This window comes from Rattus rattus, chromosome 2 (assembly GCF_011064425.1).
Source record: "Rattus rattus isolate New Zealand chromosome 2, Rrattus_CSIRO_v1, whole genome shotgun sequence".
In the NCBI taxonomy this organism is placed as follows: Eukaryota; Metazoa; Chordata; class Mammalia; order Rodentia; family Muridae; genus Rattus; species Rattus rattus.
This window is the reverse complement of record NC_046155.1, coordinates 152,488,397-152,558,390: the sequence shown is the minus strand read 5'-3', so window position 1 is coordinate 152,558,390 and position 69,994 is coordinate 152,488,397. Positions and strand designations below refer to the sequence as shown.

The window sequence follows — 69,994 nt, the reverse complement described above, 5'->3', positions numbered from 1 at the left end:
TTAACGGAGATGGCAGAGCTGTTGCCCTCGCTGTAGAACATCATGAAACCCAGTGTAGACTTAAGCAGCTAACTTTCGGTTGACACAATTCTGATCAGTGTTTATTAGCTTTTTCCTCCTTTGTACATACACATGTGTGTGTGTGTGTGTGTGTGTGTGTGTGTGTGTGTGAGAGAGAGAGAGAGAGAGAGAGAGAGAGAAATATTGATTGATTCTATATTTTCTGTGGAAAATATTTAACAAAGACAGTAAAGGTTTGTTTTTTCCAAAGGAAGTTAATTAGCCCTCCCATTAACTGGTATTTTGTAGATGAAAACATCTCTCTAAAAAGTCATTTGAGGAAGTGTAGATAGAAGTAGCTGCTTGCCGAACTTCATTTTTTTCTAAGTTTCTTTTCCCCATTTGTAGGAAGGATACACTTAGACACCTGACAGGCAGTACATATGTAAAGTTTAGAGGTTTACACTCTTCCATTTCTACACATTTAAGGAAAGGAGGGTGTGATATGCAAAGATTTAGATGAGATAGTATAGCTTAGTGGAAATAGCTTACTAAAGAGTCACAGGTGCTGGGTTCAGTTCCCCGCACCAAACAATAAGTTACAAAACAGTGTGACATACAGATGTGCCCCATCTTACAATTACTTATGTTTATGATAGCGTTATCGGACTTAAAACGCATTTCAATGTACAGTAGCATTTCAATGTACAGTATTTTCAGCTTGTAATAGCAGGATATGTATGACCAATTTAAAATAGAGGATGTCTACATTGCTTCAAAAAGAGCTCACAACATCAGATACGGTAGTGTATACCCATAATCCTAGCCTTCAGCAGACAGAAAGATCAAAGGTCTTTGTCTCATAGTCTACATAGACTTTAAAATACATATCACTCATACTTTCCAAATAAAAATTCCAGCAAGTACATGGTGGCTCACAACCATCTGTAAAAGAGATCTGATGCCCCTCTTTCTGGTTTATTATAGTGCTTTAAAATTCAGGAGGCAGAGGCAGGTGGATCTCTGAGTTCAAAAGCAGCCTGGTCTACAGAGTAATCCAGGACAGTCAGGGCTACACAGAGAAACTTTGTCTCAAAAAAAAAAAAATTAAAAAAAAAAGTTTTTATATATAATCACCGGTATAACCACAGTGTAGGAACCAGTATTCGTGTTGGATATTGGTGAGAACGCTGGCTTAGCAACAGTAGATGGGTTTTATTTTTCATGCTCTGAAATTTCAGTTTCTAACAAAAATACCTTGCATGTCATTAATTGCAGGCAAAGTTACAGGAATCCATTGAATATGAAGACTTGGGAAACAACAATTCTGTGAAAACGATTGCACTGAATCTCAAGAAGTCAGACAGGTAAGTTTGGCTGACTGAAGCGAATTCTTACGCAGCAGTCAGTGCAGAGTGTGTGTACTCTGCAAGGCTACAGTCAGTTTGTTGCCGTAAACGTGCAATACACAAATTTCCTTAAAAGTTTGCTTTACGAACTTGGTATAATTGTGTGCAACTGTGACTTTAGGAAGAGCAGTAGTTCAAGGATATCCTCAGTTGTACAGCAAATTAAAGGGTAGCCTGAGCTAATAAGACTCATTCAGAACTCCAATTCCAGGGAATCCAACTCCCTCCTGACACGAGGCATGTAAGTGATACAGATATATATATATATATACAGGCAAAACATTCATAAAATCTTTTTTTTTTTAAACTTTTATACATGCCTGGAATGTATCCTACATGACTAAAGACAAGAAAACATTTTTTTTTTTTTTAAGATTATTTTATGTATGTGAGTACACTGTCTTCAGACACACCAGAAGGGGGCATCAGATCCCATTACAGATGGTTGTGAGCCACCGTGTAGTTGCTGGGAATTGAACTCAGGATCTCTGGAAGAGCAGTCAGTGCTCTTAACCACTGAGCCATCTCTCTAGCCCAAGAGAACTAATTTTTATTATGTGGTGTATATGCATGTGTCACAGCAAGTATGGAAGTCAGGGTCAGCTTGGGATCAGTTCCCTCCGTCCACTTGGAACCCAGCTTAGGTCATCTGGTGTAGCAGCAGGTCCTTTACCACTGAGCCATCTGACAGACTCAGAGTTTGGATTTTCATGCTTTTTTTTTATTCATTTTTATTTATATGAATATACTGTAGCTGTGGTGTGTCTGAAGACAGCTACAGTGTACTTATATAAAATAAATTAAGAAAAGGAAATTAAATTACAAGAGCTGGAGAGATGGCTCAGTGGCAAAGAACTCCTGTTGATCTTGCAGAGGACCCTACTTTGATTTCAAACACCCAAAAGTGGCTTACAGCCATCTAGGAAGCCACCTCCAGGGATCCAATATTTAGGCTCTACAGGCATCTGCCCCCACATGCCCATACCTGCCCACTACCACATAACAACTAATAATAATGAAAATAGAACTGGGACTGGAGAGATGGCTCAGTGCTTAAGAGCACTGACTGCTCTGACAGAAGACCTGGGTTCAATTCCTAGCACCTCACAACCACCTGTACTGGGATCCGATGCCCTGTTCTGGTGTGTCTGAGGACAGTGACAGTGTACTCACATAAACAGGAAACTAAATAGCTTTAAATTCCCTTAAGTGTAGTATCACTTTTGCTGTGAGGGAATGTTTTGTTGTTGCTAAATATTTGAAAGACAGATATTGAGCCCTTTATAATTTCTTACTTTTGTGCTAATCTCCAGGTATTATCATGGTCCTACTCCAATTCAGTCACTACAGTATGCAACAAGTCAGGACATTATTAATTCTTTTCAAAGTATTAGACAAGAAATGGAAGCTTATACACCCAAGTTAACTCAGGTAGGTGATCCACTGTTTTAAGGCCAGAATTCTTATAGCTACTACTTCAGGTTGTAAGCATAGCCAGTTGAACTGTACAACTGAACATTTTGTTGCTTTTTATATTGGGTTTTGTGAGCCATTTTCAGGAAAATGTATAGTGGAGTAGGAGCCATAGGTAAGTAATTGTGTGAAACTCAGACCCAAAGATTAGGAAACTGATAGCCAAAGCATTGTAGAACTCGAAGCATACAGGACAACTTGGTTTTGTCTAGTATATGGGTTCCAGGGGTTGACTTTAGGTTGTCAAGCTTGGCAAACTGAAGTATCTTAGTATAGTTAACTAAAGCCTCAGAAATCAAAGTTATAGGAGGCAGAGAGGTTAAGTGGTTCAGAAACTAATAATGTGTGCTGTTCTTGTTTCAAAAGATTCACATTTGGCTCCTAGAACCCACAGAGGTATCTCACAGCCACTTTTAACTCAGCTCCAAAGAGTCCGATCTCTGTCATGGAGTCTACTATATTCCTAGCAGAGGAGTTTTCTTTCTTTCTTTCTTTCTTTTTTTTTCAAGACTTATTTTATTCATATACTCATATGTAGCTGTCTTCAGACACACCAGAAGAGGGCATCAGATCCTATTACAGATGGTTGTGAGCCACCATGTGGTTGCTGGGAATTGAACTCAGGACCTCAGGAAGAGCAGTCAGTGCTCCAGCCCGCAGAGGAGTTTTCTACATGGACTATTTCTAGCCTCAAGAAAAGTTGTTGATTCTGGTTGCTGTGTATAGTGTATTTACATAGGAGTAAAACAGGTATTAAGGCAGATGCAAAGGGGGACTAAGTCAGTTCCTGACTCGTTTCTTTCAGGTTCTCTCAAGCAGCGCTGCTAGTAGCACCATCACAGCCCTGTCACCTGGAGGAGCACTTATGCAGGGAGGGACACAGCAAGCAGTAAACCGTACGTGGTGGGCCACCTCCCTTTTCCTCTTTGCTTCAGTTAGTGCTAAGGCTGTGCTGGCTTGTCTTCTAATTACTAAATTTCTTTATGGGGGGTGAGGAAATTGTCAGTGCCCTGGCACATGTGGAGGTCATAGCACATGAGGTCAGAAAGCAACTTACAGAGGTCAGTTCTCTCCTCTGTGATCCCTGAGCTCAGGTTGCCGGGCTTAGCATGAGAGACAGCTCAGCAGCGCTGTGTTCGTTCTTCTTTAGTGGGTTGGGATGTTCTGCTGAAAGTTTGTGGGTGTGTGAGGATGGGTTTAGGGGCAGGGGAGGTAACCTGGACCTCCTTCAAGCTGTGCGTGCACTGCACTCTGAGCTTTGCATTCAGCACCTAGAGTGGGCATTTTTGGACCGTGGGAATAGCTGTTGCCTTAGGGCTCTCTTCTTCTGTTTGCAGAGATGGTGCCAAACGATATTCAGTCTGAATTGAAACACTTGTATGTGGCTGTTGGGGAGCTTCTGCGGCATTTCTGGTCTTGTTTTCCTGTTAATACACCATTCCTAGAAGAAAAGGTGAGAACTGATTCTAAATACAACCAGCTACTGTGGTGATGACTGAGAGGCAAGCATGCATCACCGCGTGCCAGCTTAGTGTGACTGTTAGGCATTCATACACCATTTAAACCTCCCTGTTCTTTATGGAGAAGTATTGATCATAGGACCCATTTCGTAGATTAGGAAACTGAGCCATGGCAGTTGCATAACTCTAAGCATACAGTTTAGAACACTACCTCTAGACCGAAAACAGACTCAGCTTGCTGTTTATTTGATACATTTGTTATTGATCAAACTCACAAATAACAATAAAATATAAAAACTGACATCAAATAGCAGTGGATTTTTTTTTCTCTTTTTGTAGTCCTAGGGTTAGCCCCAGAGATACAGACAAGTGCTTACCACTAAATTACACCCCGAGCTCTAGCATCAAATGCTTAAAATTTAAAACTCCTGTTGCCTATTAAGACGCAATGAACAAAGTATTTGTAGCATCACTAGTAATACTAGCTTCCCTATATAAATTGCTCTCTGAGCAAACATTAAGGGAAAGACAGGACAGACGGAGAAGCTTGGGGCAGAGCATCTGTTTAGTATGCTTGAAGTCCAAGACTCACTCAGCAGCAAAAAAGAAAGGAGAAAGGGTTAAACTATGGGCCCAGGGGTCAGGTGGGGCACTGAACACCTTTAATCTCAGCACTTGGGAGACTGAGGCAGGCAGTAAGCCCCAGGCCAACCAGAGCTTCACAGTGAGATCCTGTATAAAAATTATGTAATAAAAACAGTGGTCAGAGGACCTTACAGGCAGCACTCTAGAGAATCCTGGAAACAACCAGGCGGGATGCACGGCTGGCAATGGTGACACAGCCTTTTTAATTCCAGAACAGATTCCAGAATTTGAAGATAGCCTGGTCTAAAAAGGAAGTTCAAGGTGTTCAGAGTTATGAAGTGAGACCCTATCTTTTTTAAAAAATAAAAATGAAAAAATGAAAAATGGGCTGGAGAGATGACTCGGCTGTTAAAAGCACTGACTGCTCTTCCAGAGGCCCTGAGTTCAATTCCAGCAACCACGTGGTGGCTCACAATCATTTGCAATGGGATCTGGTGCCCTCTTCTGGTGTAAAGAGAGCAATAGTGTACTCAGATATATAAAATAAATAAATTTTTTTATTAAAAAGAAAAAGAAAAAGCTCCTGAAAAAAAAACTGAACTACACATATTGGAGACTAAATAAAAACAAAAAAGGCTGACCATACCTACAGTAGTAGTAGGTATGAAGACCCAATTTGATTCCCTGCACCACCAAAGTGGGTGGGGAAGGAAGAGGAACTTTGTTAGCTCAATTGCTAGGCAAGCCGTGTGCAAGATACTGGGCTTGATCCCTTAGGAAGGAGGCAGAGTGGACCCAGGTAGGTCAGAATCACTCAGATTGCAGTTAAAGAACATTTAACACTGAATTGCTAAAGAGAGTCTGTTTTCCACAATTATAAATGTTCTTTAGTTAGAATTCATTTAAAATTTTGCCTTAAAATGCCAGGTTAATGGTGCCAAATACCTGTAATCCCTCTACTTGGGTGGCAGAGGTGCGTGGATCTCTGAATTCCAGGCCAACCTGGTGTACAGGGCAAGTTCCAGGACAGCCAGAGCTACACAGAGAAAATTTGTCTTGAAAAAACAAGGAAATTGCCTTAAAGCTGGTCCTGGAGAGATGGCTCAGCAGCTGAGAGCGGTTGTTCTCGCAGAGCCTGAGTTTGGTTCCCAGCGCCCATGTGGCTTGCAGTCATTGTATCTCCAGCTCCAGTAGACAGACGCCTTCCACCAAGGGCCACAGCACACACAGGCAGAACACTGCATGCATAACATCAACCACCAAAGCCATTCGAGAGCTAGAGAATAAACATTTACGTAAGGAAATCAGGATGTGTGTAAACGTTTAGCTAGAGAAATTGTTCCCACGCCACCACGTAAGACTGAAGAAGTAGAAAAGGCTCAATGCCTACAGAGGAGAGCTGGCTGAGAAAGCATGGCTTGTTCACACAGTCAGACATTGTGTGGCCGTTTACAACTGTAACTAAGGCACGTACTTAACTGAATAAAAGATGTTCACACTAAATGAAAAGAAATTTTTAAAAAGTATGAAATGGCCTCTTTGCATGTTTGTGTTCACGTCAACAGTGATTGAGACATTTACTGAATAAAAGATGCTTGCATTAAAATACTAAGAACTAATTCTTTGTAAGTGTTTATGTTCACATGACTAAATATGTGGGATATAAATTATAAATCTAAAGGTAAGTGATGAGTACGGAAATATACACATTGTAACCGAAGCCTAAAAGATAGACTTTTGGCTCCTGCAGGCTCTTTGCAATTTCTCTACAATTTGTTTTTTCTCATCTTTTTTAGGTAGTGAAAATGAAGAGTAATTTGGAACGTTTCCAAGTTACAAAGCTCTGCCCATTCCAAGAAAAGATCCGGAGGCAGTATTTAAGCACAAACGTAAGCTCCAGGTGTCTGCCTCTCTCTGTTGAATGATGAAATTGACTTTGTTCTCATACATATGAGTACATTGTTCTTTTCTCTGCTCTCCATATACTATTTTTAATTTTAAAACATGCCCTGCATTCAAAACAGTATATACCGTACATGTTCTTACGCTGGCCTGCAGCTGGCCTTTCTACTTTGTGGGTTCTTCTTTTTCCCACGCTTTTATCTCCCCCGCAACCCTGTTTTACCCCCGATTACTGGAGGAGAGAGAGAGATGGAGGTCTGTGAAGCTAATTTCTTTCTTGTTTCTTGAGCACAGCTAATCACAATCCACAACCCACACCCACCCCACCTCTCTGGGCTGTGGCAGTTATGAACCCTCTGAAAAGTTCCCAGAATTCCACCACCAATCACAGAAGCTGTGTCTGCGGCTGGCAAACATAGCTCTGCTAGAGCTTGAGGCAAAGCAGCCCTGCACCTTCACACCTGGAATTAAAATGAAAACGTATTCTTATAACATCTCTGGGTTTTTTAAAAGGAACCAAAATTCCAGAGTTCTCATGGCACTAGCCCCAGTTACATGAGATCCATCTCAAAAATAAGTACATGCCAGTTAGTGAAAATATCCTGAGTGCCCTATCCGACTACACACCAGTGCCCCCTACCAGCATTTAAAAAAAATCATCCTACTGTTTTTCTTTCTGTTTTATTTTATGTAGTGTGTTGAGGCAGCATGGAGGTGTGTATATGCCACACTCAGAAGAAACTTGTAGAGTCAGTTCTCTCCAAACCAAGTAGGATGTGGGGTCAAGCTCAGATTGTTAGACCTTCTGGCCTCCTAATCCATTACTAATTTGTAACAACCTGGCAGTGGCTAACAGGTGACGTTCCTGGCTGGTGCTTTACAGCAGGTGGGGCCAGTGGAGGAGCAGGGGTGCTTTACATGGGTCTTTAGTGCTGCTCCCAGCAGACCTAGGTGCAATGTTGAAGAGGCTTCTTCAAGAGAAACTGACTTGGTGAGGAGTAGTGTGTGCAGACATGACATGCAGATGTGTCTGGGATGATCAGAAATGGGCTTTAGCAAAATCTTCATCTCTTAGGGTTTTCCCAGTGAGCCTTGCGTGTCTCTTAGAGCAGGCCAAGAACACTAAGCAGGGTCTCTGCCCTCTGCCATCTCAGTTGATTTTTTTTGTGCACTGTGTTGAGGATTCACAGGCTGTGTGTAGCCATGTTGTAGGATATGAAATGCATCTCACTGGTACTGTAAAGCCACTGCTACCAGTCGAACAGAAGAGGAATTGCTACATTTTCCAGACAGTGCATACCCTCCTCCCCTGAAGAAGGGGACTAGAAGTGGGGGTTGCTGAATATTGAGTCTGCACTTGACATACTCTAGGCAAGTGCTCTGCTGCTGTCTTGCCTATACAGCTGGGGTGGGGCCATACTTAAATCTCTCTCTTAGATCAAAATCACTGGCCTGCTAAAGGATTGAGAGCAAGTCTATCCCGCTCCTTCCAGAATGATAAACATAGGAATACATTACTGTAACCATGTAAACACATTCCAAGACTTTCCGACCTCAAGACTTAGTGTGCTCCTTTGACTTTTTGTTAGAACCACGAAGGCAGAACTCATAAGTAGTAAAATCTTAGCGTTGTCGGGTATGACAGTGAGTGCCTATGATCCTGGCACTCAGGCAGAGGCAGGGAGATGCTAAAAGTTGAAAGCCAGACTGAGCATCTCACAGAGAAAAGGTGTTCCTACTGCTCTCCTGCTCCCCTTCAGCTGACTAGTGTCTGAATTGAGAATCAACTTGGTTTGGCTCTCATTGCACAAAGGTAGGCCTAGAGTGCGGTGGTAACTGTCACATTCTGGTGCTGGTTAATGAGCAGGCACAGTGTCACAGCCCAGGTGGCCGCCTAGACCCTACACTGCACCAGCACTTACGCGTGCAGTGACCTTTGCCTGAGGGTCTGTACTCGCCTGCCTTGGTGACTGGGGTGCACTGGCAAGTGCATAGCAGACTTGTGTGGAGCATTAGCTTCCCTGACTACTCACTGCAGTCGGTGTCTCCCTGTCTCTCTCAGCTGGTGAGTCACATAGAGGAGATGCTACAGACGGCCTACAACAAGCTGCACTCGTGGCAGTCCCGGCGCCTGATGAAGAAGACGTGAAGTGTTTGTGGTGCTTACAGGTTTTGTGGGTTAAAAAAAACTGACCTGCAGTGACTCTGGAAACCTGGCTGAGGACAAGCAGATGCTCGCTCACACCAGGGAAACATCTGCAGCTCGCCGACTCCCGGAGCTGACGCTGTTGTACTTGCACATGATAACTGAGAGGAGGAAGGGACGGGATTCACCCAACTCTGGGGAGGTAAACTAAGGCAGAACCAAATGAGCTAAGTTGCAGATATATATATATGTATGTGTACATGTATATGTATTTAAAGACTGTTTACTGCAGTTACTCAGGAACTGCTTTTCATTCACGTTAAGCTGCTTTCAAAATTTAAAAAAAAAATTAAAAGAAAAAATACTTAAAACGGTGCATTGATAAAATCTAAGAGTTTTTTCAGTTTTGTTTTCTAGGTAAATTTTTGCGTAAGTTTGTGGCACAGGGTAGCCCTAAGTATCCCTCCTCGGTCCCGCACTGGGATCCTCAAATGTTCCTGAATTCTAGTTGTTCCTTTCATCGGCACGGGGGAGAGTGCTTTAAGGCAGATGGAGGCTATTGGCTCAGCCATCAGGAAACAGTTGTCAGAAGACGCCACTGGGCCTGTGTTTCCTACGGAAATAAGTGTTGCACTGAAGCCTGTGTTCTGAGTCCCCAAGTAGAACGCACATCTGCAGGAGTCGGTGGGTTAGTGCAGGACATTGTCAGACGGCAGTGATGCTGCATGTATTTCTTGGGTGCAAATGTATATTGCTGAGAATTTTTTAAAGATGGCATGTGCTTTGAAAAGAAAATTGCATTTTTAAGAATTTAAAAATCTTACAAGTGAGAAATATAAGAATTGCTTATTTTCACCTGTTTAGAAGAATAAAGGAAGTTTCTCATACCTGCTTCTCTCGGAGTCTTTACTGCTACTGTCTTGGTCACTGCAGAGTCACTGAAGAGCCTGTATGACACGAACATTGGTGACACACACCCGCGCTCTTTCCGGAGTCATGCCCCATTTGTTCTTGTGTCAGCTCCTGCCTCTGCAAACAACTGTAGATGCTTGGATTAAACACTGCAAAAGCAAAACCTTCTCCAGACACCGTGCACCTTTAAAGTATATTTGTAAGCTGTATGTTATATTTTTCAATGGTTTCACTATGGTAGTCCTAGCTGTTGTGGAATTCACTATATAGAGCAGTCTGTCCCTGTAACTCAGATTTGCCTGCTTCTGCCCACAGAGCACTGAGATTAAATACTTAAGCCACCACTACCATGAAGCTCCACACTGATTATTTTCTGTTGTTTTTTCAAGACAGGGTTTCTCTGTGTAGCCTTGGCTGCCGTTAATGTAGATTAGGCTGACCTCAAACTTAGGAATCCACCTGCTTCTGCCTCCAGAGTGCTGAGACTAAAGTCCTGTGTCACCACACCCAGCTTATCACACTCATTATTATAACAGCATGCATGCAGCAGACCATGTCCTCCATAAACTCAGCTGGTAAAAGGAAGAGAGGCCTTATCACATTACAGCTTCACGGGTGCTTTTCTTTTTTTTTTTTTTTCTGGGGCTGGGGATCAAACCCAGGACCTTGCGCTTCCTAGGCAAGCGCTCTACCACTGAGCCAAATCCCCAACCCCACGGGTGCTTTTCAAATGTTACTAACACAGTTTTCTTGGAGTAATTGCAGTAAAGAGGAAAAGGTTTGAAATGTCTTTGGGATTGGCAAGCATAAGCAGAGCTGGAGTGTTGCGGTAGAGAAAAGGATGCAGCAGTAGGTGTCCTGGCACGCAATCACGGCTGCAGAGGCACATAGAGCTCCTGAGTTGACCCGCCTGGTCTACAGTGAGAGCTCCAGAGACTGTCTCAAAGAAACAAAGATGAAATAATGCTCATAAAGGAGCCCGAGGAGAAAGTTTCGGGACTGGGGTAGACACCATTAATGTTTTTTTGCTGCACAGGATAGACCGTTTCTGTAATCCCAGGACTCAAGATGGAAACAGGAGGATCCAGAGCCCCAGGTCTGTCTGAGCTGCACAGTAAAACTGCCTTGGAGGTTGAAGGTTTATAGTGGAAGTCATTCGTTTTAGGGACGAGCCCTTTCCAAGATTCCCAACTGCTAGGCGAACAAGGAAAAGTGTTAGAATTGGAGACTGGAAAGGGGTATGTGGGTGGGGGCAGATGGTTCAATGTGAAATGGTCTTACTGTGTAGCTTAGAATAATTTGGAACTCAGTGTGTAGACCAGGAGGCCTCGAACTTGTAGTGTCCTCTCTGCCTCTTGAGTGCTGGAGTTACAAACCTGAGCCACCGTAGCTGGCTTGGAAAAGCGGCTTTAATTCTGATTGTAAATGGCTTTGTACACCCAAGTAAGAAATCCGAACCCCACGTGTTAGGCATTGGTAGAGGTGGAAGAAAAGTTTAGAGTGTGAAGTTGTTCGAGATGTACATGGGTTGTGTGTCTGTGTGTATGTATATGGTATCGATTTAAGGGAAGGGCTGGCAGGCGGGGAAGCCAGAATCTACCAGGCTTTGGAGTAATTGACTAGAAAGGTAAGGGGAGTGGAGCCCTGAGAGCAGAGTGGAAAGGGTCACTTCAGGGGCTGGGGACATAGATTGTATAGCACCCTCCTGTCATGCCAGAGACCCTAGTTTCAATCCCAGGTACCCCTGGCATAGAAAAAGATGGCCCAGGCTGTGTGGTGCCCTATAATGCACGCACTGGAGGGTGGAGGCAGGAGGATTGGAGGTTCAAGGTCTTCCTTAGCTACACAGCAAGTTCAGGGACTGAACTGCATCAGTCTTCAAGAAACACTCTTACGTGAGCGTGCCGCAGGGGTGTGAAGGAATCAGGGGATGTAGGGTTTCCACTTAATTCTGTCTTAGACATTAAATAGTTCAGCTTTGGGATCCTGTTAAAATGAACTTTAGGGCTGGGGGTATGGCCCAGCAGCTAGAGTGCATAATGTTCTTCCAGAGGACCTGAGTTCAATTCCAAGTGCAAAATCAAAGGACTCCCAACACCGGTCAGTTCAGCTCCAGGGGAACCCTATACTTCTGACCTTTGTAGGCACCTACATCTGTGCGCACACATAATTAAAAATAATTATTTAGCCAGCACATGCCTGGTCTACAGTTCTCTGTGTAGCCATGGCTGTCCCAGAACTCACTGTAGACCACCAGACTGGCCTCAAACTCAAAAGATCTGCCTGCCTCTGCCTCCCAAGTGCTTCTGGGATTAAAGCATGTGCCACCATCACCTGGCATAGTTTGTTTCTTTGTATGTTTGTAGTATGTTTAATATGAACTTGAGCTGGAGAGATGGCTCAGCAGTTAAGAGCACTTGTTCAGAGGACCCAAGTTCAGTGTCCAGCACTCACATGGCAGTTCATTTGTAACTCCAGTACCAGAGAATCTAAATCCTTCTCCTGATCTGTGAGCACTGCATGTGGTACACATACATAAATCAGGCAACACAGTGATAAAATTCTTTTAAAAATGTAGTTTTTAAAAAAAAATGAAGCTTTACCACTTAAAAGCCCAATATCACCCCAAGTTTCTGGATGGTAATAGCAGCAGTTAACAGGGCTGTCATAAACCAGCCGTGTCCAGAACTCATAACTGCCGTATCTCACTTCCTATTCAAAGCAGCCAGCGAGGCAGAGGATCCCGAAGACTGTTCTACAGACAGAAGTGAACTGGAGTTAAGAGCACTGCTGCCCTGGCTGAGGACCCAAGTTTGATCCCCAGAAGCCACATGGCAGCTCAGAACTGTTCATTTACTCCAGTCCCAGGGGTCTCTTGGCACCAGCATGTCCATGGCGCACGTACATGCAAGCAAAACACTCAGCACAATAATAGTCTGAGCTGTTAACCAAGTGACGGTTGGAATTTACCAATGGTTTGAGAAGCAGGCGGATACAGCTCGCAGGTTCATAAGCTTCGTCTGAAATCATACTGCATGACTGATAGTTCCTTCTGGAAAGGTAATGGGTTACTGGTTACCCAGGATGTACCTTCCTGCACTGCACACAGTAGAGCCAGGTTGAAAAGCTGCCGATTTTAAACTTAGATCCGCTGTCTCCGGTGTCAGGTCTTGCCTGGGATTCCTCAGAGTTACCTCTGCCCTTTCCCAGTTTAGCTTGTTCAAGACTCAGCTGTTCGAGTTCTGGAGGCCAGGGCGGTCTTAGTTATTTTCAGCCCTTAAACTGTCCAGAGCTGGGGCATTACCTTAACCTGATTAAGGCGTGGCTGTAATCCGCCTCCCTGTTTGGATGTGGATTAAAGTCACCAAAGAGACTGGGAACCTTGCCATCTAGTGGTCTCAAACTTGTTAGCCACAAAGCTGTTTTAGTACAGTCTTTCGCCCACTTGTGACCAACTAAGTTAAGATCCTGCCCCTTGCCAGGCAGGGTGGCGCACTAGGGAACACCGCAAGTTTCCAGCCACTCTAATCTTTTTCTTGAGTGCTGAGCCACCCGGGACCATATGGCAACACGCTGTCTTTAAAAATAGGAGCTCCTCCCACCCTCCCAAAGCAACACAGCACGAGTTGCCTCTCCAGCCACCTGGCCACCACTCCTTTGGAGTGGGTGAAATTTTGTAGAGATTTTTACTTAACCTGTTAGCACAGGAACGGATTGCAAACCTACGTCCTAGAGCACCGGTTACAGTAAGCATGGGCAAAGCAAACAAGGCTCCCCCACACGCTGGTGATAGTCAAGCAAGAAAGGGACTTGCCTCCTCGTCAGGTCTCAGTTCAGCTTCCCTAGACGTCAGTAGATGCCAGAGGCCTTCAGTACCTAAAATGTCTTCCTACCTAGGAGCTAAGTAAAGAACAGAGCTGCGAAGTACCTATTACTGCCCAATAATGTTCACCTGGAAAAAGACAAAAGAAAAAAAACCTTTAAAAGCACTGGGTGTGGACGTATATGCTTGTAATCCCAGCACCAGAGAGATGAGCAGAAGGGTCAGGAGTTCAAGACCATCCTCTGTCTGTGCTGGCTATAGTTTTTGCATCAGCTTGACACAAGCTAGGTTCACTTTGAAAGAGGAACCCTCAATTGAGAAAATGCTCTCACTATATTGGCCTCTGGGCAACCTTTGATGAATTTTCTTTGTGGGTGATAGAGGACCCAGCTCACTGTGGGTGGTGCCACCCCTGGGTGGCCCCGTTGTTATAAAACATCTGGCTGAGCAAGCAGTAAGTAGCACTCCTCCATGGCCTCTGCTTCAGTTCCTGACCCCAGGTTCCTTCTCTGCTTAAGTTCCTGCTTGACTTCCCTCATTGATAGACTGTTCTCCAGACATATAAGACAAAACGAACCTTTTCCTCCCCAAGTTGCTTTTGGTCATGAGAAACCCAAACACTAGAAAACTACACTCTGTTACATAAGTTTGGGGACAACCTAGGTTACATGAGACTCTGTCTTTAAAAAAAAAAAAAAAAAGCATAATTATTTGTTTATTTTTATTTTTATTTTATTTTTTGGTTTTTTTTTGAAACGGGGTTTCTCTATGGCTGTCCTGGAACTCACTCTGTAGACCAGACTGGCAAACTCCTGGAGATCCACCTGCTGCTGCCTCCTGAGTACCTCCCGGAGCTCAAGGCATGCGCACCACGCTCAGCCGCATAACTCATTTTTAAGGTGTGCGCCATAGTGAAGTATGTGACGTAGAAAAGATCTCTTTGCTTACCCTGACCTAGGTCTCATGCTGGCTCTAACATCCCACATTAACTTATAGACAGTCCTCAGTACTTGGATTCTTTTTTCTCACCAGAAACCTGAGGTTTCCAGACACAGAGACCTATGCCCATGGCCCTTCAGATAATGCTTGGCAAAGGGCTCTGCTCCAGAGAGGAACCCAGTAGCAGCCCTGCCTTTCCAAGCCAGACTCCTGTGAAGTTTGGACCTATCCATTGACTTGCCGTTTCCGGCACCTGCTCTAATTGGCTCGCAGGCTCAAACAAATCCTTGGACTTTTGCTTGTTCCAACAGAACCTTACTGTTCTACATTTAAACCCAGAGAGAAGGGAGCAGAGAGAAGTGTGTTCGGCGGCGGCGGCGGCGGCGGCGGCGGGCTTCTGGGAGTAACTGAAGTTAGCCTTGGCAGCAGACACGGCATCACAGAGCTGTCCAGCAGGGCACAGACTCTGGACTCGCTTATTTGGATTCAAAAGCCCAACTACTGTAGCTCACTGGCTTTTGTGACCTTGGGCAGCTTACCCAGCCCGACCAGGCCTGTGTTTGTTCTACAGAAACTGTCTGATGGTCTCTAAGGGACAGGGCCTTAGCACTGTGAACTCACTGTCCCGTCCTCCCCACATCCTCCCTGGGAGGAACCTCATGGGAGAAAAGCCCATCCTGATGTCTAGCACTGGGGATGTGCCTTGGGTAGAACGTCGGCCGCATGACCGGAGGGAGTTCACTCCCCAGCAATGATGAGGGATGTGATGTTGCCAGGAAAGCCACCCAGACATAACTGGATCTACAGGGTTTGTTTTCCAGACCATCACCATAGGCTCATATCTCCTGAGAATTAAATACCAGGGGTTCCTATGGAAACGGTAACATGGGCAAGAAGGAATGACTTGCAGAACAGTTTTCCGTTCCCCACGAATAGTTAGATACAAATCTACCAGAAAAAAAGAACAGTTTAACATTCAGAGCTCAAACCATAGCAGGTCCCAGTGCAGTGACTTGATCTGACGGTGTTTTCCTATCCTTGCTTGTAAAATGGGCACGATAGCATTACTCACAGATCTATCCGGAAGATTGAATAAGCAGCTAAACATGAGGCCCTTGAATTAGTGTCAAGCCCCCAACGAGAGGTCCCTAGTGTCCTGTTGCTCATTAGATATGACCATCTCCAGACTGCGGGTCAACGCTTATTAGCTCCACCTGGTGTGACGGTGGTGACTTTGGTGGACAGCCAACTTTTTTTTGCAAAATTATACGGGTGCACAATTTAAGAGGTCAAAGGGGACAAGAGGTACATGTGAGAACATCGTGTCTGCTGACCTCCTGCCCTGCCCCTTATCACTTCTCAGTCAGCCACTGCAGTCTGCTACACTTTACTCAGTTTCCTTATTGCGGCCCTGAACTGATTCTCTCTAAACCTCACTTCCTTCCCCCTCTTCCCTCTCAGGAGTCACTTCACAGACTTTTTCGATAATTAATAGCACGTACACTTTTCTTAAGCAAAATAATAAAAGGGTCCTGACACCTTTTTTAAAAAAAGATTTATTTATTTATTATAAGTACACTGTAGCTGTCTTCAGTCACACCAGAAGAGGGCATCAGATCCCATTACAGACGGTTGTGAGCCACCATGTGGTTGGTAGGGATTAAACTCAGGACCTCTGGAAGAGCAGTCAGTGCTCTCAACCGCTGAGCCATCTCTCCAGCCCAGGTCTGGACACCTTTAAACTGTCTAATTTGAGGGGTTTACTGAAGGTTGCATGGAGGTGTGTGTAGCAACAGACCTACATAACCCAAGCCTAGGCCTGCACAGTTGGTAAAGGTGTTACCAAGAGAGAAGATGCCTAGAATAATTAAGGACACTGTCTGCCATGCTCCCTCAGGCAGGATACCCTCCCATTCCCCATACTCACATGGGATGAGTTTCTGTGTGCTCTGTTCACTCAGTCCCCACACTCCAGAGTGGTATGAAAAGACCAGCATCGCTGGCCAGGGTGCCTTAACCCTCAGCTGCCCCTGTCCGTCTGACTGAGATAGTTTTTTGGTTTTTGGTTCTGTTTTTTTTTTTTTTTTCTAGAATTAAAATTTTTTTTTTTTTTTTTGCCCAAATTAAAGGCCCTGGTTTGGTTCCCAAAAAAAAAAGAACTGAAGATTTGGAGGGCTCAAGATCCTTTAAAGATGACAGGAAACTCTGACCAGGACCAAATATGGTGGCTCACACCTTCAATCTCAGCACTCAGGAGGCAGAGGCATGAGAATCAGGAGTTCAAGGCCAGCCCCAGCTATATATCAACCTTGAGGGCCAGCCTTTGTCATGCGCTCTCTGTCTCTCTGTCTCTCTGTCTCTCTCTCTTTCTCTCTCTCTCTCTCTCTCCCACACACACGCATACACATGCACACACACACACACACATGCATACACATGCACACACTCCACAGAAGGGTAGAGCTTAATGAGTAAACGCTGTTCTCCCACTCAGGCCAGACACTCCACTTCCAGTATTATGGGGCTAGCCTCAGCTTTTCATCTGGGGAATAGAAACCTGGATGCTAGCTTTCTAAGAGGATTGTAGATCTACAATCCCTGTAAGCTAATTGCCCTACATTGATAATATCAATGCTCTTAGGAGCCCAGGTGGTAGAGAGCTTGCCTAACATGCAGGAAGCCCTGGGATCAGTTTGGAGCACTAGGCATGGTGGTACACAGCAGTCATCATGGCAAATTGGAGGTGGAAAGACGGAGGGTCAGGAGTTCAAAGACATCCTCAACTACAAAGCAAGTTTGAGGTCACCCTGGGGTATGGGGAGCCATTTAAAAAAAGTAAAAATAACAACAAACCCTCTCACTGACTAGCTTATGCTTCTAAACTCCTTACCAACCCAGTGTTTTCTAAAGAATGTAGGCACAATTCAGAATTAAGAACTGTGGGGCTGGGGATTTAGCTCAGTGGTAGAGGGCTTACCTAGGAAGCACAAGGCCCTGGGTTCGGTCCCCAGCTCCGAAAAAAAAGAAAAAAAAAAAAAAAAAAAAAGAACTGTTAAGTGGGGGCTGGAGAGATGGCTCAGTGGTTAAGAGCGCTGACTGCTCTTCCAGAGGTCCTGAGTTCAATTCCCAGCAACCACATGGTGGCTCACAACCATCTGTAATGGGATCTGATGCCCCCTTCTGGTGTGTCTGAAGACAGCTACGGTGTACTCATATATAATAAATAAATAAACCTTTAAAAAGAACTGTTAAGTGCGCTTTCTGATCCGCCATCGTGGGTGGGGTCGCCAGATTTCTATGAAGACCTTTACAGGGAAGACCATCATGCTCGAGGTTGAACCCTGGGACACTATAGAACATGTAAAAACCAAGATCCAGGATGAGGAAGGAATTCCTCCTGATCCGCAGAGGTTGGTCTTTGCTGGTAAGAGGCTGGAAGATGGCTGTACTTTGACATTCAAAAGGAGTGCACTCTCCATCTCGTGCTGAGACTTCGTGGTGGAGCTGAGGAAAGGAAGAAGAAGTCTTACACCACCTCCAAGAAGAGTAAGCACGAGAGGAAGAAGGTTAAGTTGGCGGTGCTGAAATACTATAAGGCGGATGAAAATGGCAAAACCAGCCACTTCGTCAAGTGTCCTTCTGATGAACGTGGTGCTGGAGTGTCATGGGTAGCCACTTGGACAGGCGTTACTGTGGCAAGAGCTGTCTGACTTACTGCTTCAGCAAACCAGAGGACAGGGAGTTGTGTACGAGTTCATAAAAAGAAGGAACTGAAAGAAAATAAAGAAAGAACAGTAAGTGCAAACAGACATACACTTATTTATTTTGGAGAGCACACGCACATACAACGTGGCACACATGTGGAAGCCAGAGGACAACGTGGAAGAGTCAACCTGCCTTCCCACCACGTGGGATTGGGGATCAGACTTAATCAGGGCTTCAGGCTTGGTGACAAACTCCTTTACCCTCTGAACCATCTTGCCAGTCCCAAATGTTTTGTTTTGTTTTGTTTTGTTTTAAAGGAAAAGGTATATTTGGGGGCTGGAGAGATGGCTCAGTGGTTAAGAGCACTGGCTGCTCTTCCAGAGGTCCTGAGTTCAAATCCCAGCAACCACATGGTGGCTCACAACCATCTGTAATGAGATCTGATGTCCTCTTCTGGTGTGTCTGAAGACAGCGACAGTTCATACATAAAATAAATAAAACCCTTTAAAAGAACAAATAGAAGAAAGGTGAGGAGCGTATGAGATGTGTATTTGCAGAGGGGAGCTTCAAGAGAAAGGGAAACTTCGACACTTCAAAGAAGAATGCTGGACCAGTGTGGGCGCTTTCAGGAATGGCAAACAAGATCGAAGCAGACTTTAGGAACACATTTCCAGCTCAGCACTGGGGCTCTCCTTCTCCTGGTCCCCTGACTGGAATAAAATCTGAAAGGCCTGCAGGGCCGCCTCCCAGCAACCACTGAACTCTGCACCCTGTGCAAAGGCTCTGATAAGCAGGCTGAGGATGTGGGAGGAGCTGGAAATTGACACCTAGAAGCTTCCTCCTCAGCCCTAGAGACAGCAGCTGACACTGAGTCAAGCTGTCCTGATTAGGTGACACCAGTTTGCTAGGCGGTGGTGTCAAAGGTCCCCTGGCTCCCGAGAGCCAACTAAGAGGTGTGTTCAGGTCAACCCGCAACCAAAAGGGATTTCAAAGGGGAGTCTCTCGGTTTCATTGGACACCTACTAGGTGCCTAGATCTTTACATTTAAGCTTCACAACAAGTTATAAAATGTCATTCTCATTCAATGCTGACCCTACGAAATCAAGGAACTTGCCAAATCCTCCCAGGGGATGGCAGAACCGGGAGTCCAACCCAGGACTTCATCTAGGCAGCGTGTGAGTGAGTGTGTGGTCAGAGACCTGTGTCTTGCTCTCCTTGCTCTGGGGACAAGTATACGGCTGCATATATCTAATGGGGTGATCTCGAGCATGAGGGAAACCACTGCCTTTTCTGTGGAAACGCCTTTCTAAATGAACTTCCTGAGGGGTGGAGACCAGCCAGTGTGTGGCAATAGCCATAAACAGTCATGCATTTACATTGTAGATTAGGGACTCCATAAAAAATAAAAAAAACAAAAAACAAAAAAAACAAAACCCAGAACAGGAAGCCCCTCCCTCAACAGCCCAAACCCTTACTCTCTCTAGGACTACGTTATAGTCTGTTTCTCTTTAAGAGTCAAAACACACACACACACACACACACACACACACACGGCACAAAATTACGGGGGTGGTGGTGGGGAGGACAGGCTCTGGGGTAGCCCTCACCAGAATAAGCAGTTGGAACAGATCTTGGCGCAGGACCAACTCAACTCCGAGCTTGAAGAAGTGACAGATCGACATGAGCTGGGGTCTAACCTGAGCTACAGAGTAGTAAATTCTAAGCCAACCTGGTCTAGAGAGTAAGATCCTGCCTCTAAAGTAAGTAAATAAATACAAATAAAACTCTGAGCGTCATTGGTAGTAAAAAACAGATAAACTCTAGAGAGGTGGCCACAAGTTCCTCTCCAACCCATTTCCTACAGGAACCTGTGGCCTCATGAGCAATCCCCCTGCACCAGCGCTGTGTTTTCCCTAAATGTAGCCAGTCCAGACTTGCTGGTGCACACCTTTAGTTCCAGCACTTGAGATCTTTGTGAGTGTAAGGTTAGCCTGGTTTACATATCGAGTTCCAGGCGGGTCAGAGCTACACAGTGAGACCTTATCTCACAAGCAGGACAAACGAAAATCAGATAATAGTAATGTAACCGTGAGGTAGGGCTGCTGCTTTTCTTATTTCACAGAAATAAAGTATTCACGGTGATAAATGGCATGCCTAGAAGTCCAGGACAGTGGATGAAAGTCCAGTCTCTCCTTCCAAGGTCGCCTCTGTGATAAATAGGACCAGACCTCCCTGCCCCCGGGAAACTGATGAGCTTCATTCCGGGAGAGAAAGAGGTCCCTGTCCATATTCTCAGAAATCTAGACATGAGAGAAGGCGGGGGCGGCTCACAGGGTTGTCCTCCTGTGCTCTGTATTAAGCATGAACCCAGTGTCCCCCCAGGTCCTGCATCCCCCTCTAAGCCCTGAGTCCTCCCTTCCTGGGCCCTGAATACTGCCCTAGGTCCTATATCCCCCACTCCCTAGGCCCTGAGTTCCCCACTGAGCTCTGCATCCTCTCCCCCTCCTCTGCATTCCCTCCTCCTGGGCTCTGCATCCTCCCCCCCACTCTCCCCCATCCCGGGCCCTGCATCCCCACTCCTGGGCCCTGGATCCTCTCTCCCCAGGATCTTCATCCCCCTGCGCTCTCTCTGATCCTGCCCCTTGCCCCGTGAGCTTGATGAAGCATCATGGCTGACAGGAACTGTTCTTGATGCTCGCTTGGGCCAGCACATTCCTGCTGCCCAGCTCCGTGAATGAGCGAGTAGCCCCTGTGCAGCTGTGCCGTCTGTCAGCCTCATTGCTTCTTCTGCATCGTTAGATTTCTGAGAGGCTCTTCAGCGAGGCCTGGCAGCTCACTTGGGAGCCGTTGAAAGGCACTGTCTCTGCTCTGAGTTTTGTTTGTTTTGGCTTTTTTTTCTTCTTTCTTTCTTGTTTTGTTTCGTTCTATTGAGTCAGTCTCATAGCCCAGGCTGACCTCAAACTCTGTAAAGCTATGACCTGTTCTATCTCCTCCTGCTCCTACCTCCCCAGGCTGGAATTGCAGGTGTAGAGCCCCCATTATGTGGTGCTGAGGGATTGAGCCTTGGGGTCCGCTGAACTGGGTACTCTGTCCTCAGAGCTACATCCCACTGACCTGTCCCTGCCCTTCTTAGAGGCCTGGTCTCCACAAAGGACACATGCCAAGATACCACACGGATTTCATGTCACTGAAGCCTGGTTCCAGCACATCTGACTTTGTCACCTTACCTAAAATTCCAATCCTGTAAAACAGGTGACCTTCCCTACTCAACAGAAAGATCGTAATAAGCAAATCAGATTTGAAAGGGTTATTGCCTATGAAATGTTCAGTAAGCCTAAGGGATTACCACTGAAACTCTTTTCTTGATTTTTATTTAATCTACTGTGTGTGTCCACGCTTGTGGGTGTGCAGCACGGGCACAAGTGTGTAGAGGTCAGAGAACGTTTGTTCGTTTGTGGATGTTTTTCAATGTGTATGGGTGTTTCGCCTGCAGGTGTATCTGTGTACCATGTGTGCAGTGTCCACAGGGATCAGGAAAATAAAAACGGGGAGCATTTGATCTCTCGGAACCGGAGTTACAGACTGTTGTGGGCCACTATGTGGGTGTTGGGAATCAAACCTGGGTCCTCAGAAAGAACAGCCCGTGCTCTTGCAAGCTGGCTCTCCAGCCGCTTTGTGGGATTCAATGTGGGGATTGAACTCAGGCCATAGATTCTGGGAGCGAGTGCCTCAGCCACTCAGCTGTCTTGCTGGCCTACACGTGCTGGCCTGGGCCTGTAAGGTTTGCTCTCCTGCTGCGTGAATCCGGGAGGAGGCGGAGACTGCAGAGACTGACAGACTACAGCGCTGTGGAGATGGTGGCATGCCGCTGGTCCGGAAGTTAGTTGTCTTCTCTTGGGCTACTTCTGGAACAGCCATTTCAGGCCCACCTCTGTGCCAGAGGAAAACCTAACGACTATTGGATAGCGTCTACCAATCAAGCAGCTCAGACAGCGTTTCAGGCCTAGACAGTCCACCTCACCCTCATCGTGCCGTACCTGTCTCTCTGGTGTACCCACCAAAGAATTCCCAACTTGTTTTGATTTCTGATTTTATTTGTTCTGCTTCCGGGTTGGAACATGAATCTGGGGTAGCTATGTTCCCAGGTTAGGGCCACTCAAATAGCTCCAGAATGAAACCCCTCTTATTCCCTTTAAGACAAGAGCTGTGGTTTTTTTCTTTTTATTGTTGTTTGTTGTTTTTTTTTTAACATCAGCAACAGAATAAGAAGAATCAAAAACTCAGCCATCAGTGGCGGCACACACCTTTAATCTTAGCACTTGGGAGGGAAGCAGAGGCAGGTGGATCTCTGTGAGCTTGAGGCCAGCCTGGTCTACATCGTCAGTTCCAGGTCAGCCCTGTCTTGAAAAAGAATAATCAAAAATAACTTCAAGCTATTTGTGGTGGTGAATATGCCTGTAATCCTAGCATGAGGCTCCTGGGATGGATTACTGGAGACCAGGGAGTTTATTACAAGCTTTATTAATGTCATGGACAGACAGACAGAGGGTCAACAGCATGGTGGGCCTCTGAGGCCTGTTTAAGCCCCAGCACTAGGGGCGGTCGCTGAAGGGAACCAGAGATCCTGGGAAGAAGGGAGAGCCTCCTCTAGTCCCTCCTGAGAGGGAGGGATTCACAGCATGGGTAGACAGGCTTTTGACACCCCATCCGGGAGAGGCGGAAGCAAGCAGCATGAACTCACATCAATACCCTCTGATGTCAACTCACTTTCCAGGTGAGATGTCCCATCTGCAGGGTCCCAGTAGGTGCCTGCCAATACCGTCAGCCACCAGGAGGACCAAGGTAAAGCAATGACTAGGTTCTGACACTGTTCTTACACTGCGAGATGGGGGCAGGAGCATCAGGAGTTCAAAGACATAGCAGGACATTGTCTCAAAAATAAACAAACAAACAAACAAACAAACAAACAAACAAACTCAAAACAAGCAGGGTGCTGGATCCCAGTAGAGGCAGGCAAATCTCTGAGTTCAAGGCCACCCTGGTCTACAGAATGGTTCCAGAACAACTAGATCAAATATATATACATATATATATATACATATATATATATATATATATATATACAATTCAGAACAGCTCAAATGCGTTCTTTACTCTAAAGAGTAGAGAACCCCCATTTTCCAGAGAGCCCAGCTCCTCTGAGGAATTTCCTAGTCCTTTATTATGTCAATTAACAGCGCTTAGAGACCCAAATCCTCCTCCCTGCCGGTTCTCTAAAGTCTCTAATCCCGAAGTCTGCCTCCCTGACACCCAAAGAGTCAGTCTAACAAAGATGGAGCTTCCCATGAGGGACGGGAAAAGAAGTTGAATAGGGAAAGGAGGCAGATCCGGGAGGAAGCAGGGGAGCTGTGAATTGCTAGACCACATGACTAGGTGGGAGAAGACGCTCAGACCTGTTTTCTGCCTCCTCCATGGCTAGAAGTCAAGGAGACGGGCACAGCCACCAAGAGGAGCCCAGCACTTGGTTACTTTGCCCCTATTCAGCTTCCTTCTCCTGGTCTCACCCCCACCCCTTAGAGGACTGGCCAACCAGGGTGCAGATTGGCTTCCCCCACCACTCCCTCTCTCCCTCATTTCCTCCTCCTCTCCCTCTCTCCCCCTCCCCTCCATCCCTTTCCCCTCCCCCTCCCCCTCCCTCCTCCCTTCCCTCCCCTGCTGATCACTCTCTCCCTAGTCTTTCATTCCACCCTGAGAAGCAGATGGGCTGAGGCCTGGCGTCCCTCTACTGTCCCTGGGACCATTTGATGGAACAGGGGTGGAAATATTTTTGGATGCTGGCCTAAGAATTGCAGACCATCTCCTGTCACCCCATTTCCACATCCAGGGAACAAAGTCTAAAGCCAACTAACGGAGTGGAGTTTTACCTTTCACCCATTGCCCTGAAAAAGCTTAAACACTGGAGCCTACCAAGAGAAATCAGTTAGGCCACCTCCAAAAAAAAAAAAAGACAGTTTCTAACCTTCCTCATTTCAGATCTTCCTCAAACAACTCCTGCAGGGTCTGAGGAGGTCTTCAGGGCAACCTGTTGAGTAGCCCCCTTAAATACTGAAAGCACGTGATGGTAAGGTGTGTGAGTCTGGGGCTCGGGGCCACAGCCAATCTCCAGGTCTACAAGGAAGCCCTAGGAGTGTGCAAGCACTTGATCCAGGCAGGAAGCTGGGAGCTCTGGTTGTCATGGAGATGCTGGCAGAGCTCAGGCCCATCTGCACTTGACAAGCAGCCTCTTTAAGAAGAGGGGAGGAGGGACTTGGGTGCTGGAGAGCCAGCTCAGCTTGGGGCTAAGGGACCTGGGGAGGTGGCCTCTAGGCCAGCAACCTTAATAGCTGGGGTGTGGCCTCCTGGCAGAGCAAATCCTCAATGCCCAATTGCCACACCTACCCCCAAGCAAGAGCTGCAGCAAGAGGCCTGGTAGAGTGGAAAAACCCAGAAGCCAGAGACTAGCCGCAGAGCCACGCCCTGAGACCAGGGAGACGTCCAGGCTTGCAGATTCATCCGAGAGAGCCCAAGACTGGGTCTGAGACTCTGACCTCTGAGTTACTACCACTGAATGAATAATGTCCTCTGTGGAGGACCTAGTGACGCAGAGCCACATGTCCCTCTGACTTGATAAGTCTAGACAGGTCCGAGCTGTGAAGAGCTTTGAAGCATCTGTGTCTTCTGTGACTACAGCTGGGGGATAAGGAACCTTCAGATGGGCTTGGACATAGCCTTATGTCGCAAGCATTTGCACCAGAGGGGGGGCTTGTCCCTGCACACACACGTGGGCCATACAAGATTAAGGAGGTGCCAGGAAAGGGCGGCTGACTAGATGACCTTAAAGTACCCTTGTGGCCTAGTGAGCTGCCTAGACCTTCCTGCCACAGCCCTGGGTGATTCTGCCGGGCAGGACCAGTCGGTCACCTTTGCCCTTAGATATCTAGAGAGCAAAGGGTGACTACTTACTTCCCTGCTGTCCTCCCAGGCAGCCCAGAGGGAAGTTCAGGCAGCAGTGTGGCCCGAGGGAAGCTAGTGTAGTAGTTTGAAAGGTGGGTGGTGTTTCCCAGTTGTGTGATCTGAAGCTGTTAAATATTTTGTGCTTCGGGAAGGTTGTCAATAAATGTACAAATTCCTATTCTGGTTTCTGGACTAGGGTAAAAATGATTTGACAGTGAGGGAGGTGGGGGTGAGAGGATGACTATGGATGGGACACGGCTGATAGAGTTCCTCCAGACACGCAAGCCCTGTGTTTCATAGTTAGTCCTATATACAGGAGGTCTGGAGTCATGAGACGCAGGATAAAGAGGCAATAGAAACAGAGCTTCAAGGTCATTCATGGTTATGTCAGTGAATTCAAGGCCAGCCTGGGATAAATGAGACCCTGTTTCAGTACAAGACATACATACATGCATACATACACATATGAACGCATGGGGAAACCATTAGGAGCCCTACGTGAGCCTGAGGTCTCTGCTGTAGGGCACCTGGGGTTTCCCTTGACCCCTTTTAGCAAAATCCTAGGCTGAGAAGCAGAACCAGAACCCCTATGACCCCCTTCTAGGGCAGGAGACATCTGAGCATGCTCAAGGAGCAGGGCCTGGTGCCTCGCCTAGCTTCATGTCCAGTTAGAACCTGCTTTCTGAGACGTGAGCACTTAGGTGTTGTATAAACAGTTTAAAGGGAAAGCAGCCAGCAGCCTCACAGCTCAGCCCTTGTCCCTTCCCATTGCAACCCCAGGGAATGACAAATAGGACCGTATTCATACTTTCAATTGGATTTGATCCCCCTGGTATTTCTCAATAATTTACCATTGTTTCGTTGAGCCAAGACTCAGAATATAATTCTCCACTTTGTAGGAGAAGTTTAAAACAGTCTGTTCAGGGGTCAAAGAATGATAGGGTCTTATCAAGAAATCTCCCTACTCCCACCCCCACCAGCCTAGCTGGCCTCAAGCTCACTACATAACTAGATTGATTGCCTTTGAACTCCCGGTTCTCCGGCCTCCACCTGCAAAGTGCTGGGAAAATTCATGTTCGCCACCCTACCTGCTCAAAAAAGACAGGGCTCCTGAGTTCCACCCCCACCCACCAGTGTCCCCTCTTCAGCAAGCTGCATACTCATCTTCGTTAAGCAAGTCTGTCACTATTCCTGCCACCCAAAGCATCAGCAGGAAAGACCGTCACAGCTGATGGACCCTCCCCTGCTGTGGTTAGACAAGGGACATCTTTTGCAATGGAAACCCACACTGGGGACTGGCAGGACGTGGGGCTCCCTCTTCCAGTACCCACCTCAGTGGAAAGTCACTTGGGTCCTTGTGATAGTGTTTTTCAGGGACCTGCTAACCAGGAACATCCCAGGAAGAGTGGGGAGCAGGGAACTCGGCTTTTCCCCAGGAGTAAACGGTGGGGGAGGGACAGAGTTCCTGAGATAGAGTCTCTGAGAGAATCTCAGAGAAGAGTGAGGAGAAGTCCAAGTCCCCAGGGAAACAGAGGCGCCATTTATCACCGACCTGGAAGAGCACAGGGAAGAGAGGGAGGAGAAGGCAAAAGGAACTAGGAAGTGGGTCATCCAGACCCCAGGGGGTGGCACCAGGAAAGCCAGGAGAAAGTAAGTGGGGTGGAGCCTTCACGTTTCACACCCATCAACTGAGGTGAGGGGTGGGTTAGGCTGGGGACTGGGGAGAGGGCGTGTGATACAAAGCAGTTCTTGGGACAGATACCACTCTCTCATTAGAGAGGAGAGAGGGAGAGAGAGACAGAGAGACAGAGAGACAGAGAGACAGAGAGAGAGACAGAGAGAGAGACAGAGACAGACAGACGGACCTCTACCTCGTACACAGCACTCCCTAGCAGGTCAAGGACGGAGACATGAGATTCTCTGCTTCTCGGGCCCTGCAACTCAGGAAAGCCATCGGTCTTGCAGTCATGGAGAAGGTGAAAAGAGTCAGGCTGCCAGTGAGTGCTCAGAGGGCCTTCAGGGCGTGGAGGGTTGCGTCCCCGACCGATGTGGCTATAGAGGTTGGTGCTCCTCAAGTGCCCTCGCCTGTGGGTGCCACGTCTGGTCACCAGGCAAGGCGCCCTGTTTCCCACAGCCTTCCGACATCCCGTTTTCACCCACCTTTCCTACTCTTTGGAAACTTCAGTGACTTCTGGCTACCAAAACCTGGATAGAAGAACGCACACCTAACTGTCCTAACCTGGCACTGTCTGCTAAGGGTGTCCCGACAGACACACCTTGCATCTCGTGGTCTCTGCATTGCTTCAGCCCCATTGTTCTGCTTTCTCAACGCCTAATCCACCAGCTGAAATCCTTTCCTCACCCCGGCCCTGATGCCGCCTCTTCTGGAAAGCCTTCTCTGGTTTCTTTACTCCGGTGACTGTTATGTTTTATTAAAAAAAAAAAAAAGATAGGAGAGGCCAGGGATATGTTTGGTGGAGGTGCGGTAAGGAGTGGGGGAAGGGAGTGCTTCTGTGGACCCATGCTGAGGCATCCCTTCCCTCTGAGGGACCAGCCACACAATGGTATAGAATAGAATAGTTTATTCATGACATGGGAGGGGAGTTCAGAGAGTAGTAGAGACAAAGAAAGGCAGAGAAAGAGAGGAGTAGAGGCCGGCCAAGAGCACGCGGAAAGAGGGGGGAGGGGAATGAGTAGCGAGAAGGTAAGGAGCTGGAGGAAGAGAGCGAGAGAGAGGAGGGGGCAAGCAGCCCCTCTACAGTGGGTCACACGCACCTGGCTGTTGCCAGGTAACTGGGGGGGGCGGAGCCTAGACGAAATGAGCGCCATCAGTGACTTCAGCAGGTGCTCTCTCCTGAATGCGGAACATTTCTTAACTTCTTTGTGGCCGTGTGACACTATTTCCTTTTTGCTTCGTTTGGCTTTGTTAGAACTTGTTTTATAGACTAAGTCTCCTACAGCCCAGGTCAACCTTGTGTATCCAAGGCTAGTCTTGAACTTCTGATTCTCCTGCTTCTACGTCCCAAGTGTTGGGATCACAGCTGTGTGAGTCACCAAGACTGGCTTCTAAGCTTGCATTCTAACTATGGAGGAGGAGGATGGTCTTAGTTCCCTCCATGTTGGTCTTTGAAGGCTTAGGAGTGTCTCTCTTTGTCTCTCTCTCTCTCTCTCTCTCTCTCTCTCTCTCTCTCTCTCTCTCTGTATAGAATAGAGTTTATTCAGGGCATGGGGAGGGGAGTTAAGAGGGTAGTAGGGCAGAGAGAGAAGTAGAGAAATAGAAGAATAGAAGAAGAGAGGAGGAGAGTAGAGGCCGGCCATGAGAAGCGGGGAGTGGAAGAAGGGAAGAGCAAGAGAGCAAGAGCTGTCTCTCTCTCTCTTGTACAGGGTGGTCTCGAACTCATGAACCTAAGTCATCTTTCCAGCTTCTATACATGAGTAGCTGGGACTATGAGCATGAGTCACAGCTGACTATCTTGCTCACTTCTGAATCCCTGGCACTTACTCTCTGACTGTGACCTCGGGCTCAGGATGTCAGGTCTAGCGGCAAGGGAGAGGAGGGTGCTCAGGTAGAAGGAGCACCGCGGCCTGAGTGGAAGACTGGAAATGGGACAGGCATGATACATTTGAGGGGTATGGGGAGTAGCCTTGACTCTGGTACACAGGAGGCACACAGGAAAACTGGAGATAAGGTCAGAGAGGGAGGACTCTGGGCGCTGCTCTACGGAGGGTCTGATGTGCAGCCCGAGGATCTGACTTCTATCCTGGAGGCCACAGGAAGTCACTGAATGCTCTCACTCAACGAACACCAAATGGAAGAGTGACACAGAACTGGTTAGGGTGGCACCATCATTTGGCCAGGCCTATCTAGGGAACATCTTACGGTACATGCTGGGTACCCAACATTCTTTGAGCCCACACTGTACCCGAGTCAAAAGACTTCTTCATAGATTTTCTCTTGAAAGAGACTTGACTCATATAATACTTGGCAGGCTCGGGAATGTGCTCTGCTCTGTGACAGGTTTCCTGAGTCATTTTGTGAGTTCTACATAACTGTGTGGCATGGAAACTCTACTGTATTGACCATGTCAGTCCCGTTCCTCTGGGCGAGCAGAAGCAATGGCAGAAGGCATAGATTTCATTCTGAGGACTTGGCTTACATGACCATGGAGGGTGGGCATTCCCACCATCGGCCACCTTTAAGCTGGAGACTCAGGAAACTGGGTGGCAGAGGGTCCTGTCCAGACGTGAAAATCAGAACCAAGATGGTGTCTGGCCAGGGTGAGGGCAGAAAAGGCAGAAGCAGGCAGACAGCAGAGACACCCACTGCCCGCTCTGTGGCTCCTGCACCTAAACCTGCCTTGAGATCAGTTTCTTGCCGTATGTTCTGTGAGCATAGGGCCTTGAAGAGAGGAAAATAGGCTTTGAGCCAGTCAGTGCCAGGTTAAGGTCTTGGCTGAAATCATTTAGAAATTGCACGGTTTTGGCAAAGCAGGTATTCTTTCTGAGCCTGTTTTTTTGTTTTTGTTTTTGTTTTTTTGTTTTTGTTTTTTTTTTTTTCATCTGGAAAATGGGAAGGATCTTCTCTACCCCAGAGTCAGGATGAAGACAAACCCAGAAGACCATTGGTCTCTTCAAGTAGCATTTGTAGAGAGGCTACTCATCCTGGACTCAGAACGTGGCCGATGTGCCTGGAGGAGGGAAGCCGTGCTTAGACTGTAGTGGAATGGAGCCTGCCTGAGGTATCCTCACAGGCCTTTCCTGAGAGTTTTACCTGTCTCTCAACCCCACCCCACTCTTGGCTTTCTGCCAGTCTTCTTCTCCCAACCCGGACATGTTTAACAAGCTGACAGGTCCCATCCTTCACTGACTAAGAACATTGTCCCACAGGCCTAGAGACATGAGGCATTGTTGAAAGCTGCCCTGGGGCACCCTGTGCCTCACCCCCACCCCCTCCAGCTTTGTTTGTGGTCTCTGGGCATCCAACAGAATCTGGAAAATGGTTGTAGTAAGCTAAACAGATTCCCCATTTTCTTTTTTTTTTTTTTTCCGGAGCTGGGGACCGAACCCAGGGCCTTGCGCTTCCTAGGCAAGCGCTCTACCACTGAGCTAAATCCCCAACCCCTCAGATTCCCCATTTTCCTGGAGCTGGGGTGAATTTTCCCTTTGCAACCAAAAAAGTACAAGTATAGGTCTTTCTGGAGACTGGTCTTGAGATGCTACTGCCCAATGCCGAGAGGAAGTAGGCCTGTCTGTGTTCTGCAAGGGGACCAGAGTCCTACTCCTTACCTGCAAGGGGGTCCCTGAAACGGTGCACAAGCCAAAGTGTAGGGTGGTGAGAAGAGGGAGTTCCCACTCTGTGGATACACGGGTAGGCATAAGGAAAAGGAAGAAACAGTATCCTTTTCCAGAATCCTTCTGGGGTCAGAGGAGCGTGTGTGCACATGAGGTCTCTGCACATGCATTTTCCACGCAAAGCAATTTCCTAGCAGACGGACCTGACCTGGGCATCTACTAACCCAGTTTACATTCTGCTTGCAGCATTGTATTCCACAGGTGACCAGTTCAGTTCCACAGGGCTGCCCCTACCTGAGACCATAGTCAAAAATAGTTACTAGATCATCTCCACTGTGCTTCTGCCTCCACTATAAACTGAGGTGTCCCCAAAGCCCTCCACGTCCACCTGTTTAACTACTTGCTCTCGTGTCTCAACTCACAGACGTACGTTCACTTTTTTCTTTAAAAAGCTTCATATCTCTTGTTCTGACTTTTTTAAAAAAGATTTATTTCTTATATACACTGTCACTGTCTTCAGACACACCAGAAGGGGGCATCAGATCTCATTATAGATGGTTGTGAGCCACCATGCGGTTGCTGGGATTTGAACTCAGGACCTCTGGAAGAGCAGTCAGTGCTCTTAACCACTGAGCCATCTCTCCAGCCCCTTATTCTGACTTTTAAAAAGATTCATTATATATATATATATATATATATATATATATATATATATATATATATATGGGAGGGAGACTCCGTGAAGATCAAAAGAGGGTACTGGAACCCCTGGATTGGGGAGTTACAAGCTTTTGTGGTCTTCGTGGCAAAGCCATCTCCCCATATCCAACTGTTGTGACTTTTAAATTTATTTTATTTGCGTTCTGCTGAGGATGGGACTCAGGCCTTTGTGTATGCAAGGCAAGTGTCTCTGCCCTGGCCACAATCCTAGCCTACTCTGTTTATTATAAAAGATATCACAATAGCTACAGTTGAGCAAAAGTAGGGGCTGTGAGCTTCATTTGCTCTCACAAGAGCCCTGCACCTCCAGCTCCCTGCAACTCAAAGCCCTTCAAATCTTGATGGGAGTGTAATAGACCTTAATCTGCAGTGAACGCATCTCTTCCAGGGAGATGGGTGAGCAGGGTTGAAAGTCACGATTCCTCCCATCACTAAGGAAGTCAAAGCAGTAGCAAACTCCATTTCACATCCTGTCAGTGGTGGAGTACCTTACGATTCACATAGGATTTAGCGGAAGCTGGGAGAGGAATAGGAACTGGCCTACAGAAAGAAATTTAAAGGCAGACACGGATGTAAACTGACCAAGTCATTCGCAAGCCCTCAGAAGCTGAGACACGTCTTGGTTTGAGGCTTTTTAAGTGAAGCAGCAGGAGAAAGGCCGGCCCATCTGATAGACTGTTATGGTGGACAGACCGACAAGGTGCTTTTTCACGCAATGTTTCCTGAGGGCCTGTTGCCTGCCAGAACTTGTCCCCGGCGCTGGGAACAGCAATGAAGAAAGTGACCAGGGTTTTTCTGAGTCTCACAAGTTTTACGGAGAAGGAAGCGGAGGATCGATGCATTTCGGGCTCCTGTTTCTAGGGCTGAGGAGCATGTCCGGCTGGCCATTCTTAGAGGTGTCCCAGCACATGTGGAGCCACCCTTACAGAGCCATCTTGCTGCGCGCGCCGCTCCGATCTTGGTGGCGCCTAGCCGGGCTGGACGCCCGCCCCTGGCCCAGCCTACACGTGGGTTCCCGCACGTCCGCTGGGCTTCCACTCTGACGTCAGCACGGAGCTTCCATTTAAGGCCCCGCCCTCGTGCAGCTCTGCGTGCTGGAGCCACTGTCGCCGATCTCGCGCACGCTACTGCTGCTGCTCGCCCGTCGTCCCCCATCGTGCACTAAGCGGTACGGTCGGGACCCTTGCTACCCGCACAGGGCGTTCCTACCTGGGGTGGAGGTGCAGGGTGGGTGTTCAGACCTGGGCACGCGTGGGCTACTGTGCTCTGGGGAACGGAGCAGGCGGCCCCACCCAGCCTGGGGCGGCGAGATCGGTGTGAGAAGGGTTAGGGGGATGGCGGGCCTGAAGGTCGGGAGCCACCGAACAGGGACCAGAGAGCCGTGCGAGACGGGAGGACGGGTAACTCGAGCCCATGGGGGCCGAAAGAGCCTCAGCCGGCCCGGGGCGGGTATTAAGAGCCTTCGTGCGGTTTGCATTTTCCCTTGCGTGGGCTCGGTGGAGTGGATGTTTCCTGCAGATTAAAGGGCGCTGTTGCCCTAAATGGGGTTTGTTAAGAAGCTCCTGATGTGTCTGGGGATCATGCTAAGCGCGCTGCGTGCGGAGAGGAAGCGGGAAGAGTTGCAGTCCTTCCTCTACACCCTAGACGGAAGGAGGAAACCTGTAGCTGAGAGGCCTGCGACACCCATCGGGTCGTAGGTGGGGAGTAGCCGCACCCTGTCCCTATAGAGCACAAAAATGAGGTTTGCGTGAGGCAGATTATCTGCGGGAAGACCCCCCCCCGCCCTGCCCCCCCCCAGCCTGCAGAAACCTCTCAAGGCTGTCTAGAAATAGCAGCGGTTGTAAGGAGACCGGATTCCTGCCTGATGGCCCTAGGCTGCTTGCCCAGAGATCTTGCCGAGTCCTTTTGCACTTTGGAACGATTTCAAAAATAGACGTGGTGCTTGCTGGGAAAGGTGGCCCTCGTGGTACTGCGGGGGAGGCTCCGGGTCTCAGACCCTCCACAATTGTATCCGCATTTTGGAACTGAAGCAATTTCCCTTAGCGGCCACATCCTGGCCAACGAGGCCTCACCGTGTGAAGGTCCTGGTTTCTGGTATGGGCATTTGAGATCTCACCCTGGCGCCAGGCTGAGGTGGCTGCCAGCCACTTCGCTGCTTGTGCTTTGGGCTCTAGTAGGGGCCCAACTCTGACCGCGAACTTCCTGCAAGAGGTCTCATCCATGGCTAGCAGCCACTAGACTTACGTATGACACCTTGTTCTGAAGTTGCGCACGCGCACCGGCTTGCCCCCTGCCTGCCAGTCTTACAGATCTGGCTTGATCATACAACTTGGGTTCTTGCGGGGGTGGGGGTTAGGAAGCAAGTTTGCGCGTGCGCAGGCCTAAGCACGTTGCTATGCCTTAGGGTCGCACCTTGTAGCCGTTATTGGCGCCCTCTGCTCTTGATTTTTGGTATTTCCGGAAGCAACTTGAGGCCTACTTGCTGTAGGACTCTGGGTGATGGGAGAAGAGCGGGAAGGCAGTTCTTTAACCGTGTAAGAGGAGGGACCATCCCTTTCGGGGTTCATCAAGATGAGTAAGAACTCAGGCGGCTACTCATATACGGAGACCTCAGTATTATTTTTCCATTTCAAGGTGAGGACCTTCACGCTGAGAGCCAGACCACACCCTGGCGTTGAGCGTTGCACTCTGTGACTATTCTTGGTTTTTACCATTTCTGTTTTTTGTCACGTTGTCACTTAATGGAAAGTAGTCCAAAGGTAGCAAAGTCAACGTTTTTTAAAGTCAGAAACTTGGTGAGTACATCTTGGGACAGGCTACAATGATACACGTTGTTTTCCCCTTAGGTCCCAAAAGATTCAAAGTCCAAGATGGCAGCCCTCAAGGACCAGCTGATTGTGAATCTTCTTAAGGAAGAACAGGTCCCCCAGAACAAGATTACAGTTGTTGGGGTTGGTGCTGTTGGCATGGCTTGTGCCATCAGTATCTTAATGAAGGTAAGTGGGTCCTTTATGTCACAAGCCTGTGGATGGGGGTCATCCCTACATTGTCACATTGTATATAAAACTATTAAGGTTTGCACATACTCATTCAGAGTCATCTGTGAAACATTTTGCAACATAGTGATACACAAGAAAGGGATTATGAAAGTAACAGTATCAAAGGTGATCTCACTGAGGCCTGTTTAAAACGCTCTGCCTTGTGTTAAGGTGCTGTACCACCAGAAGAGCCCTTTTATTATGCATTTTATGTACCTTTTATTATGCCTTTTCAGTTAAGTGAATCCAGTGCCTCCAACATGCTAGATAACCGTTGACCTACGTGCCCAAATCTAAAGAGACATTTGAATTGGAATTTTATGTGCATGTGATTAAAATTAAAATCCTACTGAATAGGTTATCTTGAACTTCTGTCTGACCCCCATTGTTTCCTGGTGTATGCAGTTTTCCATTGGAAAAAAGAATTGTGTGTGAGCAGACACATCAGAGGGTAACTTTTGGCTGGTTCTCTCCTACCTTATGGGTTCTGGAGGTCAAATTCAGCTCAGCAGACTGTTTTCACCCATCCACCTCCCACCTACGTTTCTTATCAATCACAGAGCTAAAATTTAATTAGTCATAACTTTATAATTGAGTTAGAAAACACTTTGAGACAGGGTAAATAAACGTTCTTGGTTCATATATAGTCCAAACTATCCTTGAACCTGGAACAGTCTTCCTGGGTTTGGTTTATACGTCTCCAACATAACACCTAGCTTTGCAGAATACTATTATTCTTCAGGTACTGACTAAAATCTGCCTGAGGCAACATTTCTTTCTTTCTTTCTTTCTTTCTTTTTTTTTTTTTTGGAGCTGGGGACTGAACCCAGGGCCTTGCGCTTGCTAGGCAAGCACTCTACCACTGAGCTAAATTCCCCAATCCCTCTTTTTTTTTGTTAAAGGTATGCTTAACTTTATTATTCCCATTTTATATGAGTACACTGTTGCTTTCCTCAGACACACCAGAAGAGGGCATCAGATCCCATTACAGATGGTTGTGAGCCACCATGTGGTTGCTGGGATTTGAACTCAGGACCTCAGGAAAAGCAGTCAGTGCTCCTAACCACTGAGCCATCTCTCCAGCCCTGAGGCAACATTTCAAAGTATATATTTTTTTGAAGACAAAGTCTCTTGTCTTTTTAAGTAGTAGTTGTTGGTAGGTTTTCTATTTGTCTCTTGCAGACAGGGGTTGACTGCTGCCTTAGTACTGCCCGTAAGGGTATGCCTTGATATTCCTGCTTTGGGGTGTTGCTTCTTTAATTGAGTCTTTATTTCCCCCCACCATAAGGTCTCACTATGCTAAGCAACAGTTTACGCTGAGCTTTGTGCCCAAGCCTAGTTTCAAGCCTTCTTGCTGGCCAGTGTCACCTAGTTAGTGAATGACAGCCCCACACAGAAGCCACTCCAGTGGAGGGCTTGTGGGAGAGACTACACAGGGCCTTCGAGGAAGCAATGGTTTTGAATGTATCCCAATGGAGACTAAAGTAGCAGCACCCTCCTGGGCCGGAATATAGACCATGGCAAGTCCTGAGAAGAGTCAGGATTGTTTTCTCATTTAACTAAAACGTTTATCTTTTAGGACTTGGCTGATGAGCTTGCCCTTGTTGATGTCATAGAAGATAAGCTAAAGGGAGAGATGATGGATCTTCAGCATGGCAGCCTTTTCCTTAAGACACCAAAAATTGTCTCCAGCAAAGGTTGGTTGAGGCTAGGTTCTACTGCTGTCAGGCTTAAGTTTCTCAGGCCTGGAACCCTGTCTCTACACAGTTCTTTCATTCAAAACCGAAGGGCCTTGGCATACTTTTGTGCTGGTTTTCAATACCTTAGATAGCTAGCAGAGGATTTGAAGTGGGAACTTAATTTGCACAAATATGGAGATTCTCTGAATTAGGGTGTGAGCTCTGAGTCTCCATTGTTTGTTTCAAGTGTGTACTGCTGGGATGGATTCTGGGACCTCATACACACCAGGGGGCACAAAGCTTTAGCTGTAGAGTGACAACGCCAACCTTGCTGCCCTGTAGCAGTTGAGGGCGTGCCCCCAGGGCCTGCCCAGCAGATGTTCTTGGCTTGACCTTTTACACCTCACTGACACTAGCCAGGAACCCAGGGTTGAAAGTCTGTTGACCTCCTTCGTACCAGATTGACAAGTCCCTGGATCAGCTGCCCTGTGTCACAGGGGGAAAAGGGGATTAGAGAAGATGGCTGGGCTTTTGACAACAATGAAGTGGCTAATGAAAGCGAATGGGTAGAATGCTGGGTGTGGTGGTGAATGTACATAGTACAAGTCTCAAGGGGTGAGGGCAGAGAATATTCTGTGTTAGGATACAGATTGCCATTTAGGAGTTGTTGAGAGTCCTTCCTGTTACAATGATAATTATGAGAAAGGCATCCTTACCTCTTCCTCTCTGCGAGAGACATCAGTTAAAACTACACACCCAAGGCAAGTTCTGCATGGCACAGGGCTCCGTCATCTGTGTATTAAGAGGCCAGAATAAAACTCTACACTGGAGGTTTATGCAAGAAGCTTTGCTGGGTAGGACACATTCCCTGAGGGGACCTTCATTTCTGGTCTTTTTCTCTAGATTATAGTGTGACTGCAAACTCCAAGCTGGTCATTATCACCGCGGGGGCCCGTCAGCAAGAGGGAGAGAGCCGGCTCAATTTGGTCCAGCGAAACGTGAACATCTTCAAGTTCATCATTCCAAATGTTGTGAAATACAGTCCACAGTGCAAACTGCTCATCGTCTCAAACCCAGGTGGGGCTTCTCAACCGCGGGCGCGGACTGCCTGCATTCGCCCTGATGCTGCACTGTGTGTACACATGCTTGTTAGTGTTTTGGGGATTGTGTTTTTATAAAACAGTTCAAGCATAAGTGCCTTGAAATGCAGTTGCAAAGTTTGGAATTGTCACTCATGATCTTGAAGAAGTGAGTAACTTTGAGTAATTGTGTTGATATAATATATTTAAAACAATAATACTTTGAATGATTGGACATGAATTATGTAGCAAAGAGGTTAAACTACTGATCTATGCTCAGCATGGTCAGAACCATGTGTTTGGAGTTACATGTCATGTAAATGTCTTGTTTTGTGTTTTGCAGTGGATATCTTGACCTACGTGGCTTGGAAGATCAGCGGCTTCCCCAAAAACAGAGTTATTGGAAGTGGTTGCAATCTGGATTCGGCTCGGTTCCGTTACCTGATGGGAGAAAGGCTGGGAGTTCATCCACTGAGCTGTCACGGGTGGGTCCTGGGAGAGCATGGCGACTCCAGTGGTAAGTCTTTAATACCGGCTTCTTTTCTCTTCCTTAGAACAAAAACCTAGCATGAAAAAATTCTATCTGTTTCTCTTTTTAAGATTTATTTTTTATATGTGAGTACACTGTAGCTATATTCAGATGCACAGAAGAGGGCATCAGATCCCATTGCAGATGGTTGTGAGCGACCATGTGGTTGCTGGGATTTGAACTCAGGACCTCTGGAAGAGCAGCAGGTGCTCTTAACCACTGAGCCATCTCTCTTGCCCTCGGGCATTTCTTCTCTGAAGTCCAGCCTTTGTCTTCCGGGTATCGGTTTCATACCTGTTGACTCTTGTTGATTACACGTCTGCTGTAGGACACGGGAGCCTGTGTGCTGGGCACACAGTCCACCGAGTCTTGCCCTCAGGCCCGGGACATGTTGACCATGGTTCTTAGCACAACTTTAATCACTTCATTCAGCAGTGTATACTTGACTTGAAATGCCTGCCCCTGCACGCTTAGCCAGATCAGATGTGGGGTGAAATGCCATTAGGGAGCAGTAGTGTTCTTAGAGGTCCTGTGGCAAGGAAATGCCCTTTCACTGTGAACACTGACAGATAGCACATAGATAGCCACTGAAATCTACAGGTTTCAGTGCATGAGGAGAGTAGGTTAGAATGTACGGTTGGTATTAATGTCCTGGGGTTTGCTAATCCTGACCGTCTTTGAGAAGTGGGGGAACCTTCCTCTGCAGATGAGGAAACAAAGGCGGGACACAGTTACTCTTCTGTGCTGGGTGGAAACAATGTAAGCTGCCCATTTCTTCCAGTGCCTGTGTGGAGTGGTGTGAACGTCGCCGGCGTCTCCCTGAAGTCTCTGAACCCACAGCTGGGCACGGATGCAGACAAGGAGCAGTGGAAGGATGTGCACAAGCAGGTGGTTGACAGGTGCGGCTTCTTGCTGGACAGCATGGGGACTGAAGATGTATTCACTTTACGTCCCATCATGTCGCTTCAGGACTAGGCACATCCTCTTCCACAGGGTCCAGGCAAAGCCGTCCATTTAGGGGAATGGGATCCTGAGGCAGGCAGACCACAGGCTCGGGGACACCCCCAGTTGGTGGGGGAGCCTCATGAAGACCAAGCTGCTCATTTGCTGAGTCTGTGCAGGGCCCTGGGTCCAGCCTGTGCTCCCTCTTTGGTTGGTGATTCAGTATCTGGGAGCCCCAGAGAGTCCAGAGGTTGACTCTTGGTATTCCTGTGGTGTTCCGGCTCTCTTTGCGTCCCTCAATTCCTCTCACAACTGTTCATGAGTCCCCAAGCGCCATCTAATGGTGGGGTGTGTGTGTGTGTGTGCATCTCCAAAAGATTTCAACAGTTTTCATTTGAGTGCTTTTGCTTACATTTTTTTTCTTTTTTAATATTTTATGTGAGTACACTGTCTTAGGGAGCGGCAGTAGGTGGCCTTGTTGGAGAAGTGTCATTGGAGGTCAACGTTGGGGTTTTAATACCCAATTGGTTCTTCCAGTGCCTTCAGAACCTGCCTTAATGGACAAAACCTGGGCTGGGAACTGGTCCCAATGAAATGGTTTCCTTTAAGATTTATTTTTTGTATGTGAGTACACTGTAGCTGTCTTCAGACACAATAGAAGAGGGCATCAGATCCCATTACAGATGGTCGTGAGCCACCATGTGGTTGCTGGGAATTGAACTCAGGATCTAACCACTGAGCCATCTCTCCGGCCCTACGGTTCTCTTTCTAAAGGTTCGTTCCTCTTCACGCTGTAAACAAGAGGCTAAGGCGAAAGCAGCGCCACATGCAGGCGAGGTTCACTGACGCTGGCCCCTGGAGTCTCCTGTTTGTAATGAGCTCGCACCTTGGAAAAGTCCTTTACGACTGAAGACAGATGCAGTATCTGTGTAAATCAGGAGAGGGCAAAGGATTCCCTAGAACGGAAGCTATAGACCCTTGTGAGTCATCTTAAGGGTCCTTTGAAGAGCTGCCTGTGCCCTTCGCTTCAGAGCCCCCTCTGCAGCCCCAGAAAGAAGCGAAGTCTAACCAAGGTCTTTGTCTGGCAGATGCAGTTTAAGTCTGGAGTTTAAGACTCATTTTGCTTTTGTGTTTTGAGATAAGGGTTTCTCTGTGTGGCCCTGGCCATCCTAAAACTCACTCTGTAGACCAACCAGGCTGGCTTAGAACTCAGATCCACCTGCCTCTGCCTCCAGAGTGCTGCGATTAGAGGTGTGAGCCCCCACCGCCCAGCTTTGATTCTTAAGTAAACTCTAGATTTTTAAGTAAATATTAGAAATGCTCTCAGTGGACTTCGTGTTTCCCAGCTTTACTCAGTCGTGTGGTGTGGAAGCATCATGGATGTGGTACTGGTGGCTTCCTGTTGCTGTGATGAAAGAAACATCAGGACCAAAACCACTGATGGCAGGCTTTGCTTTGGGCTCCTGGTTCCCGAGGGTTAGAGACCACAGTGGTGGGGCAGGGGTGTGAGCAGGTAGCCGGCCTCATTCACAGACAGGAAGCGGAGAGCTAACTCCACAGCTTTCTTTTGAAACCAAAAGCCCACTCCAGAGTGACGCCTTTGCCCCAGACAGACCACACCTCCTCATCACCCTCAAACAGCCTATTAATGGGGACTGGGGGGGCACATCTCACTCATTGAAGTCACCAGAGATGATTTTTGAGGTGCATGGAATGGAACAACACGGTCTCCATTTTCAGCCACCACTCCCAGTCTTACACTCTGAACCATTCCGTCAGCCCCTCCCTGTTTCATTTCTAAGAAATACCAGTTTAGTTGTTGATATAGGGGTTCAGTTGCCTTGACGATGTAATGCCCCCTCTATCAACGTACAAGATTTAGTTCCCTGGGGCTCAGACCTTTTGTCTTGAATGTGTGACCTTGTAAAGAGTGTTTAGTAAAACCTCTGTTTTCCTTGTCTCTCCCTTCGCTCAACCCTTCACCATCCTTCCTATCCCACAGTGCATACGAAGTGATCAAGCTGAAAGGTTACACATCCTGGGCCATTGGCCTCTCTGTGGCAGACTTGGCCGAGAGCATAATGAAGAACCTTAGGCGGGTGCATCCCATTTCCACCATGATTAAGGTATGATTAAGATCTGTGGAGATCTGTTTTGTATCTGAGACCCTGGAGACCCTACTCCCACTTACACAGTCTAACAAGTAGGGATGTTAGAGTTCTGGGTTTGTTTCCTGATTCGGTTTGCTCTGGTATTTTTGAGGCAAGGGTCTTACGTAGTGCCTGCTGGCCTGGCCTTGAACTTGTTAGGTGATTGAGGATAACTGAACTCCTTCATGCTGAAGCTCTCGTCTGCTGGGACTTCAGGCTTTTGCTTCCTTTCTATTTTTCTGTTCATTATCGCACTGGACATCTCTGCAATAGAACAGCATTGACACTCAACTTGTTTTATAAAGGCTTTTCTAAGCCAGGCAGTGGTAAAACAGTCTCTGAATCCCAGAACTCTGGGAGGCAGAGGCAGGCAGATCTAATTATTAGGAGGTGTAGATGAAATGTAATCTCAGGAGGTGTAGATGAAATGTAATCTCAGGAGGTGTAGATGAAATGTAATCTCTGTCATTCTGTTGCCCAGGGTCTCTATGGAATCAAGGAGGATGTCTTCCTCAGCGTCCCATGTATCCTGGGACAAAATGGAATCTCAGATGTTGTGAAGGTGACACTGACTCCTGACGAGGAGGCCCGCCTGAAGAAGAGTGCAGATACCCTCTGGGGAATCCAGAAGGAGCTGCAGTTCTAAAGTCTTCCCAGTGTCCTAGCACTTCACTGTCCAGGCTGCAGCAGGGTTTCTATGGAGACCACGCACTTCTCATCTGAGCTGTGGTTAGTCCAGTTGTGTTGAGGTGGTCTGGGGGAAAATCTCAGTTCCACAGCTCTACTCTGCTAAGTGGTACTTGTGTAGTGGTAACCTGGTTAGTGTGACAGTCCCGCTGTCTCCAAGACACACTGCCAACTGCGTGCAGGCTTTGATTACCCTGGGAGCCTGCTGCATTGCTGTGCTACGCACCCTCACCAAACATGCCTAGGCCATGAGTTCCCAGTTAGTTATAAGCTGGCTCCAGTGTGTAAGTCCATCGTGCATATCTTGTGCATAAATATTCTACAGGATATTTTCTGTATTATATGTGTCTGTAGTGTACATTGCAATATTATGTGAAATGTAAGATCTGCATATGGATGACGGAACCAACCACTCAAGTGTCATGCCAAGGAAAACACCAAATAAACCTTGAACAGTGAGTGATTGATGGCTTGGCTCTTTTATTAAGATGAGGTCAGGCAGCTGGTCAAGATGGTGAAGGCATTTGATCTCGGGATCAGAGGCAGATGGATCTCTTGCATTTCAGCCAGCCTAGTTTACTTCCTTCCAGGCCAACTGGAGCTGCAAAGGAAGACCTCATCTCAGGGTTAGAAAAGAAAGCTAAAGGGGTTGGGTGTGGGGGCGGAGGGGTTGGAAATGTCCTAGCAGTTTAGAGCACTGACTCTTCTCCCAGAGGTCCTGAGTTCAATTCCCAGAAACCACATGGTGGTTCACTTACTATTCATCTGTAATGGGATCAGATGCCCTCTTCTGGTGTGTCTGAAGACAGCGACAGTGTACTCACATACATAAATCTTTTTTTTTTTTTTAAGATTTATTTATTTTTTATTTATATGAGTACACTGTAGCTGTTTTTAGACACCAGAAGAGGGCATCAGATCTCATTACAGATGGTTATGAGCCACCATGTGGTTGCTGGGATTTGAACTCAGGACCTCTGGAAGAGCAGCAGGTGCTCTTAACCACTGAGCCATCTCTCCAGCCCCACATACATAAATCTTAAAGACATTTAATTGGGACCAGCTTAGGTTTTGTCCATTAAGGCAGAAAGCATGCAGGCTCTGAAAGCAGCTAGAAGAACCAATTGGGTATTAAAACCCCAAAGTTGACCTCCAATGACACTTCAACAAGTAAGCTATACACAGAGGTAAAGCTGTAAAGCAGTAAGGACACTCAAGTTCTTGGGAAATAAGCTCTGAGACAAGTGAAGGGTTTTCAGGGTACTGTGGTTTTTTGGGGGGGGGGTGTTAATGTGTAGGGTGTTTATCTGTATGTAGGTCCATCCCCTGGAACTGTAGTTAGGATGGTTGTGGGTGTTGGGGATTGAACTCAGGACCTCTGGGAGAAGAGTCAGTGCTCTAAATTGGTGGGAACAGCAGGTGACCATGATTTGGAGCTGACTGAATATTGAATGAGCAGCTATTAGGTATGAATTTACACTAGTTGTGTAACTAGATATTTTTTTGGTTAGTCCATTTCCATTATCCATGGTATTTGTCTTAAGTACAAGGGATTCAGAGAATCTTAACTATGATGTCCCACACTCACGTAGGCATTTTATAAATCAATGTGAAAACTTACCAGTTGACCATCAGCTGCAAAACTCCATTGCGAAGAGGGTAGGCGCACGGTGCTGAAGACTTCTAAACGGGGCCCGGTGAGAAGGCTCAGCTCGTAAAGGTGTTTGCAACCCAATGACCTGAGTCCAATCCCCAGAGCCCACATGGTTAAAAGAGAACTGGTTTCTCCAGATTGTCCAAACACAATTGCCAAACTCAGAGCCCTAGCTCACTCTATTTCTTTAGTTGTCCTGGGGTTCTTTGTAACCAACCCTTCCCTAGGCCTCCTGGATACTTTTAGGTCAACTTGACACAAGTCAACTGTGAGAGGGACTCAAGAAACCACCTGGATATCGGCCTGGAGGCAAGTCTACAGTTCATTTCCTTTATGTGTAATTGATGTGGGAGGGTCAGCTCCCTGTGGGTGCTGTCACCCCTGGGCAGGTAATTCTGGATTTTTTTTTTTTTTTTTTTTTTGGATTGTTTTAAGAAACCAGGTTAGCAACCATAGGGAGCAAAGACCCAAGGCCTTTCTTCAGTTCTTGCCTCTAGGCTTCTGCTATAAGTTCCTGTGGCAATTTACTGGATGAAGGATTAGGAAATGGATGTGTAAGCCAACTACAGCTTCCACCCCAAACTGCTTTTGGTCAAGGTGTGTATCACGGCAAAAGAAAGCTAAGATACCTGCCCTAGAAGTTGTGCTGCTGGTTTGTGCTACAAACCAGGGTTATGGGGGAAAGACCCTGAAATAATCAATTAGATAACAAAACAAAACAAAAACAACAGAAGGAACAAAAAGGAAAAAGACCTCTTGGCCCATACCTGGTATGATGTAGTTGTGGTTTGGCTTTATAAACCCTACCTTGCCCAATTTGTGGGCTGAGAGTAGTTCTCTGTGGCAGGAGCCTGCTCTCAGTTGCTGGCTTGAATTAGAACAAGGACTCTTATTTGCCCTTGTACTTAATGGTGGTCTATAACTTTGTTGTGTGGACCAGAACATGTCGACACTGAGTTGCAGGCTAGTTTTGAGAGAGTACTCTCTCAGAGGACCCAGGTTTAATTCCCACCCCATGTACTGGTATGGAAGTCCGTGCCCATATATCTGTAAGTATACACACAGACACAAACACACCTGTAATTTTAGGTCCAGGGGATCTGTCTTAGTTGGGGTTTTATTGCTGTGACAGATACCATGACCAAGCAACTCTTATAAGGACAACATTTAATTGGGGCTGGCTTACAGGTTCAGAGGCTCAGTTCATTATCAAGGCGGGAGCATGGCAGCGTCCAGGCAGGCATGGTGCAGGAGGAGCTGAGAGTTCTACATCTTCATCTGAAGGAAGCCAGGAACAGATCTAGCACCCTCAGGCAGCTAGGAGGCAGGTCTCCAAGCTCACCCCACAGTGACACATTTCCTCCAACAAGGCCATACCTTCTAATAGTGCTATTCCCTGGGTCAAGCATATGCAAACTATCACAGGATCCAACACTCTCTTTTCGAGTTCCACACACAGAACAAACACAGGTTCTCTGCAAAAGCAACAAGTCCTCCTTTGAGCCAACTCTCCATTCCCCAAAGGGATCTTTATTACCTGTCTCTTCCATAAAATGTCACATTGGTCCACTATATTGATGACATTATACTGATTGGATCAAGTGATCGGAGGTAGCAACCATTAAAATATATGGGAAACAGGGGGCTGGAGAGATGGCTCAGTGGTTAAGAGCACTGACTGCTCTTCCAGAGGTCCTGAGCAGCAACCACATGGTGGCTCACAACCATCTGTAATGAGATCCAATGCCCTCTTCTGGTGTGCCTGAGGACAGCTACAGTGTACTCATATACATAATCAACTCTTTAAAAACAAAATAGGAAATAAATCCAATCCAAATCCAAGGGCCTTCTACCTCAGTAAAATCTCTAGGAGTCGGGGTGTGGAACATACAGAGATACTGCTCCCACGGTGAAGGGTAAGTTACTGCACCTGGCCCCCTCCTACCAAGAGAGAAGTGCAACATTTAGTGGGCCTCTTTGGATTCTGGAAGCAGCACATTCCTCATGTGGGTGTGTTACTCTGGCCCCTATACCAAGTGACTCAGAAAGCTGCTAGCTTTGTGTGGGCCCTGGAACAAGAAAACTCACAGGTCCAGGCCGCAAGCTGCTCTACCTTTAGAAACATTTGATCCGGGGTTGGGATTTAGCTCAGTGGTAGAGCGCTTGCCTAGGAAGCGCAAGGCCCTGGGTTGATCCCCAGCTCGAAAAAAAAAAAAACCAAAAAAAAAAAAAAAAACATTTGATCCAGCAGACCCCAGGGTATGTGGGGTGTAGCGGGTGATAGAGATGATGTTGGGAGCCTTTGGCAGGCTACAGGAGGTGGATCACAGTGGAGATCTTTGGGATTTTGGAGCAAGGCTCTCCCATCATCTGCAGACTACTGTTTTCCTTTAAAAAAGAGTGTCGGGCCTGTTACTAAGCATTCCTGGAAACTGAAGTTTGGCAATAGGCCACTAAGTTACCACGACCGCCTGTCATGAACTGGATATTATCTGACCCACCAAGTCAGATTGTAGCAGGGATGGGATGGGGTTGTGCCTGGGCTCCACAACATAGATTTCTATTCACTATGGCTAATGTAGCTACTGCCGAGTGCCAGATCTGTCAGCAGCAGAGGCCAACACTGAGTCCCCTCGTATAGCACCATTCTCTGGAGTCACCGTGCACCAAGCTGCAGATTGACTGCACACACAACCCCATTCTTCATGGAAAGGACACTTTGTCCTTCCTGGAGGAGGTCACCTTAGTCATGGATTTGCCTTTCCTGCACATAATGCTTCTGCCAAAACCATGACGGACTTAGAGAATGCCATGTCCAGGGTCACTGCTTCAGATCAAGACACCCACTTCCCAGGCGGAGAAGTGCAACAGGGGGCCCACCACGCTCATGGGCCCCACTAGTCTAGCATGTTCCTAAAGCACACATCCTGGTTTGAGTGCACTGGCTCCTTGAAGACACAGTCACAGTGCTGGCTAGGTAGCAGCCGCCTGGAGGGCTGGGGAGGGTTCTCCAGAAGGGAGTATGTTTGGTTTTTTTTTTTTTTTTTTTTTTTTTCTTTTGAGTTGGGGACCAAAAAGTGGTAGAGCAGTGCTCTACCACTGAGCTAAATCCCCAACATATGTTTGAATCAGTATCCATACATGGCAGTTTGTCCCATAGCTGGGACCCACAGATCCAGGAATTAAGGGATGAAAAAGGAGTGAATCCACTCTCCATCACCCCTAGTGACTCAGCAGGAAACTCTTTGCTCCTTGTTCCTGAGACCTGAGTGCTGAAGGCCCAAAAGCTTTGGTTTCAGAGTAGGGATTGCTCCCACTGTGGCAGAGCATAAAATTATTTTGTTACTTCATAACTAAGTTTTGCGACTGTTAAGAGTTGTAGTGTAAATAATCTGATATGCGATGCCCCCCTCCAGGGGTAGCCACCCACAGGTTAAGAACCACTGCTTTAGAGAACCCTAACACAGTGTGTGTGTGTGTGTGTGTGTGTGTGTGTGTGTGTGTGTGTGTGCGCGCGCGCGGGTGCATGCATGCACATGTGGACATGGACGCCAGAGGAAATCAGGTATTGTTCCACCCCTAAGATGTCATCCACCTAGATTTTTGGGACAAAGACGCTCATTAATTAATGCTAGGATGGCTGTCTAGGGAGCCACAGGGAGGCTCTGTCTCGGCCACAGCCATAGATTACTAAGTAGCCACTTTCAGCGATTACCTTTGTTCTGGGGAATCCAACTCAAGCCCTCATGCTTGCATCGCGAGCTCTTTACTGAAGAAGTCATCTCTCGAAACGAGTAGTTATGTAAATGTCTACAAACAGCTAGGTGGTGGCGGCAGGCGGATCTCTTTTTTGAGTTCAAGACCAGCCTGGGCTACAGAGTGAGTTCCAGGGCGGCCAAGTCGACATAGAGAAACCCTGTGTCGAAAGCAAAACAAAACAAAAGCAAGCAAACAGACAGATAGATCTCCCCGCGCCCCCAACTCTCAATGCCTACAAACAGATGTAAGGTATGCTCCTCAAACTCTGCATTTCCTCACAGGGGAAAAGCAGCCCAGTTAATGTTCGGGCCTTTAAAGGGGCGCTTGCCTAACTCACTGCCATCTGTGTGGTCTCAGTACCTACACATCTTCCAGTAGAGGCCTTGGAAACCTTCTAGAGTCCGTCTCCTAAAACATGAGGTAAAGTCCTGAAGGTGCACGCCATCAGGGTACCTGACCCGGTAGGGGCCGGGGCTTGCGTGCTGAAGTAGGCTTTGTGACGTTCCTTGTCTGTTACAACTGTTGGCTCCTGGGCCTAAACGGTCATCCTTGTTTCTTAACTGCTGCCGGGTGTGTTTTCGACATCCTTTGAGGAAGTGGGCAGTGCCTTCATCCACCTGTGAAGGAAAGCTTTTGTAGGCCCATGGGCAGGGAGGGAGGAGCCTACAGGGAGGGAGGGGCCTGTGGCCACAAGTCATCCTTTGCCTCCTTGGGGCTTCACTTCACTCCCACACTCTAGCTAGGGAACAGTTTCGCTTCCCTGGTTCCCTGGCTCCTGTGCTTTGGGAACTGGAGAAGTAACTCCTAGACAGGTATGGTGGCACAGACCTGTAATTCCAGCACTCTTGAGTGGCTGAGGCAGGAGGCAGGAGGCTAGCCCTAGATACAGCATGAAACCCTTAACTCTGTTCTCTACCAAAAAAGTTGTTTAATGTCTTGACTATGGGGTGGGTATTCACTGATGTTTTCTTCTACTCTGCAGGCTCAACATGTCCACTGTCAAGGAGCAGCTAATTCAGAACCTAGCTCCAGATGAAAAACAATCCCGGTGTAAGATCACTGTGGTCGGAGTTGGAAATGTGGGCATGGCGTGTGCCATTAGTATTTTACTGAAGGTAAGCAATAAAGCCTTCTGGCAAGAAATAACCATCAGTGGGAATGTAAAACCTGTGGTGTTGACAAATTTAAGTGTTGGCTACACGTGGTTGTTGGCACGGGTCTGGTGGTCGGCATGGGTCTGGTGGTTGGCACGGGTCTGTCATCTTAGTACTTGGTAGGTGGAGGCCAAGAGGGTCTGGAGTTCAAGATCATCTGCAACTACAGATCAAATTTGAGGCCAGGCAGGGCTATGTGAAATTCTTGACCAGAGTTCAGAAAGGAGAGGAGGAGAGGAGGGAAAGGTATGGGAGGGGAGGAGAGGGTAGAAAGGAGAGGGAGAAAAGAAATGGTAAAAAGGGGAGAGAAAGGAGAGCAGGGAGAGACAGAGAGACAGAGGAGACAGAGACAGAGGTAGACAGAGACAGACAGAGACATACAGATAGAACCAGAGACACAGAGAGAGACCGGAGACAGAGACGGGCAGAAACAGACTGATACAGGCAGAGAGACAGAGAGATAGAGACAGAGACAGATAGAAACAGACAGGCAGAGAGAGGCAGAGATAGGTAGAGACAGAGAGATAGATAGGTCCAGAGACAAAGAGATATATAGAGACAGAGACAGAGATAGAGACAGAGATGGGTAGAGAAACAGAGACAGAGACAGAGAAACAGAAACAGAAAGAGAGACAGAGACAGAGAAGACAAAGGCACAGTGCCAGAGACAGATATATAGAGATAGAGACAGGCAGCCATTGCGGGCTTACAATGTGACCCCAGCTGAGCAGCTTGCCTGAGTCCTGGGATTCCAACCCTGGCCAACTGAGCGCAGACACTCACTTAGATCCTGATTGGAAACTTGCAGAGGGAGGTAGGAAGCAGAGCCAGCTCAATTTCAGAGCCCAAAAGCTGAGGAGCTGGAAACACCACATGCCTCAAAGGTGGAGGTGAAGAGGAGGTAGGGGGACGGGGAAGGGAGAGGAGGGGAGGAGGGGGACAAGGAGGAGGAGATTAAAAATCTATCTAGGGCTGGAGAGATGGCTCAGTGGTTAAGAGCGCTGACTGCTCTCCCAAAGGTCCTGAGTTCAGTTCCCAGCAACCACATGGTGGCTCACAACCATCTGTAATGGGATCTGATGCCCTCTTCTGGTGTGTCTGAAGACAGTGACAGTGTGCTCACATAAAATAAATAAACTTAAAAAAATTGTCTTAAAAAATAAAATTAAAAAAATTATCTGAGGAGACCGAAAACTTCCAGGTTCTATTCTGCATCTTAAATGGGTCCTACTTCCCAACCCAACCCCACCTGTTGCTCTGATGGTCTCTCTTAGCCCTTGTGGAACACTTGTGCTCTTTCAGGAGACCTGGGTCTGCTTGTCACACTCAATCAGCAGCTCAGAAACACCTGCGCTGCGCTTCCAGGGTGCCAGATGCTCTTCTGACCTCTGTGAGCACTGCATGCATGCGGTGGTACAAACCTTTAATCCCAGCACTCTGGAGGGAGAGGCAGGCAGATCCCCTGAGTTCTAAGCCAGCCTCGGCTACGAAGGATGTTCCAGAAGAGCCAGGGCTACACAGAGAAACCTTGTCTTGTAAAACAAAACAGAGACCTGTTCTAGCTAGCATCTGCGAAGTAGAAACAGGATTGCTAGTTTGAAGCCAGCTAGAACTACACAAGCCCCTGTCTGAAACCCTTAGTAAGGAAAAGTATGGTGAATGACATCTGTGTATCCAGAGCTGTTTTTAAACACACACATGAGCATGCACACACACACACACACACACACACACACACACACACACACTCCTTGGGTGAATTTAGCAGTGGGAGAAACACAGCTTGCTCTTGTGCTCCATATAGGACAAAGTGGTCACCAGGACTTTCCCAAGACCGCTTGCTGTTTCCTACACTGTGGCCATTCTGGCCTTCTCAGGAGAAATGATCTGGGATGCTCAGCCATGACAGGCTGAGGCTGAGGATGAAATTGTCTAATTTGAGGCTGGAGAGATGACTCAGGTTAAGAGCACTGACTGCTCTTCCAGAGGTCCTGAGTTCAATTCCCAGCAACCACATGGTGGCTCACAACCATCTCTAATCAGATCCTGTGCCCTCTTCTGGCCTGCAGGCAGAAAGCTGTATGATGTATACATAATAAAGAAAAAAGAAAAAAGAAATTGTCTAATTAAAAAAATTTTTAAAAGATTTATTATATAAAAATATACTGTAGCTGTCTTCAGACACACCAGAAGAGGGCATCAGATCCCATTACAGATGGTTGTGATCCACCATGTTGGGATTTGAACTCAGGACCTCTGGAAAAGCAGTCAGCACTCTTAACTGCTGAGCCATCTCTCCAGCCCTAAGTTTTGTTTTTTTTGTTTTTTTTTAAGTGCTTAAAATACAGCATTTTTGGGGTTGGGGATTTAGCTCAGCGGTAGAGTGCTTGCCTAGCATGCGCAAGGCCCTGGGTTCGGTCCCCAGCTCCGAAAAAAAAAAATACAACATTTTTTTCTTTTCTTTTTTCTTTTTCTTTTTTTTCCCTTTTTTTCAGAGCTGGGGACCGAACCCAGGGCCTTGCGCTTGCTAGGCAAGCGCTCTACCACTGAGCTAAGTCCCCAACCCCCAGCATTTTTTTTTTAACTTGAAAAAAAGCAAGCAATCTTTTCAGGCACCATGATAAATGGCTGAGGCAGGAGAATTACAAGTTTGAGACCAGTCACACTATTTAGCGGGACCCCATTTTAACACAGTGACCAAGCAAAACGGCTAACCTACCTGGGCTGGAGGGTACTTGGCTACCAATTGAAAAGCCCTGGGTTTGATCAGTAAAACGGAATCCACCTGGTTCCGTGATCCCAGCACTCAGAAGGTAGAGATAGGAGGACCAGGAGGTCATCACCCTCAGCTACTTAGCAAGCTTGAGATCACCCTAGTAAGCAGAGCAAAACCACACATGTATGTAACAAACTCCTAAAGATTTGCTCTTACTTGAAATGCAGCTTTTGCAGTTTGTATGTTGATAGGTTCAGGTAACATTAGACATAATCTGAGAGGCAGGAGGAGAGCCTAGGTCACCCCTCCACTACAGCCACTGGTTCCAGCAACTGCTACTCCACCTGTGCCCATTTTATAGGTCACTTCAAGCCTCCAGCTTCTTTAGGGACTCCTGGTTTTGGCTTCATCTCTCCCTTCTTTCTCCTCCTGTGTTGTTCTAGCCTATAGAGGTGATTGGTTCAGACATATCTGCAATATTCTCTTTGTATCCTTCCACCCTCTCAAGCTGTTTCTTAAATTCTCAGTTGGAAAGCTTAAAGTGATTTCTGATTTGCTGACCAGACCCAGGTAGACACAGAGATGTAAACGTGAATTTGTAGGCACAGTCTATCCCTGTGTGAAGTTTCTTATCTTCTTCCCATTCCTGTACAACACAGTTTAGTCACTGTTAGAATACACTTGTCCCTTTGTATACGCAGATTCTACACCCATATATTTAACCAACTATGAGTTGGAAATTTAAAACCTGTGCATTCTGAACATACAAAGACTTATTGTCATTCTGTAAACAATGCAGGATACTAGGTCCTGGAGAGATGTGGGTCAGCAGTTAAGAGCATTAGCTACACTCTTAGAGAACCCAGGTCCAATTCCCAGCCCACACACTCCAGTCCCAGGGGATTTGCTGTCCTTTTCTGGCCTCAGTGGGCACCAGGCAAGGGTGCATTGACTTAAATGCAGACAGAGCACCCACACACATAAAACAATTGTAAAGGTAAAAGCAATGCAGTGTATCAACTGTTTAATAACATTTCTGTTTTACTATGATTTACTTGAAAGTGTACAAGATGTGGGTGGGTATGTGCAAATGATCTACCATGTCATCTAAGAGCCTTGGAGGTTCTAGAACCCATCCCCTCAGGTACAGAAGGACATCTCTGTGTCAGTTTCCAGAAGAGACACACGGTACCTACCTGCTCTGGAGAGAAGTAATGACTAAAAATAGGGATTTATTCTTCACAGTGAGTTATTAGGATGTCACTGGAATCCAAGAGAATGCATTTCTCTTTAGTTTATTTGCATTGCTATTTTGTCTGCATGTATATTTGTGTGAGGGTGTCCGATTCCAGAAGCTCCAGACAGCTGTGAACTGCAATGTGGTTGCTGGGAATTGAACCCAGGACCTCTAGAAGAGCAGTCAGTGCTCTTAACCACTAGGCCATCTCTCCAGCCCTGAGAATGCATTTTTTCATTTTTTTTTCAAGACAGGATCTCATCATATGTCTGTGGTTGTCTTGGAACTGGTTGGCCTTAAACTCAGAGATCTGCCTCCCTAGTGCTAGGAGTAAAAGCATACCTGACTGAGGATGCATTTTTAATAGTCTTACAATCTGTGGTTATGACAAAAATTCTAGTGGAATTAGAATAAAGGCAGGTATGCTGCTAATTAATCTGTAATCCTAGCACCCGGAAGGCTGTTGTAGGGAATCGTGAATTTGAGATGCACCTGGGTGGCACAGGGATGTGGTGGTGGTGACTGCAGAGCCAGGCGATCTCTGAGTTCTAGGCCAGTCTTGTCTACAGAGTGAGTTCCAGGACAGCCAGTGCTACACAGAGAAACCCTGTCTTGCAAAACAAACGAAACAAAACCCAACAAGATACAAAATGTATTCTCTTTCAGTGTTTGGGATCAGACTCAAAGCCTCACACAAAGGGCAGGCCCTCTGCCAGCCAAGCTCCACCCTCAGCCCCCAAACCCTTCTTATTCTCAGAGTTCGGAACATGGTACTCATAACTGTTATGTGTTTCAGGGTCTGGCTGATGAACTTGCCCTTGTTGATGCTGATGAGAACAAACTGAAGGGAGAGGCACTGGATCTTCTGCATGGCAGCCTTTTCCTCAGCACTCCAAAAATCGTCTTTGGAAAAGGTGAACTTTAGTTTTATGACATGACTTCCAGAGCTTTGTGAAAAGGATTGCTTTCATCATGAGTTAACTATTTGGACACTTTGTAATCTCAACACTTGGGTGGTAGAAGTAGGAGAAAGATAAGGGGTTTAGGCCAGCCTCAGCTACATTCTGAGTTTGAGGCCATCCAGGGTTACATAAGACCTGCCTCAAAATACAGAATAGGCAATCATTTTTACCAAATTGACTTTAATCCGTATATAATTTAAAACATCACTGTCATTAGGACATATAATTTAGATACTCATTCTGTTCAACTTATTTTGAGATAGAATCTTACTACTATGAGGTCCAAATTGAACCTCTTCCAGGACCTCTTGAATGAGACTCACGGAGGCAGTGATCAATGAAAAAGCAAGAGGAATTTAATCATTCCAACATGTTGGGGCAGTCCCACTTCAAGGGGGAGATGACCTTGAGCAGGCTCTTAACAGGGAGTTATATACCTTGTAAACAACTGGGGCAAAATTCAAACAATTGGAGCAGAATTTGAACAACGGTAACTATTGGTGGGGTGAAGCAACCTTCAGATTGATTCGTGGTCAGTGTATTGTCTGGGATTTCCCAAGGGGGTCAGTTGGGAGTCACAGGTAGCTTTGTGTGATAGTTTGGCTTGCAGCTGTTCCAGGAACTAAACCAGCTTTTTTTTCTTCCTAGAAGGGAGGGGCCCTGTGCTTGGAGGTCTGTGGTGGAATTTCCCACTGGCCTTATATTGACCCCAACTCTGACTCTTTCACTATGGCTATGGCTGGCCTGGAGCTCACAAATGTGCCAGCTTCTGCCTCCCTACTGCTGGGATTAAAGGTGTATGCCATCAAACCCAGAGTAAAGGCTTAATAATCATTTTTCCTTTGAAATAGTCTCTCTGGGTAGCCCTGGCTGTCCTGGAACTTACTGTGTAGGTCAGGCTGACCTACACACAGACATACCGTCCTTCGCCTCCCGAGTGCTGGGACTATAAGGCATGTGCTATCACACTTGGCAAGCCTTACTTACTTTTAATTTATTCATTTACTTATTTTTAAAAAGAACATTAAATTACAATTAGGAGATATTTGGAAGACAGAACAATACAATCTTACTTCTCTTTTAGAGGACCTTGTTTGCTTTCCACAACCCACATGGTGACTGTATGTAATTCCAGTATCAAGAGATCCAATGTCCTCTTTCCAGACTCTGAGAGCACTACACACATATGGTAAACAACGTACATGCATGCAAAACACTTAAACACATAAAATAGTAAATGCATAAATTGATTAGCACTCAAGATAGTCACTTAATTTAAAAGTGTCCTTAAGAGGTACTATAAGCATTTCATATTGTCCCAAAACATGTAAATGTTACCAATTTGCTGATTTGTCTGCCCGTCTATCTGTCTGTCTGTCTGTCTATCTAATCTATATTACTACTACTACTACTACTACTACTATTTTTTGAGGGTCTTTCTACATAGTCTTGGGTATCCTGGAACTATGTAAACCAGGTTAGCCTCAAACTCTACAGAGAGCTGCCTGCCCCTGCCTCCCAAGTGCTGGTACTAAAGGTGTGCATCAGTAAACCCAGTCGATTTTTATTATTCCTAAAAATGATGTGTGTGATGCCAAGAAGTGCATGCTGACAGGAGCCTGATATAGCTGTCTCCTGAGTGACTCAGCCAGAGCATGACAAATACAGAGGCGGATGCTAGCAGCAAACCATTGAACTAAGAATGGGGTCCCCATTGGAGGAGTTAGAGAAAGGATTGAAGGAGCTGAAGGGGTTTGCAACCCCATAAGAACAACAATGCCAATCAACCAGAGCTCCCAGGGACCTAACCACTACCCACAGAGTACACATGGACAGACCCATGGCTCCAGCTGCATATGTAGCAGAGGATGGCCTTGTTGGGCACCAATGGGAGGAGAAGCCCTTGGTTCTGCTAAGGCTGGACCCCCCAGTATAGGATAATGTCAGGGCAGGGAGGCAGGAAAGAGTGGGTGGATGGGTGGGGGAACACCCTCATAGAAGAAGGGGTTAGGGGAAATGGGATAGAGGGTTTATGGATGGGAAACTGGGAAAGGGAATAACATTTGAAAGGTAAGTTTTAAAAAAATCCAATAAAAATGTATGTGTATATGTGTCTACATGTAGTTATGTGCTCATAACTGCAGAGACCAAAGGCATGGAATCCCCTGGATCTGAAGTTAGGGAGCCAGCAGTTGTGGGTGCTGAGAACTGAACTTGGATTTATTTTGAAGAGCAGTAAGTGTTTTTTGCTTGTTTATTTGTTTTGTATATGGGTTTTTTCTTTTGGGGGGGTGTTTATTTTCTGTACATGAGTTCTCTATCTGCATGCTAGAAGAGACATTAGATCTCACTATAGATGGTTGTGAACCACCATGTAGTTGCTGGGAATGGAACTGAGGAGCTATGAGAGAGCAGCCAATCCAATGACACAATGTTTGTTTAGCAAAATTAGACATTATTAGATACTTTTTCTTTAAGCACCTCTTAGGCACACCATTCATATTCTTATTTATGTTTGTGTCCATATGTGTGTATGAGTGTTTGTATATGTGTGTGTTTGTGTGTATAAGTGCTTTTCACTGCTGAATCATCTCTGTAGCCCTGGGTTCCTGTTTTTGTTGTTGTGGTTTTGTTTGTTTTAAAAGTGTGGTGGGGTTGGGGATTTAGCTCAGTGGTAGAGCGGCTTGCCTAGCAAGCGCAAGGCCCTGGGTTCGGTCCCCAGACCCGAAAAAAAAAAAAAAGTGTGGTAAATGTTTTTACCACAGAGCCTGACACTCTGAGTCCAATTTCAGGGACCCATATGTTAGAGTGAGCATATTGACTCTCCCAAGTTCTTCTCTAACTTCCACATGAATTCCATGGCAGCATGGCACCCCCCACATAACACACAAACACATATACACACATACACAAACACAAACACATATGGGCACACACAAAAGAATATGAATGGTATGTCTTAAGAGGTGCTTAGAGGAATTGCTAATCAAAAAATAATGTTTAATTATGTTAAACATTGTGTCATTCAGTTGGATATAGTAAAATAATTTCCAGACTGATAATTACCCTTAGTAAGTATAAGTAGTTTATTTTCTTGTGTGAATTAAGACCTAATTTATTAGTAATATCAAATAAATTATGGTTCTTTATAATAATTAGAAATTATTATTAGTAAATCTTGCCATTAGATTCCTAAAACAGTCATGGAAATTATCAGCGGTAAGCCTCTAATTCGTTTGGGTGTTCCGAAAAGCCAGAGTGTTGGGGTCTGCCATGGGTTCACTTTCCAGCAACACCAAAATGCAAAACACCAGAAGCCGGAGAGCTATTGAGTTTCTTGCCCCGGATCTTTCTGACTAGAAATGTGGGTTGAAGGGCAGAGTATGAAAGGCAGCCATGTGAAAGCTGGCAAGTGGCAACAAGCCTTGTTTGACTTCTGAAAGATGCTACTGAGTGTGGAGTCTGTTTGCAAATCCAGGATATGGAGGTGAATACTTCAAACCCAGCAGCATGGGGCAGAGGCTTATAGAGTCAAGGTGCAGAGGGTGGCAGGTCCTAATGGAAACACTGTTTCTTTCTTAGATTACAGTGTATCTGCCAACTCCAAACTGGTTATTATCACTGCTGGTGCAAGAATGGTGAGTGGAGAATCTCGTCTTGCCCTGCTCCAACGTAATGTCACTATCATGAAAGCCATCGTTCCCGGCGTAATCCGAAACAGTCCGGACTGTAAAATAATGGTTGTCACAAACCCAGGTGAGGTCCCTTGCCCTTTCTGAATGATTGGCTCATAGTGTTCTACTATACACCCGATTAAGGCTGTACTTCTGGGTAATAAGCTAAAAGGCCTGTCATGCCATCCATTTTGATAGATGCCATCATGGTGCCATCCCAGTAAGGTCAAGAACATCTCTGTCACCTCTGAAGGGCTGTGTGCTCATTTGTAGTTCATCTCTCATCCTACCACTTGACTCATTTTCTGGAACTTCAGAAACAAACCAAAACCAAAACCAGTAGTGAGACAAACGTTTCTACCGAGTCCCCTCTGTAGTGTAACTATTTCAGATTCACCTATGTCTGGGATATGTCTGGGATTTGCTCCTTTGTATTGCTGGACTCTCCTGTTTGTTTCTACATGTGTGTGATGTGATGAGCATGTGCATGCACAGAGGTTGGTGTCTTCCTCCACTGCTCTCCAGCATCTCCCACTGAACCTGGAGCTTGCGATTTTGGCTAGACTGCTGACCATCAAGTTCTTAGGTCAATCTGTCTCTGCATACCCAGACCCTTACTAGACCTAGGGTTGTAGATGTACCTATCATGTCTTGCTTTTTACGTGGCTACTAGAGATCTCAACCTAGGTCCTCTTGCTCGCTGTTTTGTAGAGAGCTGGAGAGGTGGCTCAGCAGTTAAGACCACTGGCTGCTCTTCCAGAAGACGCAGGTTTGATTCCCAGCACTTACGTGATGACTTCAACCACATAAGCCCATCTAATTCTATCCACTGAGCCATCTCTGCAGTCCTCTTTAGACCTTTCAAATACTATTTTCCTGGGCTGGAGAGATGGCTCAGCGGTTAAGAGCACTGACTGCTCTTCCAGAGGTCCTAAGTTCAAATCCTAGCAACCACACAGTGGCTCACAACCATCTGCAATGGGATCCAATGCCCTCTTCTGGTGTGTTTGACAGCTACAGTATGTACTCATATAAATAAAATAAATCTTAAAAAAATGTTGGTTTATTTTATGTGTGTGAATGTTTTGCCTACATGCATGCATGGCTACCACATGGTTGCCTGGTACTCAGGGAGGCCAGAAGAGGTGTAAGGTGTCTTGGAACTTTAGTTACAGACAGTTGTGAGCCATCATGTGGGTGCTTGGAACCAAGCTGGGGTCCTCTGTAAGAGCCGTACATGCTCTTAAACACTGATCTGCCTCTGCAGCCCATTGCTGAAGTTTTAAGGAGAAGGTGAACATTCATGTGTAAGCATGGTGTGATCATACAACTTCCTTTCTTTGGTGTCAGGGATGGGGGCAGGAAAGCACAAGAGGGCTAGGGACTACACAATGATGTTTGGCTCTGTTAGAAGCTGCACACAGATTTTCAAAGTCCTGTGCAGTGCCTTTGACATTGCTACCAGCACTATGTCCCTGGTATTTACCAACCCTGCTCTTGTCAGCCTTTCAAAAGTTTATCTCTGGGCCAGAGAGATGGCTCAGTGGTTAAGAGCACTGACTGCTCTTCCAGAGGTCCTGAGTTCAAATCCCAGCAACCACATGGTGGCTCACAACCATCTGTAATGAGCTCTGATGCCCCCTTCTGGTGTGTCTGAAGACAGCTACATATAATAAATCTTAAAAAGGAAAGTTTAGCTCCAGTGTCATCATTTTTGAAAATAAATCTGGCCAGATAATATGTGCTGACACCATGGCTATTGTCACACATTTCCTAACTCTGTTAATCTTTTAATTTTTTTTAAAATTTGTATGGGTATTTTGTGTGCCTGTATGTCTGTGTGCTACATGCATGGCTGGAACCTCTGTCGAGAGGGGTGCTGAGCCCTCTGAGCCTGGAATCCGATGGTTGTAAGTTAGATCTGAGTGCTGAGAGTCAAAGCTGGGTCCTCCGGGAGAGCAACAGGCGAAGCCGTGCCTCCAGCCCTCCCCGAAAGCATGCACAAATCAAAGCAAATCAAATCCTCCTCACCTCCAAGGTCTGTTGTTGATTCTTAAGGTTGCTTCCTGAATTTCATGAGTCTTTTATAAGGCACAGGGGTTTTCAGTGCATTTATTTGGTCAGTTAACGTCTAGACAGAATTTTCTTCAAATACCTAAAACCCAAAATGATCTCCCAATCTTTCCTGTTTGCCTCCCTCCTTCCCTGGGCCTGGCACGTCTTCGGTAATCAGCTCGTGGCTGTGGCTTAATCATCACTGCCCGCTTGCATAGAACTTCAACATCCAAATTGTCATGACCGTTATTGCCCACACACGTGCAGACCACCCCAGCTGTGTCCACATGTAATTCTAGGAAATATGTTAGCTTAGGTGAGGCTGTGTCAACACAAAGGAGAAATCCAGGAGGTTAAAAAGGTAGAACCGACCCATTATTGTATTTTCAGGAAAGACCATTGAGTATCTCAGAATATGCTTTAAGATTCTGTTGGTCAATGATTTAACGTAAAAACCAACTTAACTGTAAAAACACTGTTTGACATTGTTCTTCCTAGTGGATATTTTGACATACGTGGTTTGGAAGATAAGTGGCTTCCCTGTAAGCAGTGTGATTGGAAGTGGCTGTAACCTAGACTCTGCTCGTTTCCGTTACCTGATTGGAGAGAAGCTGGGTGTCAACCCTTCGAGCTGCCATGGCTGGGTTCTTGGAGAACATGGGGACTCCAGTGGTAAGTGGGGCCTGGCTGCTGTGTGAACGAGGTGTCCTGGCCTGCAGCAGTGCTCTTCTTCACAAGGTGGTCTCTGCCAATTGAGCTGCCCAACTTTCTTTTTGTCATTTTTGTGGGTGTATGTCTTTTTAGACCAGCCTGGGCTACAAAACAATACCCTGTCTGAAACAAGGACAAAATGTATTGCTGCATAATTATGCATAGATGGAGAGGATGCTGAGGTGACTTGATGCATTTGCATGTGACATAGTGATCAAATCAGTGTTACCAGCTTTTTGGTCACCTCGAAAACCCATCATTTCTCTGTAGTAAGAATAGTGAAACCTGGCCAGTCTGAGATAAGTGATACTTTAAAACTTATTTTAAATCGTGTACTCTGGTGTTTCTGCGAGGGTATGCGTACCTGATGCCAGTAGAGGCCAGAGGTGTTCTAACCCCCTGGAACTGCAGTTACCGGTGGCTGTGAGATGCCTGGTGTAGGTGCTGGGAGCTGATGTAGGTGCTGGGAGCTGAATGCTGGTCCTCTGGAAGGCCAATATCTGTTGTAAACCACTAAGCCAGCTCTCCAGCCAGAGACCACACTCATCCACCAAGGACAAGGACTCCTGAACCTTGCTCTATTGCTGAGAATGACCTTGAAGTTTGTTCCTTCTGCCGCTCCTTCCCAAGTATTCCATCTGCTAAACTCTGTACCCAGGCTAAGAGCACTTAATTGCTAAGGACAGTCTGCTCACTCTGCACCAGAGCTAGCACTTGCTTCTCTTCACTCAGAGGTGTGTGCTGCCCCTTGACCCTCTATTTTCTCCTCCCTTCCCCAGTATCATAACCTTCATTCTCTAATTTCTCATGTCAGGTTTTTGTTTTTCCCCACCCCATCCAGAATATTTAAAAAAAAAATATATATATATATACACACACACATACATATATACATACACACGTACACACAGACACACACACATATGTGTGTGTGTGTATATATATATATATACTATATATATATATACTATATATATAAGCTGTCTTCAGACACACCAGAAGAGGGCATCAGATCTCATTACAGATGGCTGTGAGCCACCATGTGGTTGATGGGATTTGAACTCAGGACCTCTGGAAGAGCAGTCAGTGCTCTTAACCACTGAGCCATTTCTCCAGCCCCCCTCCCATCATCTTTCTACATCACTTTCCACCTTATATTTTGAGTCAGGGTCTCTCCCTGAACCTGGTGCTCTTCCATTGCCTGATAATGTGCATAGCCTGCTTGACTGGGAATGTCTGTGTATGTGCTCTTGTCATATGACTTGGAATGCCTGTGTATGTGCTCTTGTTACATGACTGGGAATGTCTGTGTATGTGCTCTTGTCACATGACTGGGAATGTATGTGCTCTTGTCACATGTGGGAATGCCTGTGTGTTTCTTGTTACATGACTGGGAATGTCTGTGTATGTGCTCTTGTTACATGACTTGGAATGTCTGTGTATGTGCTCTTGTCACATGACTGGGAATGCCTGTGTATGTGCTCTTGTTTATATGACTGGGAATGCCTGTGTATGTGCTCTTGTTACATGACTGGGAATGTCTGTGTATGTGCTCTTGTCACATGACTGGGAATGTCTGTGTATGTGCTCTTGTCACATGACTGGGAATGCCTGTGTATGTGCTCTTGTTACATGACTGGGAATGCCTGTGTATGTGCTCTTGTCACATGACTGGGAATGCCTGTGTATGTGCTCTTGTCACATGACTGGGAATGCCTGTGTATGTGCTCTCTTGTCACATGACTGGGAATGCCTGTGTATGTGCTCTTGTCACATGACTGGGAATGCCTGTGTATGTGCTCTTGTTTATATGACTGGGAATGCCTGTGTATGTGCTCTTGTTTATATGAAGGTATTTGGATTTCATCCCATTCCTTAGAGATGGTTGACATTAGAGCGTACACATTGCCCCCCAGCTCGGCTGCTGTGGGGAAGGTGCAACTCTTTCTCCTCTAATTGATGGCATGCTTGTTAGCAATCCTTTTCTTTGTAGCATCTGCATTTTGTATATTGCTTTAAAATGCTTTCTGTACCATAGTTATAAATAGTTCAACTATGTGTTTTTTAATATTGTTTCTTGTAATTTCCCTTCCTGTCCATTTAAAACTTATTTTAGGGGCTGGAGAGATGGCACAGCAGCTAAGAGCACTGGTCATTGTCATCTGTGATTCCAGTTTCAGAGGATCTAACACACTCTTCAGGGCCCTGAACTTCTGTTACATAACCACATACAGACACACATGGGCACTTAATGAGAAGCACAAAAATAATTAAATCTTAAACAAAAATAACTCTAATACCTTGTTTTTATATATGATGTCAGATAGTATCTTAACATTAAAATCCAAACCAAAAATCCACCCATGTGTGGTAGTGAACACTTGTAGTGCCAGCACTTAGGATTGTGAGGCAGGAAGATCAGGAGGCGTTCACAGACATCCTCAGGTACATAGAACGTTCAGTACTCTCAACCAACCAAAACCAGGAGTGGTGATGTATGCCTAAAATCTAACACTCTGGGGCTAGGGGGTGCACGTGGAGGCAGAAGGAACAGGAATTTGAGGACATCTTTGGTTATACACTGAGTTGAGGCCAGCCAGAGTTACATGACACTGTCTTAAAAGAAAACCTGTCAACCAACCATTAACTAAGTGTCTAACACATGCTTGTCACCCAGCACTTGGGGCAAGGTCAGGAAGACATGAATTTGAAGGTGGCTGAGACCTTTCTCAAAAGAACAGAAACAAAACAGAATCTTCCACCCCTGCCTCATCCCCAACAAAACGCCCCAGCCCTGAAGTCACAGTAACTGACTCAGTTTTGGCAAGAGGAGCTCATGGGGAGTTTTGTTGTTTTTCTCTTTTTCAGTGCCCATATGGAGTGGTGTGAACATTGCTGGCGTAACTCTGAAGTCACTGAACCCAGCAATAGGATCCGACTCCGATAAGGAACAGTGGAAAAACGTTCACAAGCAGGTGGTGGATGGGTAATAGTACTTATGCGATTTTTTTAATGCCCTAATAATCAGTATTAAGAATACATCTTGAGGGTGGGAAGGGGGGATGGATGGGGGAGGGGAACACCCTTATCGAAGGGGAGGGAGATGGGTTAGAGGGCTTATGTCCGGGAAACTGGGAAAGAGAATAACATTTGAAATGTAAATAAAAAAATGTCCAATAAGAAAAAAAATTCATCTTGAGCAAGGGAGTGGTGGAGGCTCACACCTTTAACCTCTGCACTCGGGAAGCAGAGGCAGGTGGATCTCCTCGAGATCATTTCTTCAAGGCCAGCCTGGTCTACAGAGAGTTCCAGGAGGGCAGGGCTACACAGAAAAACAGTCTTGGAAGTGGTTGGAGAGATGGCTCAGTGGTTAAGTACACTGGCTGCTCTTCCACAGGCCCTGGGTTGACATCTTATGAATTTGATTTTTTTTTCCCTTTGCAACTGCAGTGGCTATGAGGTCCTTAACCTGAAGGGCTATACCTCTTGGGCCATTGCACTGTCTGTGACTGATATCGCTGCATCAATCTTGAAGAATCTTAAGAGGGTGCATGCTGTTTCTACGCTGGTTAAGGTATGTGTTGAGGAAGTATTTATCATGCCTGGTCATCGGTGAGGTTGAGCGTAAAGTAATTTCAGAAATGAGACAGATGACTGAGTTCACTGCAGAACAAATATAGGAAAAGAATGTGCTTCCAGGAAAGTTGCAGGGAGCAAGAAACTCTGGGCACATATGATGCACTGTCAAGAGTCTAGAGACCTTCTCTGACCCTCTGTGCTCACACCTGATCTGTCTATAGTCAAAGCTCTTCCTTTGCCATCCACGGTCCCAGCCTCAGCCACATAGGGCTGAGTGGGAAGGGGCCGGGAGAAGGAAAGAGTTCATTGGGCATTTTTATCCTCCAGGGTAGGGGTGGAGGTGTGGGTGGTATAGGACAGCAGATGCTGGCTTACACCAGATGTATCTAGGTTGCCAGACTAAGTGTCTCACAGCTGTCTCTGTGGCCTTGGCTTTGGTTATGGGAGGTGTAAGAATGTTGGGCTGCTGGCCAGAGTTCCACAGCTTAATCAGTGTGGTAACAGGATGTACCCTCCTAAGAGGTGGCTACACATCTCCCATGTCTGTCAGACTGTGAGTCCTAGGGTGGAACTCCGGGAAAGGTGGCAGTTTAGGAGTATAGAAGGGCAGGAATACATCCCAGTCATATTCTCACATACTCCGCTGGGTGTGCTAGAGTAGCCCTGAGCTCCACCTCTGGGGTTTCACATGTGGAGGCTTGAGAAGCCATCTGTAGCAACTGGCGTCCAAACTCTGTGCTGCCCTCTGTCAACGGTGTAAGAAGAGGCTCCCTGGTGACCACCTACCTTCCCTCACTGCTCGCTCTCAGTCCTTCACCAGATAAAAAGGTCACACAAAGACAGCATCGCTTCCTTCCCTTTAGACATCAAGATGGTCTATGGAGGGGTGAAGGACATTTTGCCTTTCCCTAGTCCTTTAAAGGCTTCTGGCACATTCTTCTTGTCACTGACCATCCACATGGTCCAGGACAAAGATCTCATTCTCCCAAAGATTACTATGTCTTGTGCACAGTTCTGCTTGGCGCCATAGTCTCTTTCACACGTTTTTATTCTAGAGCTTCCTTGTGTGCTGGCCAGGGAACCAATGATCTGACTGTGTTTCAGGGCTTATATGGGATAAAGGAAGAAATCTTCCTCAGTATCCCGTGTGTCTTGGGACAAAGTGGCATCACAGACCTTGTGAAAGTCAACATGAACACCGAGGAGGAAGCTCTTTTTAAGAAGAGTTGCGACATACTCTGGGACATCCAGAAAGATCTGAAAATATAAAGTCTGCACCTTCGACTGTTTGATAACCACCATCATTCATAAATTCAATAAAAGTTTGGAAACCTAAAACACCAGTCTCAAGGTTAGAAAGATTAATGCCAAAGGCATCTCTCCCCTCCCCTCCTTTTTTTGAGACAGGGTCTCACTATATAGCCTTGGCTGACCTCAAATAGAAATGTGCTAGCCCCACCCAGTGCTAGATTAAAGTCAAGTACCACCAGGCCCAGCTAGAATAGCTGCCTTTTTATAATCCTTTCTGTGTCTTTCTGGAGACATAGTCTAGTCTGCACAGGGCAAAATTTCATTTCTGAGGAACCACTGAGTAGCTCTCAAGTTTACACGTGACAACTCATTGCAACACTGAAGTTCTCACAAAACAGGAAATACTTCTGGTTCTGAGGCTCACGGTATTCTCTATTTCAGTGCTAACACCTGCATTGCTTCATTAGTAATCATGTCTGTATCCTCTTTTTTTTAAATTTATTCATTTATTATATATAAGTACACTGTAGCTGTCTTCAGACACACCAGAAGAGGGCATCAGATCTCATTACAGATGGTTGTGAGCCACCATGTGGTTGCTGGGAATTGAACTCATGACCTCTGGAAGAGCAGTCAGGTGCTCTTAACCACTGAGCCATCTCTCCAGCCCTGTATCCTCTTTACTAAACATATGATACCATACATCAAGGGGCTAGAGATGATGGCTCAGTGGTTAAGGGCACTTGCTGCTTTTCCAGAGGTTTCTGGTTGTTTCCATCTCTCACACTGGCTGTAACTCCAGTTTCAGGGATCTGACACCTTCTGTACTCCCTGAGCTCCAGGCAGACATGGTACAGTCATGCATGCAGGTGAAACATGACACTAATAATAAAGCTTAAAATATCAGAAGCAGAGCAGATGCAACCTTTGGAAGTGGGATGGGGCTGGGTGTGGTCCTGTTGGTACCTTGGAGGCAGAGGGAGATGGTTGGTTCAGCACGTATGTATCTGAAGAAACAAGGCCGATAAATCCTCTGGAGCTAAAGTTACAGGAAACTGTGAGCCACCTGATGTAGGTGCTGGGACCAGAACTCTGCTCTCTGTAAGAGCAGCTAGTACTCAAGTGCTGAACCATTTCTCTAGCCACTTAAAAAGTCCTTCTGATCACCAAATTAGACACTCACTTTGGGATGAGACCAATTGGTTATCTAAAATCAAATGGTCAGCCCTAAGCCCCCTGTACAAGTGACTTGTCAGATTGTACTGTGCTTATCCATCTGTACCTACGTGCAGCAACAATGGTGGTTAAAAAGGAGGCCTGGGTTTCAGAGATGGTTGGGCTCTCCAGAGCACCTGGGTTGGTTCCCAGCTGTTGCCGTGGTTCACAACTGGCTCTTTAACTCTAGTTCTGGGGAACTGAAGGCCCTCTTCTGGCCAACTCCCTCATGCATGGAGAGAATGAAAAGGGGAGGAGAATAATTGAGTTTTATTCTAATTAAAATCTTAGCTACGACAAGGATTGGCTTTACTTGAGAAAATGTTTTAACATTGTTTCCCAGGAGTTGAGCGATGGATGGTTGTGAGCTGCTGGACGCGGATGCTGGGAATCCGACTGCTCCCCTGCCGGAGCAGCGCACTCACTCCTTGTGTTGGCTACCTTTATGTCGGTTTGACACAAGCTTGAGCAGTGGTTCTCAATGTGTGGTTTGAGACTACTCTGGGGTGGAAAAATCCTTTCCCAGGACTCACCTAAGAACATCAGAAAACATTAAGATTCATAACAGTAGCAAAACTACAGTTCTGAAGTAGCAATGAAAATATTTTTATGTCAAGGCAGGGAGGTGGGAGGGAGCGGGTGGGTGAGGGAGCACCTCATAGAAGAAGGGGTGGGGTGGGATAGCGGGTTTCTGGAGGGGAAACTGGGAAATGGGATAACATTTAAAATGTAAATAAAAAAATGCAATTAAAAATATTTGTATGGCTGGGGTGGTTACTGCAACATAAGGAACTGTATTAAAGGGGTGGGACGTTGGAAGGCTGAGAACCCCTGCTCTAGAGTGAGCTGAGGGAACTGCAATTGAGAAAACGCCTGTGTCTTAGTGACTGACGTGGGTGTGGGCACCCCTGGATTTGTATTAGTCATTCCCTCTCAAAGTAAGTTGTTTTGATTTTACAGCAGCTCATAGTTGAGAGACTTTGAACTTTTAAAGAGATTTCTGAGTTTTAAAGAGACTGAATGTTTGAATTTCAAAGACTGTGGGCCTTAAAAGTCTGTAATGTTTTATAGTTTGATATTTACTAATCTATGAACTTAGGGATGAACAAGAAATTATGTTACGGAATAATGTGCTTGTGTGTCAAGCTGATAAAAGTCAATTGTGCTGGCACATTTAATGTCAACTGGCAGTTGTGAAGTCCTTACCACCCTGTGGCAGCACTGTTCTCAGCACTTCCGATAGCTCTGAACCCTGAGCACAGCTCTTTACAAATGACACATTTGTGACGTTGAAGAGGTATGGTGTACGGATCTGAACTTAGATTATCTAAGTCCAAAGGGAAGCTCTGCTTGACAACAAGGTCTTCCTTTACTATCCTTCTCATTCTCTTCTAAATCAGTGCTGATTTCCTGAATGTTTACTTGGGGCTGGGGAGTGGTACATGGCTGTAATCCCAGTAACTTAGAAACTGGGGCAAGATGTCTGGAGTACATGACAGTTTGGGACTAGAAGTGGCTCCCTGGTTAAGAATACTTGTTGCTCAAGGATATTACAAGAAGTTCCAGAGTCAACTAACCTGGGATCGTGGCGGCTCACAGAGCCTGGGCCACAAACCAGGGAGTAGGTAGGAGCTGGACTTAGACCCCCTATACATTTGTAGCAAATGTGCAACTTGGTTTTCATGTGGGTCCCTTAAGTGTGTGTGTGGCACTATTTTAGTCTCTGTTCCCTGCTATTTGATCCTCTTCCCCTGTAGGGGGAAGGACTGATGTAGGACTGAGCCTCTGACAAACACGGATATAGTCAGACTGAAAACCTTCTCTACAGCAAAACTGGAGCTGGCTAGATCCACTAGAGCAATTCACCAAAACATTCACAAAACACAACTCCCTAAAACAAACACCCCCCAAAACCAGTCCTGAGCAAGTGACATAGCTCAGTGGGTTAGTAAAGGAGCCTGTTGTTGTTGACAAGCCTGTGGCCTGAGTCCAATCCCTTAGCCTAGCTGTCAAAAGACAATTTCTGCAAGATGTTCTCTAACCTCTATGCGAATATCACAACACACACACACACACACACACACACACACACACACACAGAGGACAACTATACTACTACTACTACAACCACGGGTCACCCTGATACTAAAGGAAAACGTGACAACACTGTAGGCCAGGGAGCTGGAGAGATGGCTTGGCAGTAAGAGTACTGGATGCTCTTCCAGAGAATTTGAGTTGGATTCTCAGGACCCACATGGCAGCTTACAACTATATATTTCTAGGGGAATCCCATGTTTCCTTCTATCTTCTGCTAACACCAAGCATACATGGTGTAGAGACCCACGCATGCAAGTGAAACCCCCCATATGTGTGTGCATTACACGTAAGACAATTCCAAACCTGTACACGAGATGGTGGTAGAATGCTTGCCGAGATGCACAAGGCCCTGAATTCAACCCTCAGAGTCTACAGAGAACAGTATCTCTCAAGAGGCTAGACGTAGACACTTTTTACAAAATGCCAGCAAACCCAACCCACAAATGTCCAAAGGGATAACACTAGGACTTCTCCTAGAACTAGTCCTACATCCAAAGAGGACTTGCCATAGAATGATAAAATGAAGGGCAAAAGTCACATATGTCTCTGTTAACAATACTGATAGAAATCTTTGACAGTGACAGCACATGCATCTGATCCCAGTAGGAGGCAGAAGCAGGCAGATCTCTTGAGTTTGCCAAGTTCTAGGACAGCTAGGGCTACAAAGAGAAACCTTGCCTTGAAAAACAAAACATGGGCTGGAGAGATGGCTCAGAGGTTAAGAGCACTGACTGCTCTTCCAGAGGTCCTGAGTTCAATTCCCAGCAACCACATAGTGGCTCACAGCCATCTGTAATGAGATCTGTGTGTCTGAAGACAGCCACAGTGTACTGCAGATACATAAAAAAAAATCTTAAAAAAAAAAAAAAAACGGTTGGGGATTTAGCTCAGGGGTTGAGCGCTTGCCAAGGAAGGGCAAGGCCCTGGGTTCGGTTCCCAGCTCCGGAAAAAAAAAAAAAAAAAAAGAAAATCAAAAGATACACAAATGACAACATCTAATAATTACAGGGAAAATAAGATCAGAAGAGAAAACATAAACTTAAAAGCTAACAATAATAACAAAACACTTTACATACTTATGGGACAAGGCAAGGATACCTCATCTCACCTCTCATGTTGTAATTTTGGGGCAAGGTGATCAGGCAAGAAAAAATGCAACTAGATTAGAAAGGGGGAAACATTATACCCAACATGACTTTGTTCAAGGAGATTCCTGTCTATTGAAATAGAACTAAGGTTGGGGATTTAGCTCAGTGGTAGAGCGCTTGCCTAGTAAGCACTAGTAAGCACAAGGCCCTGGGTTCGGGTCCCCCAGCTCGAAAAAAAAAAAAAAAAAAAAAAAAAAAAAAAAAAAAGAAATAGAATTGATTGGTTTAGTAGAGCGGCAACATTAACACAGTCAACAGCTCCAACCCAAGGAGGTGGCTCAGTGGTAAATGTACTTTTTGGAAAAGCCTGATGACTTCAGCTCAATCTCCAGAACAAACATAAGCACACGAGAGAATTGATCTCCACACCCACTGCACAATAAGATTTTAATGTTACATTAACTGTGTGTGTGTGTGTGTGTGTGTGTGTGTGTGTGTGTGTGTGTGTGTGTGTGTGTGTGTGAAGGCAATGAATGGGAATCAAGTCCTTAAGACCATATGAGTTATGAGTCTGGGGGAGCAAGCTCAGGTCATTAGGCCTGGTGTAATTTTTTGTTGCTTTTTGAGACAAGGTTGCTCTATGTAGCCCTTGCTATCCTGGAACTTGATCTGTAGACCAGGCTGGCCTCAAATAAGAGATCTACCTGTCTCCCAAGTGCTGGGATTAAAGGCATGTACCTGGCGGGTGCCAATTTCTTAACTCATTTAGCCATCTCTCTGGCCCTCAACATCCCACTGTACTTACAGAGCACAATTGGAAAATTAAATTAAAAGGACTCTGCTCATGACGGCATGCACTACAAACCCAATGCTGAGAATAGATCCAACTAAAGAAGTGAAAGATTCATACATGGAAGACCAGGACGTTACTGGGGAAAAGATTTAGGAGATATGGAAAGACATCCCAAGACAGACGGAGAACAATACAGAAACACTATACAATGGTCAGTAGATTCAATGCAATCCCTATCAGAATCCCCGCTGTCTTTTCATTTTTATTTTTGTAAAAATCAACAAGTTGATTTTTAAGTTCATATAAAAATACAAAGAATCCAGAGGAGCAGAAATGATCTTGAGAAGCCACAAAGCTGGAGGGCCTGACACCTCAAAACTACAGCGATCACCACATCGCCGAGTGCTGTAAGGTAAGCTTCACGACACTATCAGTTAAAGGAAGATGCAGGGACTGAATGTAACAGTAACAACGGAACCATTGCCTATGATTTCGAAATGCAGGCTGTGGGCCAAAGTGACCCGCTGAAAAGCTAGAGTCAGCAGTAGTCCTCAAAACTGGATACTGGAGCCATGGAACCTTGTAA

The 69,994-nt window shown here is 46.4% G+C and overlaps 3 protein-coding genes and 1 pseudogene across 6 annotated transcripts in view; all 4 read left to right on the top strand.

The window, feature by feature from the left end:
• Positions 1 to 9,862, top strand: part of Gtf2h1 (general transcription factor IIH subunit 1) — a 27,499-nt gene extending 17,637 nt beyond the window's left edge. Inside the window, exons 10-15 of the mRNA XM_032893572.1 lie at positions 1,279 to 1,367; positions 2,723 to 2,840; positions 3,688 to 3,778; positions 4,220 to 4,335; positions 6,724 to 6,816; positions 8,892 to 9,862. Of these exons, the coding sequence (XP_032749463.1) occupies positions 1,279 to 1,367; positions 2,723 to 2,840; positions 3,688 to 3,778; positions 4,220 to 4,335; positions 6,724 to 6,816; positions 8,892 to 8,978 (594 nt within the window). The 3' untranslated portion in view covers positions 8,979 to 9,862. The remainder of the gene's footprint in view (positions 1 to 1,278; positions 1,368 to 2,722; positions 2,841 to 3,687; positions 3,779 to 4,219; positions 4,336 to 6,723; positions 6,817 to 8,891) is intronic.
• A 7,494-nt stretch (positions 9,863 to 17,356) lies between these two features.
• Positions 17,357 to 18,409, top strand: LOC116893319 (annotated as a pseudogene).
• Positions 18,410 to 32,419: 14,010 nt separating this feature from the next.
• Positions 32,420 to 41,930, top strand: LOC116892095 (L-lactate dehydrogenase A chain). The gene is made up of 8 exons (XM_032893571.1): positions 32,420 to 32,527; positions 34,206 to 34,355; positions 35,977 to 36,094; positions 36,980 to 37,153; positions 37,499 to 37,672; positions 38,466 to 38,583; positions 40,629 to 40,752; positions 41,258 to 41,930. Exons 2-8 carry the CDS (start codon positions 34,230 to 34,232, stop codon positions 41,420 to 41,422), a joined length of 999 nt encoding a protein of 332 aa, XP_032749462.1. The 5' UTR covers positions 32,420 to 32,527; positions 34,206 to 34,229; the 3' UTR covers positions 41,423 to 41,930.
• Positions 41,931 to 47,862: 5,932 nt separating this feature from the next.
• LOC116894337 (L-lactate dehydrogenase C chain) lies at positions 47,863 to 64,364 on the top strand. Of its 4 annotated transcripts, XM_032896031.1 has the most exons (8): positions 47,866 to 47,991; positions 52,780 to 52,897; positions 55,090 to 55,180; positions 56,528 to 56,701; positions 59,173 to 59,346; positions 62,254 to 62,371; positions 62,836 to 62,959; positions 64,069 to 64,256. In XM_032896031.1, exons 2-8 carry the CDS (start codon positions 52,853 to 52,855, stop codon positions 64,231 to 64,233), a joined length of 891 nt encoding a protein of 296 aa, XP_032751922.1. In that variant the 5' UTR covers positions 47,866 to 47,991; positions 52,780 to 52,852; the 3' UTR covers positions 64,234 to 64,256. The 4 variants fall into 4 exon arrangements, with proteins under 4 accessions (XP_032751921.1, XP_032751922.1, XP_032751924.1 ...); XM_032896030.1 differs by lacking the exon at positions 55,090 to 55,180 and having other exon boundaries at positions 47,863 to 47,991; positions 64,069 to 64,364; XM_032896033.1 differs by lacking the exons at positions 55,090 to 55,180; positions 56,528 to 56,701.
• The last annotated feature ends 5,630 nt before the right edge of the window (positions 64,365 to 69,994 follow it).

What these genes read in the sequence shown, in the direction of transcription:
- LOC116894337 (XM_032896030.1), top strand. Translation starts at nt 47,866, where the DNA reads ATGTCCACTGTCAAGGAGCAGCTAATTCAGAACCTAGCTCCAGATGAA. An exon ending in AGAACATGGGGACTCCAGTG is followed by an intron (nt 59,347 to 62,253) that starts GTAAGTGGGGCC and finishes TCTCTTTTTCAG; the next exon opens with TGCCCATATGGAGTGGTGTG. An exon ending in CACAAGCAGGTGGTGGATGG is followed by an intron (nt 62,372 to 62,835) that starts GTAATAGTACTT and finishes TTGCAACTGCAG; the next exon opens with TGGCTATGAGGTCCTTAACC.
- LOC116892095 (XM_032893571.1), top strand. Translation starts at nt 34,230, where the DNA reads ATGGCAGCCCTCAAGGACCAGCTGATTGTGAATCTTCTTAAGGAAGAA. An exon ending in GCTCATCGTCTCAAACCCAG is followed by an intron (nt 37,154 to 37,498) that starts GTGGGGCTTCTC and finishes TGTGTTTTGCAG; the next exon opens with TGGATATCTTGACCTACGTG. An exon ending in CCATTTCCACCATGATTAAG is followed by an intron (nt 40,753 to 41,257) that starts GTATGATTAAGA and finishes TCTGTTGCCCAG; the next exon opens with GGTCTCTATGGAATCAAGGA.